The sequence below is a fragment of the Eptesicus fuscus genome, chromosome 7, assembly GCF_027574615.1.
Source record: "Eptesicus fuscus isolate TK198812 chromosome 7, DD_ASM_mEF_20220401, whole genome shotgun sequence".
Taxonomy (NCBI): Eukaryota; Metazoa; Chordata; class Mammalia; order Chiroptera; family Vespertilionidae; genus Eptesicus; species Eptesicus fuscus.
The window spans coordinates 17,661,488-17,731,942 of record NC_072479.1 but is presented as its reverse complement, the minus strand read 5'-3'; the positions used below and the strand labels follow the sequence as shown (position 1 = coordinate 17,731,942).

General features: G+C 53.0%; 1 protein-coding gene across 1 annotated transcript; it reads left to right on the top strand.

The window, feature by feature from the left end:
- The first annotated feature begins 12,652 nt into the window (after window positions 1-12,652).
- Window positions 12,653-66,833, top strand: TSPAN11 (tetraspanin 11). Its single transcript, XM_008143739.3, has 8 exons — window positions 12,653-12,754; window positions 34,411-34,505; window positions 47,326-47,517; window positions 59,238-59,312; window positions 60,138-60,242; window positions 61,134-61,292; window positions 61,662-61,748; window positions 66,522-66,833. Exons 1-8 carry the CDS (start codon window positions 12,748-12,750, stop codon window positions 66,579-66,581), a joined length of 780 nt encoding a protein of 259 aa, XP_008141961.2. The 5' UTR covers window positions 12,653-12,747; the 3' UTR covers window positions 66,582-66,833.
- Window positions 66,834-70,455: the final 3,622 nt, after the last annotated feature.

Here is a 70,455-nt window from a genome sequence, read left to right as displayed (position 1 = left end):
TGTGTATCAGGCCTTTAGTGTGTGTGTGTGTGTGTGTGTGTGTATATATGTATATCTAATAAAAGAGTAATATGCAAATTGACCATCACTCCAACACACAAGATGGCCTCCAAGATGGCCAGCAGAGGAGGGCAGTTGGGGGAGACCAGGTCTGCAAGGGAGGACAGTTGTGGGGGGCCCAGGCCTGCAGGGGAGGACAGTTGGGGGGGACCAGGCCAGCAGGGGAAGGCAGTTAGGAGGACCAGGTCTGCAGTGGAGGACAGTTGCGGGGGGACCAGGCCAACAGGGGAAGGCAGTTGGGAGGGACCAGGCCTGCAGGGGAGGGCATTTGGGCGGGATCAGGCCAGCAGAGGAGGGCAGTTGGGGGGACCAGGCCTCTAGGGGAGGGCAGTTAGGGGAGACTAGGCTGGCAGGGGAGGGCAATTAGGGGCAATCGGGCCAGCAGGGGGGCAGTTAGGTGTCGATCAGGCTGGCAGGAGAGTGGTTAGGGGGTGATCAGGCTGGCAGGCAGAAGTGGTTAGGGGCAATCAGGCAGGCAGGCAGGCGAGCGGTTGGGAGCCAGCAGTCCTGGATTGTGAGAGGGATGTCCAACTGCCTGTTTAGGCTCGATCCCAGTGGGATCAGGCCTAAACGGGCAGTCCGACATCTCTCAAGGGGTCCCAGATTGGAAAGGGTGCAGGCTGGGCTGAGGGACACCCGCCTTCTCTGCACAAATTTCGTGCACCTGGCTTCTAGTGTGTGTGTGTGTGTGTGTGTGTGTGTGTGTGTGTGTGTGTGTGTGTATTTCAGAGAGGAAGTGAGAGGGAGAGAGAGATAGAAACATCAATTATGAGAGAGAATCATTGATCAGCTGCCTCCTTCATGCTCCCCCCGCTGGGGATTGAACCCACAACCCAGGCATATTGCCCTGACTGGGAATCAAATGGTGACTTCCTGGTTCATGGGTTAATGCTCAACCACTGAGCCACAGCAGCCGGGCAGCACTCTTTATTAGCACAAAATCTGACAGTGTCAATGTGATGTCTCCAGACAGAGGCGCAGACCAGCTTCTTGCACTTTCAAGACAAGATCATCCTTTAGGCCATGTTCTATTCCCACCCTTCCTTGGGCTTGGCTCTGTCATCTCTAGGAGTAGGATTAGGGGATGACCAAGGCAATTGGCTCATGGAATGGGGGAGAAGAGAACTGCTATAGACCTGAATAAAAGGAAGGATGGGAAGGCATACATATGGCTTTCAGGAGGAAGGTAGTCTTATCCTGGGTTCTAGTTGCTGTTCTACCAACAATTATGTGATAGCACATTCCTCTCTATGTCTCAGTCTCCTGATTGTGAATAAGAATGAACTGGGTGACCTCTAAGCCTTCTTCCAGCTCTAGGACTAAAATTCTCAGTGAGTGCTCATTTCTGCTTGCTCATCACACATGTGCTATGCAGGAACTGGGGCAGGGAGAGAGACTGCGGGCTTCCTGTTTATAAGAAGGAAGTGTGTTGGCACAGCGGCTCTCAGCCTTCCTTTCTCTTTTTTAATTTATTTTTTTCAATTACAGTTTACTACATTTAATATTATTTTGTATTAGATTTAGGTGTGCAGCATAGTTATTAGATAATCGTACACTTTACAAAGTGGTCCCTCTGATATTTCCAGTGCCCACCTGGCACCATACATAGTTATTACAATATTACTAACTATATTCCCTACGCTGTACTTTACATTCGATGACTATTTTGTGACCACCAAGTTGTAGTGCTTAATCCCTTCACCTTTTCACCCAGTTCCCCAAACCCCTTTCCCTCTGGAAACATCAGCCTGTTCTCTGTATCTATGAATCTGTTTCTGTTTTATTTGTTCTTTAGATTCCACATGTAAGTGAAATCATATGGTATTTGTCTTTCTCTGACTTACTTATTTCACTTAGCATAATACTCTCTAGGTCTATCCATACTCTTGCAAAAGGTAAGACTTCATTCTTTCTTATTGCCACGTAATATTCCATTGTATATATGTACCCCCGCTTTTTTTATCCACTCATCTATTGATGAGCACTTGAATTGCTTCCATATCTTGGTTATTGTAAATAATACTGCAATGAACATAGGGGTGCATATATACTTTTGAATTTGTGTTTTGGGTTTCTTCTTCAAATACATATCCAGAAGTGGAATCACTAGTCATAAGGCAGTTCCATTTTTAAATTTTGAGGACCCTCCATACTGTTTTCCACAGTGGCTGCACCAATCTCCATTCCCACCAACAGTGCATGAGGGTTCCCTTTTCTCTACATTCTCGCCAACTGTTTGTTTGTTGATTTATTGATGGTAGCCATTCTGACAGATGTGAAGTGATATTTCATTGTGGTTTTAATCTGTAATTCTCTGATGAGTAATGATGTTGAGCACTTTTTCATATGTCTATTTGCCATCTGTATGTCCTATTTGGAGAAATATCTATTCAGGTTCTTTGCCCATTTTTAATGGGATTGTTTGATTTTGGGTGTTGAGTTGTAAGAGTTCTTTATAAATTTTGTATTAACCCTTATCAGATGCATCATTGGCAAATATGTTCTTCCATTCAGTAGGTTGTCTTTGCATTTTGTTGATGGTTTCCTTTGCTGTGCAAAAACTTCTCACTTGATGTAATCCCATTGGTTTATGTATTCCTTTGTTTCCCTTGCCAGAGGAGATACATCAGAAAAAAAATATTATTAAGAGAAATGTTCAAGATTTTACTGCCTATGTTTTCTTCCAGGAGTTTTATAGCTTTGAGTGTTACATTTAAGCCTTTAATCCATTTTGAGTTTATTCTTGCATATGGTGTAAGAACGTGGTATAGTTTCATTTTCTTTTGTATCTGTCCAAGTTTCCCAACACCATTTATTTAATAGACTGTCTTCACCCCTCTGTATGTTCTCACCTCCTTTCTTTCAACATTAGTACACTTGATGAATAATGACTAAGGGCTTGAAACACTCCCAGCACAAATGAGAAGGATCCAGGGCTCTGTATGATGCCTAAGCGATGGGGCAGGGCGGGGGGGGGGCGGTGTGGAGGGTACAGGCGATGTAATTTTACCACATCACGCCAGTGTATCCAACACATTTAAAAGGCAGAGCCCCAGCAGACCAGATTTGGGAAATTTATGTTAATAATGTTTTAGACTAGGCCCAAATTGTGTTACATGCTATCAGCAGAGCCTCTTGATTGTTTCATAATTTATTCCACATTTATTAATGTCTGTTATTATCCAGCACAGTGGTAAATGCTAGAGATGTAAAGATGAATAGAATCCTTGCTCTCCAGCAGTTCCCTGGTGATCTCTGTAGCACCCTGGGGTGTCCTGACCCAGGGCACCCATTCATCCAAATGGCACCTTTTGCACAGATCAGGAAAAGGCACCCCTTCTGGGCAGGTGCAGTATAGTGGGTACATCATCTGTTGACAGATTAAGGCTGGCCATTGGTCTCCCTTGACCCCATCAGCTGAGTGCCCTGGTACAGTGAGCAATCTGTGTAACTGATCCTGATGATCATGATGGGCTGTCAGATTTCAATCAGTGTCTAACACATACTTTTGCTCTAATGAAATATGTATGTTAGCAAATCTATCAAATAGGACACAGACCCAAAGTGAGAGATGTAAAATCTATCCAAGTTGGTGTTTATTGGAGCATAAGAAAATGTAACATGTAAGATATACCAGAGCATGTACTCAGAACAGCAAACTAGCATTAAAGGGAGACCAAGTGCTAGTGCAGTAACAGCAATGCTGTTATAGCGGCTGCGAGCCCCAGTTACACTGCAGCAGTAATTGCCTTGTAATTATTCTTGACTTGTTTAATGTGTTTCAGTGTTTTAATACTTTCAAGTGTGCCACACACACAAAAATTAGTGAATACACACTAATTTTTGTTGGAAAAATGTTGGAAACCACTAATCTAGTGGAAAAGAGATACATAAGAATTCCAGCTCCATGATTAAGTCCTCACTGGAGACATGAGGTCAATTGAGCAAGGCACTTCGCTCAGTCTGGAGAGTCCGAGGAGAGGGTCTTAAAGAGAGTTATAACTAAGCAAAGGCTGAAGATCAAGTAGGAGCTCATCACATGCATAGGTTGGGCAGGGTATTTGAAGCAATGGGGACCATTGTGTGGGAGAAAGAATAAGTTTGTGTACTCAACTGCAAGCTGAAATATGGCTGGAGAGAAAAGTGAGAATAAAAGAGTGTCAACAAGTGAAGGTGAGGCCATCTCACAAAAGAATACTAACGGACCGGATTCTGTTCATACTCTTTTCCCCAAATTCAACCCCTCACCCCACCCCCGCAGAAAGGTGAGATTATTCTAAGATACACATAATGGAGTTCTCTTTGGAGTCAGCAAAATGTCACAACCCTTAATCTTTTAATTTGGGTGAAAATGCATAACACTGTCTAAGTATTTTTGCAGAAATATCAATGACCAGGCTCTGCTAAGTAAAGCCTATATTCAGGATCAGTCACCCAGTTGTGTGAATTAAGAACTTTAGGATAACAATAGCAGAGCCTTAACTGAAGTGCAGGCCCCTTTTAAGCATCGGGCCTTGTGTGCAAACCCATAAAGCCGGCCCTGCAGTTGTGGGAGACCAGAAAGGCTTAATAGTACATTTTTATCTTTATTGGAATATGGATTTATTTCATTGGATAAGAGAGGTGAAAGTGGAGAGAGAAAGAGAGAGAGAGAGAGAGAGAGAGAGAGAGAGAGAGAGAGAAAGAGAAAGAGAGAAATTTCAAGGTAGTCAAAATTCTTTTTTTACTTGAACTTCAAATTTTGTCCGCAAAGTATCCCTAGCAATCCTCACAATCATATCATTTGTTTGATGGTTTCTGTGTCATTGAAAAATGCATGCATATTTTGCATTATTCTTAACTAGAGGCCCGGTGCATGAAATTTGTGCATGGGGCAAGGTCCCTCAGCCAGACCTACACCCTCTCCAATTAGGGACCCCTCGGGGGATGTCCAACTGCCTCTTGCAATCCAGGACCACTGGCTCCTATCTGCTCGCCTGCCTGCCTTCCTGATCACCCCTCACCCCTCTGCCTGTCTACCTGATTGCCCCTAACCACCTCTGCCTGCCTGATCACCCCTAAGTGCTCCCCTGCTGGCATGATTGCCCCTAACTGCCTCTGCCGCACCCTGCACCTGGGACCCAGGATTCCCTCTGGCCGGTCGCAGGCACCCAGGACCTGGGCTTCCCTCCCTCTGGCTGGCCGCAGGCACTCAGGACCTGGGCCAGCTTCACCCGAGCCGGCTGCAGCTGCAGGGGACCGTGGGCGGGCAGCTTCACCTGGGCCACAGCCGCAGGTGCCTGGGACCACGGGGAGGACAGCTTGTCCCTCTCCCAGGCCACAAGCGCAGGCACAACCGCTGGCACCCGGGACCGCAGGGCAGGTGGCTTGTCCCTCTCCCAGGCTGCAGCCTGGCTGGTGCCCATTCCTCTCTCATAAGCTCATTTGTGCCTGGCTGGTCCCTATTTCTCTCTCACGAGCTCATTTGTGCCTGGCTGGTCCCCATTCCTCTCTCCCCAGTGTTGAGTGTCTGAACAGTTATGGCACAAGGGCATGAGGGGTGACGACCATTTGCATATTAACTCTTTATTATATAGGACTAGAGGCCCAGTGCACAAAATTTGTGCATTGGGGGGGGTGTCCCTCAGCCCAGCCTGCACCCTCTACAATCTGGGACCCCTCAGGGGATGTCCTCTAACAATCTGGTACTGCTGGCTCCTTACCACTCTGCCTGCCTGCCTGCCTGATTTCCCCTAACCACTTCTGCCTGCCAGCCTGATCACCCCATAACCACGCCCCTGCCAGCCTGATTGATGCCTAACTGCTCCCCTGCCGGCCCGGTCACCCCCAACTGCTCTCCCCTGCTGGCCATCTTCTGGCTGTGACGACATGGGGGTGGCCATCTTGTGAGGACGAGACGCCACCTAGGCTTTTATTAGTATAGATGATATATCAGTGTTTATTTTAATATGAAAAATGCATTTAGTAAGGTGACTGGTTATGAGACAAATATACAGACTGGATATTAGTCTCTGCATCCCCCCTACTCAAAGTCCTATGAAATAACAGAAATAGTCCTGACCAGTTTGGCTCAGTGGATAGAGCGTCGGCCTGCGAACTGAAGGGTCCCAGGTTCAATTCCGGTCAAGGGTATGTACCTTGGTTTGGGCACATCCCCAGTGGGGGTGTGCAGGAGGCAGCTGATCGACGTTTCTCTCTCTCATTGATGTTTCTAACTCTCTATCCCTCTCCCTTCCTCTTTGTAAAAAAAATCAATAAAATATATATTAAAAAAAAGAAATAACCAAAATAATTTGATCTATAATGTTGCTGAAAATCAAGGAAGGGTGCTACCTGTACACTAAAAATATTGAGGGTGATTTTTTTTTTTTTTTTAAGAATTGGATTGATGAAGAATCAAGAATTTTTAAAACTTCAAGCCAAACATGAGTGCGATAAACTACTCAAGATAAGAGTCATTCTCCAAGTGCTGAGTGATAAAATCCATGTGGAGGAGGGAGCCTGGGACCCTCCTCAGTGTTACAGGCTAAATCATTCAGAATACTGGCCAGTCAGGCCTGCCCTTCCCAGGCTTCCACAAAAGGGAATCGTTCGCAGATAGGCATGGCCCCCGGGGTAAAGCTGTCATCATTGCGGGAGGCAACCAATTGATGTGTCTCTCTCACATAAATATTTCTCTCTCTCTTTTTTTTCTCTCTCTCTCTTATCCTCCCTCCTTCCCTTCCACTCTCTCTCAAAAAAAAAAAAAAAAAAAAAAAATCAATGGAAAAAATATTCTTCAGTGAGAACTAACAAAAAAAAGTGGTTGAATAAGTAGGCAAGAATATATGTGAAAAAATGTTTCATGACCACATTGTAAAATATTTTTTAAATTGAAAACATTCTAAATATCCATGAATAGGGGGTTAGTTAAATAAGCTGTAGTATACCCATATATTACATAAAAATAATTAATGTGTTCTTAACTTTATTGAAATAAAAAGATGATTAGAATATATTCTAAAGTGAAATAAATCAGGTTATACACACATACACATTTACACACACATACACACACAGAGAAGAAAATACAATGATTTTCTCTGATAGCTAAGATTTCAGGTAATTTTACTTTCTTCTTTAATATGTTAGTGATAGAATCTTCTACAATGAGATATACAAATATTATACTTTTTTAAATATTAAAAACTTTATTCCTAAAATATAAATCTTAACATAGATGCTTCAGAAAACCCACAGGCTCTCTTCCTGGCGTGTGCCCGGGACCCTGGGAGAGCCTGTGCCCAGTTACAGAGCAGGCTCTGAGAACTCAGAGGAGAAGAGCGAGGTGGGCAGGTCTGCTGCACACACCAAAGCAGTCCAGCTGCAAGTCCTGTGTCACTGTGCAGGCTGCTTATTCGTTTGTCAGCTGTCGGTACTTGGGTTTTCTGTACCCAAATGTGTTTTCTATGTCTTGCTTTGAATAATGTTCTCCTGGGGAAGAACCAAGCTGGAAGTCCTTTCTGTAGCATGCCAGGGGAGCAGGACAAGCAATTGGACATCGGAGCAATGCTTTTAACACTGTTAATGAAGATCAATAATTATTTCAAGCACAAATTAGTGCAACTAATGTTCTTGGAGTCGTTGGACGTATGCCTCACAACTGAAAACTCCCACTTCTGATGTCACGTCTCTTTCATGGGAATTATACCTGGGACCGTGAGGTTCAATTCAGCAACCATTTCTTTGCCACCTCCTACTAAATACCAGGCATTGTTGCCGAAACCGGTTTGGCTCAGTGGATAGAGCATCGGCCTGCGGACTGAAAGGTCCCAGGTTCGATTCCAGTCAAGGGTATGTACCTTGGTTGCGGGCACATCCCCAGTGAGGGGTGTGCAGGAGGCAGCTGATCGATGTTTCTCTCTCATCGATATTTCTAAGTCTCTATCCCTCTCTCTTCCTCTCTGTAAAAAAAATCAATAAAATATATTTTAATAAAATAAAATAAATACCAGGCATTGTTGCAGAAATTAGTAAATTCAGTCATTAAGTTCATAGTTAAATGCAGTTTGTATTCCAGCTAATGTTAACGGGTCAATATTTAACTGGAAGAGGGAAAGATGCTGACCGGAGCCCGTGTAGCTGTTTTTTACAGGGATGGAGAGGGTATGGCCAGTTTCCACTAAGATGGAAGAAAAAAAATCTCATGAGTTTCTCCCCCGTGTAAAGATGGGGAAACAGGCTGAGTCGGACAGCTGTGTGCTGTGTATGCGGAGGGGAGTGCTTTCTACCTGCGTGTTTCTACCTCCCAGAACACACTGCCTTTCCTGGGGAGGCTCAGAGTCTATACACAGAGACCTTATCAGGGCCACATCAGGACGGCAGCTCAACCAAAGGAGAGTGTCAAGGAGGCAGGAGCAGAGGATGCCAGGGGAACCTTCATTTCCGTGCAGCCCTCCTGGGTAGTGACTAGACATTGTTTTGAAAGACAGACTTGTACACGGGGGATGGAGAAATCCAAATTTTACATTTCCTGACCTGTGAGGGTTTAAGGTACAACCTGAATATTAAGCTAATGTGCCATATATCCTGGGGATGCCAGCAATACAGCAATACCAGATCAAACTCATCGGGTGTGTGTGTGTGTGTGTGTGTGTGTGTGTGTGTGTGTGTGTGTGTGTGATCATCCATTTGTGTGACTCCATTTCTAGACATGGCTATAGATACTGTTGCTAGGAATCAAGGTGATCAGGCCTTGTGCTGGCATGGGGTCCCACCAGATCTAACCTGGACCTCCAGGTAATAGATGTAGGACCTTTCAGAGGAAAGGAAGGAATTCTTTCTACATCTCTAAAGGCGTCTCTAGAACCTCCATCACCCCAGCATCCCATGACGGATCTGTCAGATGTAAGGCAGGCAATCGGTGCCTAAGAGTGGCCTGAGAGCAGAGGCTGCCAGCACCCAGCTGGGAGCAGAAGATGTGCCACAGGCCGATGCGGGCATGGTCTCGAAGTCTGGGACGGACACTCCTCCTTCACTGTAGCTTCACAGTTGGGATTTCACCAATTCCCTCCCATTGTTCCTTCAAATAAGGGATTACTTCCCCCATTTTGCAATGCAGGAAATGAGGACCAGACCTAGCAGCCACACCCGAGTGTTTTGGACTCAGTCAGTGCTCAGAGCTCAAGGGGAACTACTAAAATTCACGATGGCGCCAAGGAGAGCTGTGCTGTGCGCCATCCGTGCGGTCTCCGGAGCACCCGGCTGGGAAGGAAACCACAGACTCTTCGTGTGAACACGGAGTAACAATCAGGATGGAGCACTTCCAACTCATATCTCATTTTCCTCACTCCTCGTCTAGTCCAAGCCAAACCCCCATTTCCCTTCCACAGATGTTGGATTTTCAACCTTCTCCCTCATCTTCAGAGCTTTCTGTGAAATAAGATGGAACTGATTAGGATCTTGTTAGTGGAGCAGCACTTGGTGGGTGGTTGGGGGGTCCATTTTTTTCACAGACAGTGAGGACAAAACAAAGACACAAATCCACAAGTCTAGGAATCCATATTCCAGACCTGTGGTCTGATGCGACAGCTGCTAGTCACATGTGGCTATTGAGGATTTGAGATATGTTAAGTGCAACTGAAGGGCTAATTTTTTTTATTTCAATTAGGTTTAATTAATATAAACTTCCTTAACTTTGAGTCAGTACTGGAAAGCATAAGTATGTATGCAGCAACTTAGGTTTGTAAATCTACTTTTCTTTTTCTTTTTTCTTTCCCCCATTGACCCCTCAAGCCAGCGCCCGCCTCTCCCCGCCCCCCCCCCTTGCCCCCAGGCCTTCAGAACCCTGTTGTCTGTGTCCATGGGTTATGCATACAGTGTCTTTGGTTGTAAATCTATTTTTTTAACCATGAATGTTATCAAATCTAAATACAGATCAGGTGTTTCAATGAAAAGTTAGTGTCTGAACTCAGATGTGCTGGGAGCGTAAAATACACACCAGAGTTGGAAAATTTGATAGGAAGAAATATAAAATATCTCATTAATAATTTTTAAATTGATGCATGTTGAAATAATATTTTCGATATATTGTGTTAAATAAAATGTATCATTAAAATTAATTTCACCTGTTACTTTTTTACAATTTTAAACATGGCTACTGGGAAATTTTAATTACAAACCATATTTCTATTGGTTCACTATTCTAGATGTTTAATGTTAGTAGGGATAGTGCTGGAGACAGGACATCCTGGTCCACAGGTTCATTTCTTACTTGCCCTCTCATACTGCATAAGGTCCTTCCAGAACATTTCCAACCCTCTCTTTCCCAATTCCTGCTTTAATATTACTCACTTTAGTGAACACTCACTCCCCCTCAGCCTTCCCCTCCTACAGCATTCTTCTCCCTCCGGAGGCCTGCCCCACCCTTCTCTCTTCTACTGTCTTCTGCAAACCTACGGGTCTTCCTTTCACAGGACTATTGCAATCATATTCTACTATGAATAACTCTCCTCTCGTGCCCCATTTCTGTCTTTCCCTTTAACACTACCTCGCTTTTTCTGACAATCTCTGTCTCTTAAAACTGCTTAATGAGAGGTCCAGGTCTGCATTGGGGGTCTGCTTCATTCAAGGTCTTGTAGGAAGGTCAGAGGGCAAGGCTATGTTCTGTGCTTGCGCAGGCCTCTCTCCCACCATGTTGCTTCGTCTGGTCTCCTCAATGCTCTGTGGCTGTTCATGCCGTCTTATCACCATCTACCTATTCTTTTCTTTTTTCTTTATGTTCTTTTTAAAAATTGTTTTTAATTATAGCCCACATACGATATTACATTAGTTTTAGGTGTACAACATAGGGATTCCATATTTATATACCTTACAAAGCGATCACCACAGTAAGTCTAGTAACCATCCCACCTTTTCTTTCTTTCACTCCCCCTTTCTCAGTGACCATATGTCTCAGGTTGGATTTCTGGAAAACAGACTCTGCATGGAAATGGAGGTGGAGATCAGCATGCAGGAGGTCTATTGGGAGCTGCTTGGGGACACACATGTAAGACAGTGAGGAAATGGGCCTGGGCAGAGAGTGACCCTGAACTGAGATGCAGTTTCCGCAGAAGCCTCAGCTAATTCCTTGGGAAGCTCTGGAACTGGGAAAATAGCCCTTCAGGAGCCTCTGGAGGCAAAGGCAAAGGGATGTGCCTTTGGATCCCTGCATGTCCAGATGTCCCCAAGGAGGAGCAATCGGCTCATACTCCCGCCACCAAAATAATTCTCTCAGAAGTCCCCAAGGACCCTCCTCTTTGGTATCCCTGCAGTGTGGGTCCCTATTGAACACACCCTCTTCTCGGGAGTGCTGGTGCCCTGCATAGCGCTGACCCTCCTGGATGGTCTCAGTTCCTTTCATTGGCTGCTTTGCCTGCTTAGACCACGGCTCTGTCCTCAACCCAGCCCTCTCTCCCTTGTCTCCGCTCTCCCCCATCTCATCTTCTCTCAGCTTCACATCGCTCCAGGTCCTCCTCCGACTCCCACCCCCACACCACCACCACAGTCCTCCTCCTTGAGACCCCCTCTCCACCCTCCCTTCTACCGCCTTCTGCTGCCCCTTCCATAGTCACCCCCTCCCCATTGCAGGTCTTCCTCTCACAGGGACACTTGCAATCATCTCCTTTCAAGACCCCCAGTTTACGTCCCCTCTGCTAATTCTTTCTCATCAGCCTGGGTGTTGAGAAGGCTGGTGCTCCCATGCCTTGCCTGTCAGCTCTCCCTGCCTCCCCTGGCTTCCCTGACCCTGCAACTGGGTAAATGGGTAACCGTGCTCACTGCGGTCAAGTCTCAAAAGAACAAGGTTGGACAAGCACAGGCCTTTGTTGCTCTGGGAAATAACACATGCCTGCCGGCTGTTAGGTCAGAGCCCTTCACAGGCAGCTGTGCCACTGCCCTCCGCCAGGGCAGGTGGGCTCTCTGCCTGGTCTTCCTGGTCCCCCCGGTCTAGGAAGAGATCTGGGTTCTGCCTGCCCAGGGAATGTGAAGCTGATGGTCAGCGGGACTCTCCGAGGGACAGGGCAGTGATGGCAGTCTTCCCTGCGCTGGCTGTGGGGGAAGAAGGGGAGGTGGAAGGCTCTCTGTGATCACACATGCTAGTCCCTAGAGTGGGGAGCCCACGCGGGCCAGCTTCTCCCAGGACCCTGCTCATTTCCTGCTCCACCAGAGCCGACCTAGGGGGCAGCAAGGCCTGAGAGAAGCCTGGGGCGGGGAGGGGGCTAGGGGCAGATGGGCGATCTGGAAGCCGCAGGACCCCAGTCCATCCCAACACCTCCTAACAAGAGTCCCCCAGGCAACCGCACAGCTGCCCCTCACTCCAGCTGAATTCGCTCTGTGTGCTGTGAATTGAAGAAAGGCCAAGTCCCAAACAAAGACGCTGCCGCACAGGGCTTCTGGGGAGCCCAGCCCGCGGCGGCTGGGAGAGAGCGAGCCTGGGAACAGAGGGGGCGCGGAGGGGAGGGTGGGCGCCGGGAAGCGGGGCGGGGCGGGCAGAGGCGCGGGCCGGCCGGAAGGGCCAAGGGCTCCAGCGAGCGCGCACCGCCTTCACCCAGACCCTCTCCGGGTGGGAGGTCAGGAGCGCAGCGGGCGGGCGGGCAGGGGGCGGCCCTCCGAGCCTCCGCTCCACCTCCAGGCTCCACTCCCCTGGCTGCGAACCGAGCCCTGTGCCCCATGGCCGGTAAGTGCAGTGCACCGGGCTCCGGTGGGCCCGCGGGGCTGGGGCGCACGGGGAGGAGGGCGTCCCCGCGAGGCTCGCGGGTCGCGAGGAGGAAGCGCCCCACTTTCCCTGTCTTGTCCCCCCCGCTCTCCCCCCAACCCCCAGAGCTGGACCTTAGAGGGCCTTGGCGGGCAGGGGCAAGCTGACTTCTGGTTAGGAGTGGGGCAGGAATCCTGGGGACATTCAGGATGGATGTGTGTAAGCACTGGTGTCTGTACGGGGTCCCCAGCATCTGTGCCCAGAACTGTGCGCCTGATTCCTTCCCGCGGGTCTTGGGAGAGCTCTGGGCCTGTCAGTGCCCTGTGCTGCCCAGCTTGCTCAGTGCACGGCTGCTCCTCTTCAAATTGCCATTCTCTTTGTCCACCCTGAATTCCAGTCGCTGGCTCTTAAGAGCGAGGGGACAGGTCCAGCGTGATCCTAACTAAAATTTTGCAGTCCTTGGCTCTGTTCCCCGTGCAGAGCAGGGTTTGCTAAATGCCAGCAGCTGGTGCGCCTCCTGTGTGTCCAGGGCCGCCCTCAGCACCTGCCTGCCGGGGCAGGGCTGTGCACAGTCCCATGGGCGCAGGGCTGTACTGGGGAACATGGTGCAGCAGACCCTGCCACTGTGCTTGCCTGCCTGGGTAGTTGATTAGTTCGGTATGGAAAGAAGGAAGGTGTGGAAGGTTCTAGAGTGTATTGTTTTCACCAGTGATGTGTGCAGTGTTCACATGCATAAACAGGCTGGGAAATATAAAAGGGGGGAGGCCTCAGTTGGGTTGGACAGGAGAACATCTCAGCTGGGTCAGAGTGGCCGAGTGTGCAGGAGTAGGTGCCCAGAGGCCTCCGGCAGGTTGGCACGCGTGGTGAGGCAGGCGTGGCTGGAGAGGAGAGGCAGCTTCTGGAAAAACTCCTCTGTATCCTCTAGGGCAGAGGGTAAAGAGAACGAAGGTGGTGTTAGGCCAGAGCGGATGGTCTGTGTTTAGCTTGTGGGCAGCTGGATTCCAGTGGAAAGGATCTGCAGGTGGAGTCCGGAGGCCTGGGTCTGAATCAGAAGTTAGTGGTTGTTACTTGGTCAGTGCGGTGCTCCCTGCTCAGGTCACTCTGGGGCTCAGTTGCTTCCAGTGCAAAACTAGTAACCGCTGCCCTTCCTGCCTCCTGAGGCGCCAATTAGCTGACGCCTGGAAAGTGCTGTCACAGCAGAAGGCTCTCGGGGCAAAGGGCGAGTGCTGGGCCCCCAGGTGCCACCTGGGAGGTGTGGGCAGCACTTGGGGGCCGGGAGCTGTTTGGTTTGTGGGTCAAAGAGGGAGCCATTTGCATGCGGCTCCCTGTGATATCCAGCGTCGTGGGGATGTCCGCCTCGAAGCACTCTGACCGTGACCCTCGTGCGGCCGGCCGGTGGTGCGGTGGTTTGTGTGACTGCCCCTGCGGCACAGGCCCAACCTGGCGTGGGTGGCCTTGGAGTCAGAGCCCTGGAGCAGCATGACTTCCAGGGAGCCATCCTCCAGGTGAGCCGGGAGGCTTTAGACCCTCCGTCTCGCTTGTGCCATCTGCCAACAATGGAGGCAGCAAGGAGCATTTTCCAGTTTGCAGCCGGGCAGACAGGAGAGGAGGACGCTTTCCCAACCAGGCCAGGGGTCAGGGAGGACAGCTGAGGGCGCTGTCTTCTGGGTTTCAGAGCCCCAGCTGTAACCGGCTGAGGAGGGCCGGGAGGGGGTCAAGAGTCATGACAGACAGCCCCAAACACCAGGATGTGGTTGGTGGTTTGTCAGCCCTTGGATGTCACCAGTCACCTCGACTTCTGTGAGTGCAGCAGCTATTTGGTAAACATTGTGAAAGGAAAGAGCCCTGGCAGGAAGCCTGGAGACCCGGGGTCAGGTCCCAGCTCGGCCTCCTCCCTGTGTGTGACCTGGGAAAGTCACTCGCCTCTTCGAGGCCGCTTCCCCGCTGGTCAGAATCAGGCCTCCTTCCAGGTCGTCCTTCTGCTCTCAGCTCATGTCTCAGGTCCCCAGAGAGCCATTCCTGATCCCCTGTCTGAAGCAGCCACCGCCTGGCCCAATCACAGCGCCTGATCTACTTGCTTCGCAGCACTTACCACCATCTGAACTCCTGTCTGCCCACTGCACCGCACTGTGCGCTTCTGCAGAGAGGCCCTCCCTCTCCTGTTACCTGCTGGCTCACCAGCACCCAGCACACAGTAGGTACTCGAGAAAGGTTGGGTTAGCAAGTGAGGGAATAACTTAGTACGGGGGAATGGCTGCAAGGTTTTCAAATTGTGCTCCTAGGAGCTTCTGAGGAAGGAGCAAGCCCTATAGGCCCGGCCCTGGGGCACCAACTGCTCAGGGTTCATCTGAATTGTGGGTTGGCTTCCAGGTAGGATTTCCTTTGATGAAAGCGTCTTCCCACTATAAACTAGAAAACCATTGTATCAGAAGACTCAGAGGGGCCTTTTCAACGCCAAGTTGAAATAATAGTAATGCACTCTGGGCCCTCAAGGAGGACCAAAGGCAGCCATTCAGACTGGACGTGGTTATCCCACAGACCCTTTCTGCTCAGCCACTGAATTCATCGTATGGGTGTGTGTTTTTTAACTGGTGGAATTCCCTGGATTTTTGGTCAAGGTTAATGTGAAAATTATTTTGCACACAGTATAGCCATGTGGGAAACTCTGGAGCCCGGGTGAGACAAGCACCAGACCGAGAGGACACACTGAATATCCACAAAGTGGCTAAGCCACACGCTGATGGACCGGAGCTGCCTATGCAGGGTGATGTCTGTCATCGCCCTCCCTTGGGTGTGTTCCCAGGCAAACTGCCCGGATGTGCCTCCTGCCCAGGAGGTGTCCACTCGGCATCGTTTTTCCTGAGTAGCTGGCAGTGGAGAGGAGCCCTCCACTCTGAGCGACTTCTGAGGGCAGCAGCACAATGGCTCGCCCTGACCCACATTTACAGCAGCCACGTCAGCTCCATGTGAAACATCTGTCCTGTGTCTCTTCCTATAAATACATTTACAGACGGCGGTGCGGCTCCTGTGTCCGGCACTGTACCCGGGTTTGGGGCCCAACATGCATTTACCACCACCTTTACCAAACCCATGGGAGTTAGTATATCCCGTGTGTACTATAATATAGAGTTATATGGCACAGCACACGATTTATTAGTTACATAATGTCTATAGTAGCAGTATGCCCACGGGCGGAGGAGGAGGTCTGGCTGGCTCGCTGGGTTGTTTAGGTGGTTGGTGAGGAGGGGCCTTTGGAGAGAAGTGCAGAGAGGAGACGGGTACAGATCAGAATCTCGTTCATTCCTTTGGACACTAACTCTACTGCTTGTACATGTGCCCGCTGTGGCTGACGCTTATACTTACAAGACAGCACACCACAGAGCAGACCTGGGCAGGGGTGTTACACAGAGTCACCACTTGCCTGCTAAGAGCCTGACTCCTCAGGCCTCAGAAATACATGAGGACCCGGTCCCCGACCTGGAGCACCTGTTGTTGAGAGGTGAAACTCACTCCCAGGAAGAGATGGGAGCACAGCTGGTGCTCAGAGACGGCGAGGAAAACCAGTGCCAGCCCAGGGCACAGCCCAGCCTGGAGCCCGGCTCTGCCCCTTCCCCCCGCGTGACCTCACGAAGCCCAGTTCCTCATCCTGCAAACAGAGGAAATGATCCGTGACTCCCAGCCGGCTGTACAGAAGCCTGAGTCAGGCCTAGAAAGCGCAGCGTAGGAGAGGGCAGGGAGCACCGAAGCGTCTGATGCCGACAGTGGACAGTTGGGAAAAGGGCTCATGGTGGGAAGGGGCCTGGCCCGTGGTAACCGCTGTGCAATTGTGTCTAAACACAGGTCTCCCCTGTCGGTGTCAGGGGTGCATGGTCTCCTGCTGGTTATGCCCCCAAGCCAGCCAGGCACCCCTTTTCTTTTTGGGGTGCCTTTCCAGTGCACAGCTTAGGGGAGGAATGCAGCTGTATCTGAACGGCTTCTCCCTCCTGTTTTCACTGCCCCTGGATATGCGGATAGCCCTTCTCCAAGGCTCAGGGAGCTGTACTGTAAAGGCCGGGAACTCAGGAATGGGGGCAGTTTCAGGGGTTCAGGAAATGGTGAGGGAAATCGCTCTGCTGGCGCCCGGTCTGTTTTGAAGTAGCTCCCTGCTCCTCTTTGATGGTAGAGGGAGTAATCAGCAGTGGCTCTCGGCTTGTCCTGACTTAGGGATTCTTCTTTATTTTTCTAACACTGACCTCATGTTTTGAAAATTTTTGTCAGCCAAACTTTAATGTAAATGAAAAGTTGTTTCTCCAGCTGAAAAAAAAATTGATCAAAGACCATGTCACTGATAGTGAAGTCACTGTTTGCTGTCCGCTTTCTGCTTTCTATCACTTACCGTTTTAAATGGGATTCTGTGCTCCTGGGGCATCCTGAACGCAAATAAACGAGGCAGCCCGGAACAGGGGCACACACACTGTGCCTCTCCCTCTCTCGCACCCGTGCCCACCGGGATGCCCTCCGCAGGGCATTAACCCACCGAGGCCCTTCAGAAGGCAGCTACCACTTTCTGATCACACTGAGCAGATACTAAGGGCTTTAACTCCTCAGTTTCAAGCAAATATTAGGAAACAAGTACAGCAAGTCCTCGGTAGGTTCCGAGACTGTGAGCGAAATGACTCATAGTGAAATCAGTGTGACCACCGGCTAATTGTTACAAACAGGAGTGAAGTTCCTATGGCGTCTCGTCAACTTCATAACGAACATTGAGGGAAACGCTGTTTGAGGACCTGCTGTTCCAGTACCGTGGGCTCGGAAAGGGGGTGGGAGGACGGCCCTCGTCGTTTTTTAATGTATGAAGGAAAACTGTTAGAAGAAGCCACAATTACTTTAATTCCTCTAAAGTAATCTACATCCTACCTTAGTTTTAGTCATTTAAATAATGCTAATTGTGGATAGCTATTTTCATCATTAAATTTGATAATTCATGACTGGCTATTCTCCAGGGGTTCAACAACTGTTTTTCTGTGACTTGCGAGCTAATATTACACATGTAAAAGGTTGAAACAAATAAAGAAAAAAGAATATGCAGCAGAGACCACATGGGCTGCAAGCCTGAAATATTTGCCATCTAGTCCTTTATAGAAAGTGGGCTGAGCCCTAATCCACCAGGGTCAGCCTGTGGTTGTTGATGATGAGAGCTCAGCAACCCCACGGCACTGAACAGGGCACAGTGGCCAGAGGGAAGCTCAGCCTCAAGCCACAGTCTCTCTCTGGTGCCACCCTCTACAGCCCGATTGAATTCGCCTGGGGTGCAGCCTGAGCCCCACCCCCAGTGGACCCAGGGCAGCTAAGGTTGAGAAGCACTGCCCTAAAGCAGTAGTTCTCTGAGTGAGGTCCTGCAGGTTCAACCACCCCCAGCTGGTTAGAAATACAGATCTCAGGCCCATCCCCACCTGCTAATTGATCCACTGCCTCCTGCACACCTCCTACTGGGGATCGAGCCCAAAACCTGGCATGTGCCCTGACCAGGAATCAAACCGGGACCTTCTGGTTTACCTGGTTCATAGGTAGACGCTCAACCACTGAGTCACGCCAGCTGGGCAGCATCTGTATTTTAACAAACATTCCAGGATTCTGCTGCACTTCAAGTGTGAGAACAGTACTCCGAGGCTTGGCCTTTCAAACCTAAACCTGCTCATTGCCAGCAAACTCACAGATGGGCTGGTGGAGAAAGCAGGCGCAAAGGGGAAAGTTGGCGAGGGGACCAGAGGCCTGGCACCTTCACTGTTATTTTACACTCAGCCGAGGCCCTGGGAGCTGAAATGAGCTGCAGGACTCAGGTCTAGAATAGCACCACCACCAACAGTCATGAACTCTTCTCTAATAAGAGTTACCAATAATAAAAATTTTAGCTTTCGACTCTTCATTACTACATATATGTTTATCTTTAGTGTGTTAATTTATAGAAGGTAACTATTGCTAAACACAGGGGTTTAAGTACAACTTCTGAACTAGCCTGACATAATGTAAGTAAACATCATACGTGCCTGGGAAGTAGGAAAGCTGTGCTGCTGACCTTCACCTCATAACTGATGGGTGAATTCTGTTCTCCAACCATCGACCCCCTCACCCCAAGAAGAACAGATTCCCACAGGGTACTTTGCCCCAATTGCCTGCCCTCTAGTAACATAGCATGTGCAGCATTTATAAGAATGTAAGAGGATTTAAGACCTACTGATGGCCTACTATGTGCTGGACATTTTGTGAGGTTTTAACATACATTATCTCCTATAATAATCACAACCCTATGAAATCAGTGCTATTATCCCCATTTTACAGTTGTGGATGTTGAGGCACAGAGAGGTTAAAGACCTTCCCCAGATCCCACAGCTAACAAACAGCAGAGCTGAGATTCAAACCCAAGGAGATTTGGCCTCAAAACTGGTGGGGGTGGAGGTGGGGAAGCTTCCTCATGATCAGTTCAATAAAGCTAAACTGGTTGACCTTGTGAACCTGTAAAGCAATGACCCCCAGCTCTCCCACAGCTTGCCCAGTGTCCTGTGTGTCCTTGGCAGGGTGTGAGCCACACCATCCAAAGGCTGGGTTGCTGTGCACCATCTTAGAACGAATTCAAGGACCAGAGGCACCAGAGGCATGCGGCAGCCAGAGGTAAAGATTCCCTCTGAGTTGCCAAGAACAGTTCCTACCCGAAGAGCTGCCTGGGCCTTTAAATTCATCCCTTCTCATTTTGGAAATTAGCAGCCAAAGTGGTATATAAATATTACACATTATCATCACCATCAGCAATAACAAGGCCTCCTTTTAGAGCTCTTTACATCTCCAAAGCTCCATAAACTCATTAGCTCCCGATGTCCTCATGTTGTTGGCCTTGGTTACAACCAGAGGCAGTGGGAGCTCTGAGATCATGACTGCCAGCAGCACTGTGAGTCTGCAGTCCCCCCAAACCCAGGAGGTGGGAGCTGGGGCCAGAGATAAGTGTTTGAGTCACAGCTCTTCTCAGCCTTGCTCCGTGAGAGCAGAGAAATGACATTCACCCTCTGGGTCTCTCCAGCCAACATATGGGAGTGGACTGATTCCAAATGTTCCGTCTGTTTCTTTAAATCCTGGAACATATAGACGGCTTCCCAAAGAAACAATGGGTAGTGATGTTCATGCTGATGATGTAATTAGTACATGGTTAGGGAGCCACTGTGGGCAGCATCTGCAATGTCCTGATGCCAAGACTGTTTCTGTAATGTCCTCCCTCTATAACTCATGGAACTGAAGTTGTTCCTTGTTTAGAAATAATTAAGGTAATAGTGCGGGGTTATTGGTTAGTTGCCATGTGAGTACGTTATTTCCTTGCCCAGAAGGTCAAGTATCTTTAAAAATACAATTATCTGTGTGTTTGGCTCTGCAGCAGGGAGAAGATGCTAATACTTTCCAAGGGGGTTTCTAAGTCCCCAGAGGATGTGTTTTCACAAACCTGAGAAGAAGAAACACGGTTTATTTATCTTAGCAGCTTCCAAACTCTGTTCAATAAATTGCATCCCCTCCTGGACTTAAGACCTAACAGATTTACATCCAAGTCCCAAAGTGAAAATTGGGATTTAAATTCAGATGCATGAGTGTCCTCTCCCTCACGCTCACACACACATGCACAGGACTGTAGTCCGTGTGCTGAGGTAGGAAGCAAGCTGAACCAGGGGTCGGCACACCCAGACACCTGGCTTCCAGTCCCGCTCTGCCTCTGAGCCTGAGCCCACAACATGGCCCTTCTCTTGGGAATTGATGGTCTGGGCCCGGTCTGTACCAGCCAAAAAGGAGCCTGAACCTTTTCATGGGGCGTTTAAACCCCTGTGGGCATCTGCGAAAACCCATGGAGCCCCAGCACATAAATGGTAACATTTTTCATACTTTTTCAGGGGCCCTAAGCTTTAAGCCTCTCAGAGGGAATGGTCCTTTAGGCTCACTGCTAAGGTGTCCTGCTCCAGACACAAGACAGGGACTATTTTGAAAGCAAATGAGAAATTGTACACATTTTTTCATTTCCTGCTGCCTGGAAGGAGTGGCCGTGCCTTTCTGATTCCCAGCAAGCAGGTTGTGAATGTGCTTAAGCACAAAGTAATGTGCACTCTAATGAAGGCTCCTGCAGGCCGGGGCGGGGGGGGGGGGGGGGGGGGGGGCCTCCCACAGAAGCACAGCTCCTCCCGCCTGGCTGGTGCCTGCCCTCATCCCCCATGGAGCCTGCTGCTGCTGGTGGGCTGGGCACGCAGGCTGCGTGGTCAACCAGCACTACTGGCCTTCGGGGTCACTCTGTGGGAGTCCTTGCCCTCTTGTTAGATGACTCACCCAAAGTCACACAGCTGGTAAGGGTGACAGTTTTTCCCTCATATATGTTCACTCCCAGCTCACTCTGACTCCTCCTCTTCCTCCCCCCGCCCTCCTTGCAGGATGGTGGCAGGAGAAAAGTCCCCCCCTCCCCCTCCCCAGCCTGCACTCAGGATTGTGCATCAGCCATCCTATAAGGACCTCTTCCCCGAAGCTCATGGGTGTCCTCTCTGCTCCAGCAGCACCATTTCCCAGGCAGCTCCCAGAAACTGCTGCATCCAGCAGACAGTTGCTATAGCTGTGGACCTGGGGAGGGGCTGCTCTGAGGAGCTTGTACTCAGCTGGGATCCCGCCCTGGGAGTGGGGGCAGTGTGGTTGGGCTCCTGCATCTGAGCACCTGGGTCCCCTGGGTCAAGTTCATGGTGAGTCCTTATTGAGCCTGAGAGCTGGGATCATTGTTGATCTGGGGCCTGGAGTGCCTCCCACAACCTCTGGACTGCTTTAAGGAGCCTTCCCTTCTCACATGTACACACCAGTGACCACACACCCTGGCCCCTCAGAACAGATGACCCTTGGGCCCCAGCCCCGGCCTGAGTCCTGAATCCAGGCTTGTGGGACAGGGGTGGGCCTGGGCCCAGAGTGTCTCCTGCATCTGCCTGGCTCACTGGGGGACTGTGGTGTTTGGAGCTTTTCCCTCCACTCTCAGGGTCATGGGCACCCAGCCTCTCGGCCTTCTATAATTCCTGCAAGGCACTAGCATGCCGTTGTTGGCTGACCACCCCGGGGGGGGGGCGCGGGGGCGCGCCGTAGCAGAGTGGCAGGGAAGACCTGCTTCCACCCTAACTGCACCGGAGAGGGCTGGAGCAGAACCGCCTGGACAGGGTGCCCCTGACTGGCCTCCTCCGCAGGGCCTGTGTGCAGTCAGCAGCCTTTTGCCTTGGTGTGGTCACGTGGACTCAGACCCTGAGGTCCGGTGCAGCTTCCAAAGACACAGCCCAGTTTCCCTGGCTGAGCACGGGGTCTGGAAAGCTGTTGTCCACAGTGTGGGTCGAACATGCTAGGAGCTGCCTTGGGAGGAAGGTGGAAGCTGGGACCAGACCACATGCCCCCGTGTTCCCTGGCCCTGGCCGAGGGCACAGAGCAGGCTCAGCTGTGCCAGAACTCCCTGGACAGAGGTGGTTCTCATCGTAACTGGGAGCTGGGCACTGACCAGAGAAGCCTGATGCAATGACAGAACCTGGCAGGCAGCCCAGCCTCCTGCACTGGCCTGGCAGCAGCCAAACTGGACATGTTCCTAGGAGGCAGACGGGCACCAGGAACCGGGGCAGGACGGTCTGCCAGGCAATCTGAAGCCGGGGAGGCTCCTCTGGAGCAGCACAGGGAGTGGCTGTGGGTGGACTTGCATTCCAGACAGGCTGCGTGTCCTTGAATAAGTTTCCTTATCTGTGACGGGATCCTAAGAGTACCCACCTCTTACTTATGGTCAGAACTACTATAATAATTCTATCATTATTATTTTAATTATTCTCATCATTGGTGCAAATAACCAGTGAGCTAAAGCCTGGAGAGGACAGAAATAGCAAACCACGTGTCAGCGTGCAGGGGCTGCCATTCCTGGTCAGTGGGAGGGACACGGCTCTGCCCACTTGCCCAGGGCAGATGCCATGTTCAAAAAAATGAGTCGGTCCTTGGCTGGGTAGCTCAGTTGATTAGAGCAGTGGTCGGCAAACTCATTAGTCAACAGAGCCAAATATCAACAGTGCAACGATTGAAATTTCTTTTGGGAGCCAAATTTTTTAAACTTAAACTTCTTCTAACGCCACTTCTTCAAAATAGACTCGCCCAGGCCGTGGTATTTTGTGGAAGAGCCACACTCAAGGAGCCAAAGAGCCGCATGTGGCTCGCGAGCCGCAGTTTGCCGACCACGGGGTTAGAGCATCGTCCCAATATGCCAAGGTTGCAGGTTCAATACCGAGTCAGGGCACATACAAGAAATAACCAATGAATGCATAAATAAGTTGAACAACAAATCTCTCCCCCCCTCTTGTCCCTCTCCCCCATCCCTCTCTCAAGTCAATAAACATATCCTCATGTGAGCATCAAAAAATATATGTGAAAGAATATACTGGTAGAATATCGCTTTCTCATTGTGTCGATAAATAAACGGAGGCTCAGAGAGGGGCAGTGACTTGCCCAAGGTGCTGGCAAGTAGAGAGGGAAATCCTGAATCAGACCCCCTGGCCCCTGGGCCTCCGCCTGTCCCACGGTCTGCCTGCCGATGCACCCCGTCTGTTGGTGGGCTCCCTCAGCATCACTTTGGCAATTCCTCTCCTTGGGAACATGGAAGGGAAGACGGCCCTCAGTGCTCTTCCCTCACCTGGGTCCCAGGGTGAGGACCAAGCAGCTCCCACCTGGACAGGGCCTTGTGCACGTGTCTCCACGTGGGTGATGAAAAGAGCAGGTCTTCCTCGGTGGAAATGATAGATCCATTCATTCAAGAAGATGGGGGAAATTATCATACAGCTCCATCTCTGAGTGTGGGGAAAATTATAGACTGTATTCTTCTCTACAATTATGCTGGTTTTAGCGGGAGCAGTTAAGTATATTAGGCAATGCATTCTTTTTTAAAGATGTTTTTGAGACCCAGTTGGTCAAAATGAAAACCCCATGCTCTTAGCTGCTTGTTAGGCGGCCATGTGCCCAACTACAACTTCCTTATAACGGAGAAAGGGAAGAACAACTTTGGTAAATCACTAGCAGTCTCAGCTATACCTTATGAGTCAAACTTAAGTTTTAATGCACCTCCCATCCTCTAGAAAAATGGGGAGGATATCTACCTACAGATCTCAGTTAAGGCTTATATATTTAAAATAATCCACCGGCTTTTTTATCAAGTGTACAGGCCCCAAATGTCTGCCCACCCTCACTGGGTTTGGGCAGCCCAACCTGTGAACACCCTCCTTACCTGCTCATCACTGCATATTGTGCTGCCAAGTCCCTGCTTGGCAACTTCCAAAAAAAGCCAGAGTTTCACCCAGCCAACCCCATCAGAAGAAAGGCACCCAGGCCCGGTAGGGAGGATAGGTGGTAAGGCTTCTGGTTTACTGGAAATGAGGGAGAGAGAAGGAAAACAGCTAGTTAAGTTAGCAACTGTGCACACCTCTGTAGACTATGCCCTGCACAATTCTGGGCGCAGCTGTGCACAATTCCAAGGGCAGCCAATCCCATCAGAGTGTACAGCGCCCCCTGGAGTTGAGTGATGTGACAACACCATCTTTGGCTCATCCCCACCTGCCACCTCTCTGCTGAACCTGAACACCTGGGCTCTGGGACCTTCCTGCTGCTGCTGCTCCTCGCCTTGCAGATCCTGAGCTCAGCCTGAACGGGCCACCACTGCAGCCTCCATCCTTGTTTGAGAGGTTTCTCAGGAGCAGTCAGCGCTCTAAGAACCTCCCCTGGGCAGCGAAATCAACTCTAGATGGAAATGACTTGTCTCCTCAAATCCTGGTAAAAGACAGACCGGCGAGGCGTTGACTAGGACACTGCGACACCAGGGCTTCATCCCTGGGTCTGCCAGAGGAGCTCAGACTCCTCAAGTATAAAATAGAGGGGAAAGCACCTGCCTCACTGAGTCACTGAGGCACTAAATGAGAGACCTGGCCCGATGAGGCATCACCTCTGCTGACCCTGCACGGTGATGGGGTGTCCACCTGCCAGCCAGAGTCTGAGAGAGGCTCTGGGGCCAGAGATGGATTCTCAGGACCCTAACACACCTTGTCTCCGTGACTAGGAAGTCAAATGTTTCTGGAACAGAGGCAGAATGACCTGCCTCCCTTGGATCCGGCGTTTGTTTATTCAATTAGCTATTTCCAGATCCAGCGCGCACACACACGCCGTCTCTCACAGCTCTGCAGCCCGTCATGCTGAGCATCTGCAGGAGGAGGGGGAGGAGGCCACTGTGTGTCTCAGCGCTGAGATCCGCTGTGGTGGCTCCTGGCTTTCTCGGCCTCTGCTGGGAGCCATCTTTAAGGGCTGGAGCAAAGGTGGGCAAAGAGGATGTGGGGCTTGGAGAAGGGGCAGATGCATGTTCATTGTCAATGCCTGTCGAAGCTGCCCCCCCCCCCGGGTGGTTTCTTCAGAAGTCTGACTCTAGGAAGCACCTGACTGTCCTCTTCCCATTTGTGCCTCATTGTTTATTTCCACAAGGATTTTCTAGTTTGGTGTACCAGGGACAGGGGTCTGTGTTTCTCACCTGAGGCCGGAATTGAAAGACGAAGAAAATGGGTGAGCGAGGCCGAGAAAGCTCTGGGAGAAAACGATAAGCGGATCTTCCTGGGCTGCCTGTACAAGGCTTCCTGGAGGCCCCGCTGGTGGCATTGCTGGTGCCCCTGCCAAACCGCCCACACAGAACCGTCCTCCGCCTTCCCTAAGTTCAGGCTGCAGAAGTGATACGTTCGGCTTGTCTCCTTTTGATCACCTTTAACTTAGGTGTCCCGGGGACAACTCTTAAAGAGGCAGGTGCTTTTCACATGGCTCGTTAGTGCACGTGATCATCAGTTCATTCTTTCACTCAACATCTGACACCCATGCACCCGAAGCTGTGGTGGATGTCCACTTTTCAGAACGGAGCTCATGTTTTAGCAAGTAATATAGTTAAGGCAAATGCTTTAGGCTTAATGAATGGGGGTATTGGTGACCCTCTGTGTAAGAGCAGGAAGTGGGTTGCAGAAACCTACAGCGTATAGAGGGGAGGTGGGGCAGAAAGATTCAGAGGCTGAGGAATACTGAATATCGTGACAAGCAGTATAACATAGTGGTGAAGAGCCAGGATGGGACATCCAAACCAGGATACTTTTTAAGTGAAAAGGGTCACCACAATAATCATGCCAAGACAGTAGGTTTAAGTTGGGACTGTCCTGGAGAAACTGGCAGTTGGGGCCAAACTGGAACACATGGTCCCCCGCAGAGAGTCCACTTTGAAACCAGACTGCCTGACTCTGAATCCTGCCTGGCTTACTGACAGCGTGGCCTCAGCAAACTCTATAAACTGTCTCCCTTTCCTCATCTGTAGCGTGGGGGTGGTGGCCATGCCTGTTCATGGGTTATGGTAAGGATTGAAGGAGTAATAATACTTACAAAGTGCTTAGAACCGTATATATCTGACACAAGGCACATGATCAATAAGTATTAGCCATTGTTATTCCTAGGCACATGATAATGTACACAGAGCCTTAGATGATGCAGAAGTTGTCAGAAATTACCATGCCAGCTCTAAGTCCTAAAAGGGAGCCATGTCTTTACCCAACCCAGCAAGGGAGGTAGAGTTATTCCAGTTTTGTAGATGAGAGAAACTGAGGCCCAGAGTCACAGAGCAAGTTAGAAGCAGAAAAGGGACCAGGACCCAGGTCTCTGGGTGCAAGCCCAGTCCTCCTTAAGTCAAAGTGGGGGGAAGGAGTAGGTAAGGCTGACATTTAACATCGTCTGGCTTAATGACCACCTTAGCCCAACTTTGATGGCAGAGGCCCTCAGATGCAGCCGCAGGGAGTCCCACCTACCCAGCCAAGGGTTCCCAGGCTGCAGCCCTGCCGTTGAGCACCTCCTCCCAGCCCCACCGCTCCTTTTGCAGTGCCTTGCTGTGTTGAGATGAGGTGCTTAATGTTCACTATAACTCTTGCCTTTAACCTCTTTTTAAATCTATTTTTCTTCAGTAGGAATATATGTTTTAGTAGCATGATTAATAAAACTGGAGAATAAACATTCTTTTCAATTTACATGACATAGTCACTAGAAGAAACTATTTTCTGAGGCATAAAGCAAGTCTCAACAAATTTCAAATGACTGAAATCATATAGAGCATATTCTTCAGCAATAGTAGAATCAAGCCAGAAATCAGCAAGAAAAAGACAACTGAAACATTTCCAAAATGTTTGAAAATTAAGCAATTCACACATAATCTTAGATTAAAAAAAATAAATTGGAATAGGAATTAGAAAATACTTTGAAATAAATAGTGAAAATACAACAAAACAAAATGTTTAGAAAGCAGCCAAAGCAGTATTCAGAGGGAAATATATAACCTTAAAATACATATATTAACTTTGAAAGAGATCATCAAGCTGTACACTTAAAATTTCTATACTTTACTGTGTGTTTATTAAATTTTGAAAGGTTAGAAAATCAGGAAATCATCTGATTTAAATCACACTAAAATACAAATGAGCGATAACATTCAGTTATGTCTACCTTTCAAGAAAGATTTATTTAACTAAAGTGATTTTTGTCACATTTTCAAGCAAAATGCCATTAAAAACTGGAAAATTCCAGGTAGTCAATGCATGAGAGTTTAGAAGCCTTTCAAATATACCTTGAGCCAACCTACCAAAAAATTACATTTTGGAGGATACTTTAGGTGAAATAAAGCCTAGAAAGTAAGATGATGATGAATGAAAAAGAGAAAGTAGATTAGGAAAAATAATAGTTCAAATATATTTTCATAGGTTCAGACTTAAACATGGTGAGTAGAAACCCAGGGAGCTCTTTTCTGGTGTCTCCTGCACTGTTTCCAGAATGACCTTAGAAAACATCCCCTTCAACTCTCAGTTGCTTTTCAAATTTATTTCTCTACAATTTTATAGAAAATACTAGAGGCCCGGTGCATGAAATTCATACACTGGGGGGGGGGGGGGTTGTCCCTCAGCCCAACCTGCACTCTCTCCAATCTGGGACCCCTCGGGGGATGTCTGACTGTCAGCAGTTGGACATCCCTCTCACAATCCGGGACTGCTGGCTCCCAACCGCTTGCCTGCCTGCCAGCCTGATCACCCCCTAACCACTCCCCTACCATCCTTATCAATGCCTAACTGCTCCCCTGCTGGCATGGTTGCCCCCAACTGCCCTCCCCTGCCAGCCTGATCACCCCCAACTGCCCTCCCCTGATGGCCCGGTCGCCCCCAACTGTCCTCCCCTGCTGGCCTGGTCACCCCTAACTGCCCTCCCCTGCTGGCCATCTTGTGGCAGCCATCTTTGACCACATGGGGGTGGCCATCTTGTGTGATGGCATGAGGGTCAATTTGCATATCCCCTCTTTATTATCCTATCTAATAATAGAGTAATATGCAAATTAGGCATCACTCCGCGACAAAAATGGCGGCCCCCATACCCACAAGATGGTGGTGCCCAGTCCCCTAAGCCCCGCTGCTGGAGTGTCTGGCCTGTCCCACCAGCAAACAGAGCATTGAGAGCAGGGCATGGTTGCTTCCTTAGTGCTGCGGCAGCGGGAAGCCACCAGGCCCTGCACACACAGAGCCGGCGGAGGAGCAGGGCATGGAGTCTTCCCGATGGTCGCCACAGCGATCGGGAAGACGCCAGGCCCTGCACACACAGAGCTGGCGGAGGAGCAGGGCATGGCATCTTCCCAATGGTCGCTGAGGCGATCGGGAAGACTCCAGTGCCAGCAGAGCAGGGCATGGTGGCTTCCTGATCTTGGCAGCTGGGAAGCCGCCAGGCCCTGCAAAGCCGGGCATGGCAGCTTCCTTAGTGGGGCAGTGGCAGGGAAGTCCCCAGACATGGCAGACAGAGCCCAGACAGCAGGGCTTGGGGGCTTCCTTAGTGGGCAGTGGCGGTGGGAACACCCCCAGGCCCTGCAGACAGAGCCTGGACAGCAGGGCATGGGGGCTTCCTTAGTGTGTCCGTGTCTGGGAAGCCCCCAGGCCTGGCAGAGAGAGCACACTGCAGGGCATTGGGGCTTCCTTCACATGGCACATGGCGGCAGCAGGCAGAGAGCGACAGCAGGGCATGGGGGCTTCATCTCTATGGCTGCAGGGAAACCTCCAGGCCCCACAGAGAGCAGAGAACCATGAGGAGTGGGCCTAAGCCATCAGTAGGACATCCCCTGAGAGCTCCTGGATTGTAGAGGGTGCAGGTTGGGCTGAGGGACCCCCATGCACGAATTTCGTGCACCAGGCCTCTAGTATAGGATAATTCTCTATAGGTTCTCATGATTTTGAAGTTCATCTTAATACTAACCTTAATTGAATAGTATTAATATTTGTATCCTTCTCTTTCAAAACGACTTTCCTGTTTGAACCAACCGACTTTGTTAAAGTAAGGTCTTGATTTTTTGCATCTGGATTCTTCATAGTCACCTGAGGATAGGATCTCCTGTGGTGGCCATCTAAGTGGAGTCTACTAGCAGGAGGTGGGATTAGGTGCAGAGGCCTTGAGATTGTGTCCCCAGCTCTCAGATACATGGCCTCTGACTTGTGTATTCTATAGGGTTACCTACATGTTGCCCTTCATTCTTAAGGAGTTGGTTGTAATAATCTCTTAAGGAGTTGGTTGTAATAATCCCTTCACCCTTGTGTGACACTGAAGCTGTAAAATTGCATTGCACACAGTTCTTACAAATTCTCCATCCCATTTTATCCTCACAGCCACCCTACAAGGGATACAAAGCTGGACCATCATCAGCTCCTTTATACAGAGGAGGAAGCTAGGGCCTGAGAGGTCACGCGACTTGCCCAGGGTCACACTGCTGTAGGTGACAACTGGTATTCACACCCAGATCTTCTAACCTGCTGCCTAGTGATGTTTTGTTTGTTCACTGATTCTTGTCATAACACTGGGGAGTCCTCATTTCATGGTTCAAACTGCAATTTAAAACAAAGGACCCAGGATGAACAGCGAAGGGTGATACCCATCGACAGGCAGAACCCCCTAAGACTTTAAACATGTATAAATGCAGAGAATAAGGAGAAGCCAAACCACTTGTGTAAGGTTATGAGGGAGCCCTGACTGATCCAGATAATGCATGTGGGCACTCCCAAATGAAGTGAAAAATAGAGTCATGTACTTAGGAAAATATATCTCAGAGCATAAAGACTGGAAGTCTTAGTTCTAGAATTTTAATTCAAGTTCTTCCTACAGTCTCAGCCACATGATGCTGTAGTTAGCAATCAAACCCTAAGTTTGGTTTAAAAAAGTTAAGTATTAAATTAATTAATGGATATAGCTCAGTGTCTAGTTACACTTAATAAATCGTTGTTGTTGTTGTTGTTATTATTATTATTAATACATTAGCCAATCAAAATCTTGTTGGTGGTTATAGTGACAGGAGACCAGGCCCCTGCCTTGCCCTAATGGGCAGTGTGACTCCCCCGTGGGCCCCGCCCCTGGACTCAGCTCCCTCAGTTCTCCAAGGGGCCGAGCTAGAGATCCTTTGGCTCCTTCCAACTATCCCAATCGGAGGATCTGAGGAAACTCCACTTTTGTGACTGTTTCCGATGGACTATCCCCCACCAGGAATGGGCCAGAAGAGTGGAAATTAAATAAGAGGAAAATCAGGACAAAGAAGGACGAGGCTGTCTGCATGGGGACGGAACCACACCTTGCAGGACTGCAACCAGGTTCCATTAAAAGCGAAAATTAAGTTACACATTAAACCACTTAGGCTTGTTTCCTTTCCAGCTGTTTTTGACCATCATTCAGCAGGGCCTCTTACTGAATGATGGTTTCCAGAGGTGGAAACTGGCACTTCTTTAACTGAAGCGGTGGGGCTGGGGTGGGGCATGGTTTTGCTTTTGTTTTAGAATCACTAAGCTCCCCAGGAGCCTACCCTGCCCCACCACTGCCTGGTAAGGGGTGGTCTCCGCTTAGGGAATGGAGAGTCAGGGCACCCTCAACCTGAACTACACATGGCCAACAAGATTGCCCTGGATGCCCAACCTGATTTTTCAGTCTTTCTGCAACCCAGGCCTCTGGGCCCAGCGATACTTCCAGACCTTTTCTCACACTGTTCCCTCTGCCTGAGCATCCCTCCCTCCTTTTCTGCCTGTCCTCAAGGATCAGATTAAATGCCCCTCTCTGCCCCTCCACCCCATCCCAACCCGGCAGAATTAATGCCACTTCCGCTGTGTTACCACATTGCTATGAGCTCCTTAAGGATGAACTCCAGTCTTCTAAGCACAGCTCCTGGCACAAGCTGGGGCCTCAAAGCATGCTTGTTGAATGAGTAAAGGATGAGACTGGCCCACATGCCAACAGTGCTTTGTATTCATGTGCAATGTATACAGTCAGTTCCCAAGCACTCCCCGCCTGCCCCACCCACCCCCCAACTTGGGCCACCCATCACCATGAAAGGACTCAGCCTGCTCTGCTCACCAACACATCTGGCCAGCCAGCTGGGCTCTTTCTGCATGTCCCTCCTCCTCTCCGCACTGTGAGACTCATTCAGTTCACTTGGGGTTGGGCAGTAAAAGAGACGCTAATGCCCAAGTCCCATAGCCCATGACTCTACATGTCCGGCCCTGATGAAAGTCCCTCAGATCCATCACTTCACCATGAAGGCATCTGCAGTTGCTTTTCTGAGATGGCCTATGGTGTGGCTCCCGACTGCCGTTCCCAGCCCTCAGCCTGCTGGCTGTCCTGAATCCCAGCTTTGTTCAGCAGTCAGAGCCTTGGCCTGAGGGGCCGGCGCCCTGAGGCTGCCTTACCAGGCTGTGTGGGAAATCTTTGGCATTTCATCGGGAACTGTCCTAAATGTGATGCTCCACCCCTACCCCAGGCAGTTATGTCTGCTAACTGCAGAGGATAATTACATGCGGGGTCCTGGATAGCAGAAGCAGAAGGGGCTTTGAAGAACACTGGTTCAGAGTGTGGTCCCCAGGCCCCCGCATCAGCAGCCTTTGGGAGTAGGCTGACCAACCACCCAGTGTGCCCAAGATTACGCAGGCTTAACGTTGAAGGTCTCTTACTCAGAGAAATCCCTCCATCCTGGGCAAATCAGACCCTGCCTAGGAATGAATTCCCAGGCTCCCACCCCAAGCCTAGAATCTGAAACCCTGAGGCTGGGGCTGAGTGATCTGTGTTTTAACAAGCGCTCCAGATAATTTTTTTTTTCACACCTTAAAAATGTTATTTATATAAAAAATACTCATTTGTTTTTAAAAGCATTAACGAGAGAAAGAGAAACAGAAGAGGCGTGGAGTAGCAGGCGTGCCCCTTAGCAGTGTCCGGGGGAAGGTGTGATTCTTGGTTTTCTGGAATTCAATGGTGTGTTTATAAATGAAAAAAGACCCCCAGAGCCCATGGTTGTTCTGGTACCCACACCCCACCAAGAAAAAGGGCACCAGCAGAAGAGCAGAGAGGACCAGAAAAGCCACGAGTGCGGCCACTGGGGCATTAAGTACCTTGGCCCAGGTCACACCTCGGGGAAAGGACAAGGCCAGCTTTCAGACCCCAGCATCGGGCTCCACGCTGGCACTGACACTTCTGTGGGGCCTCTGCCACCCAGCACAGGGCCCCGCATGCCGTGGGGCGCAGTGGGGAAAGAGCGCTGAACAACAGGGATAGGAAACTGCTACCAACCATTAGCCTGTGACTTCAGGGAGGTCATTTAAAAATGTATGTCTTAACTCAGACGTGTTTACTTCTCATTCCTTCTGCAGAAGGCTGAAGTAAAGTCAGCCCGGCGGTTTCCCCTCACCCTGACACTCTGTGGTTCTGTCTTCTCTACCACTAATGGCTGGGATTGTACCATTAGAAATGTGTTTCTTTGTGTTACATCTTGTCTGAACTCCTTTTTAAAAAATACAATTTTCCTTTAGCGGGTCCTGACCCCTTGGCTTGCAGGTCTAGAGAATGTTCCGTGGCATGAGTCCAGCGGGCCCTGGTTGGGAAGGGAGGGGCAGGCGAATGGAGGGGAGAATGCAAAGGGGAGAGGCTGGGCCCCAAACAGGCACTTTACTAATGGCCCCAGCGGCCCAGAGGGGCTCGGTCAGGCCTCCGCAGAAGGACCTTGTAATAGCTCCCGTTGCAGTCGCCTGGCTGACCCCATCTATCACCATTTTTTAAAACTTTTTTATAGGCTTCTTTTTTCTCCTTTTGTGTTTTTTTCCACCAGCCTGCGTCTCAGACTAAATTAGAGAAAAATGGGTTTTGTCTTTTTTTAACAAGAAGACTAAGAGTCTTAAATTACCTCTTCAAGGTCTGCAAATAGAAAGGCCAAATAAGACAGCCACCTTTACGTTTCTCCCTTCCTCTCTCGCTGTCCCAGGAGCCCTGGAGCTTGAAATAAAAGGCAGAGCACTGGCTCAGGAGGAAGTGATCTGGGCTTAGCCAGCACCAGCCAAGGAGAAGGAGCGGGGTGGTGGCAAGGAGGGCCCGATGGAGGTGGGGAATGAGGGAAAAGAGATGGGAATGGGCCAAACCCATGCCTGTTGGTTCTAGAATAAGAGAGGTTCCCTAAAGGAAGATGGTTTCTTAAGGGGCACTTCTCTGTGAGTGTGAGCGTGGGTGTGCAGGTGCTGGGGACAGGGCCCTGAGGAGAAGAGGAAACCACTCAGGCGGTGGTTCACACTTACTGAGAAGCCAACGGGATTCCCGGGCACAATGAATCTTCTCCACCTTTGTCACCAGTTGACGCCACAGCTTCCAGAGAGTCCATCAGTGGGCATCAGGGCAAGGAGAGGAAGCATTGTTCTGGGGCAAAGACTAGGAATTTTAGTGCTGGAGTCCTGGGTTCTGATCCCTGCTACGTGTAATAATAATAGCTAACAGATATGCTAAACTCCTCTCATAGATTATCCCACTTAATCTTCAAAACAACCCTGCAATGTAGGTATCATTACTATCCCCATTTACAGATGAGGACACCACGGGACAGGACTTATCCAAAGTCTCACACACTTTATGGCACACCCAGGTGTGATCTCAGGGAGCCAGACTCCAGAGCCCTTGTACTCTTCCTGCCAAACCACTAAGCCTGCCCACCTGCTTCCTCATTTAGAAAGTCGAGGTGCAGGGAATGATGGGGTGCACTGGGCAGTTGTCAAAGTCCTTTCCAGCACAGATGCTGTGATTTGGGGCTCATGCTTCACCCATGCATGCAGAGATCCTACTCAAATGATGCAGAGTGCAGGATTCTGATGCAAAGCAGGTATAGGGTGTGTGTGTGTGTGTGTGTGTGTGTGTGTGTGTGTGTGTGTGTGTGTAAGACAAGTAAGCTTGTGTCTTGCAAACCTGATGAGACAGGGGAGAGAATAAGAACACAACAAGGCCAGTACAAAGTCTTTAGGAAGACTCATAGATTAGACCTGTGTCAAAAGGATAAAAGCAAAATCTTGACAATTCTGCCCAACTCATCTCCATGTGTCAGTAGCCTTTGCATTTCCCTGCTTTTGCTCCGGGTTTAACACCCATAGCCTCAGACTCCCCTGACCAGACAGGCTAGTCAGCCCTCTGAGGGGCACCTTGCCAAGGAGCTCTGGCTCTGGGAAGGACAAGATGGTTCCCTGTGAACCCCCAGCCCAGCACGTGTGTCTTCTTTGCAGGCCCAGCTACCATGGCCCATTACAAGGCTGAGCAGGATGACTGGCTGGTCGTCTACCTGAAGTATTTGCTCTTTGTCTTCAACTTCTTCTTCTGGGTAAGTGAATTCTGCACACACATACCCCTGCTGGCACCAAATGACTTAAGCTACCTTTTCTGCGTGTGAGTCACCACTCTGGGGTTGATTTCCTCCAAATCAAAGACCACCCATGGGCACATTCTGCCTGCTTGAAACCAAACTTGTACATTTGCTACTGAGGAGGAAGAAAGAATCCGGTCTGCACGTTGGCATGGAGTCTGTACCACATGCCATCTGAATAAAGGAAGCATAAACATAACAATGAGCTTTGTGTTCCTGCTGGCTGTACAAAGGGTCCAGCTCTTTCTTCCCTGCTAACTTGCACCAGTGCCTTGTGGGAAATGTGACTGCCTGAAATAATTGCCTGTTTTCCATCGAAGCCCATTTGCCTTCCGTGGCTCACAGTCTCGGGCCTGAGCAGAGAAACAGAAGTCCTGGGGGCCGGCGGCTGCCTCTGTGTGAGATGGGAATGGTCTCTATAGCGACTCCCCTCAGGAAACCCACCAGTGAGGTCTTCTAGGAGGGGAGTCTGTCCACTTGAAGCAATTACCAGGATAATCAGAAGCAGAGTACTGTTAGTTCCCAAAAATAGCCAGGCATGGAATAGATACATGTTGTGTTACAATCTCACTACATTTGTAGAGGCAGCGTACTCAGAGTGCAGGCTTTGCCATCAGATGGACCTAGGCTCCACTGTTACTAATGGTGTGGCCTTAGGCACGCCACTTACGTAGGCTGAGTCTCCCCCGCTACAAAACAGGGATCATTTCTAACCTTTTAGAGTTTGTCAAAACCAAGACAACAATTCCAAAATGGAGTCGCTTACGCTAAGCTCCACATCACCAAACTGAGACTTAATTACAGTTTTGGTCCTCCCAGAAATGGAATCTTAAACCAGTCTACCAGAAATCACCTGATCAGCACTAGTTAAATAATCTTCCTGATGGACCCCTGCCATCCCCTCAAAGAAAGTGACCTTGAAACGACTAACCTGCTTTTTTGTCTGGTATAACTTCCTTGTTCTGGCTCCCTTCTGCCTATAGAAGTCTTTCATTTTATGGACTTGGAGCTCCTTTCTATCTGCTGCCTGATTTGAATTGATTTTTGCTCAAATAAACTCAAAAAGTTTAATATGCCTCAGTTTATCTTGTAATAGTTCATTTAGCAGATACCCTGAAATGGTATATATTAAGTGCTTAGCTCAGTCTCTGCACATAGAAGGCATTTGATAAACTCAATGTTTCAGATGTATTAGGTGTAGAAGGCCTGAAAACTCTACCAAATCAACCTGCCGATGGGAGAGAGCTGAGATGCCTGCTCACATGGGAAGGGGTACACCCCCTTGACAAAGTCCTAGAAAATCTCAGAAATGCAAAGGCAGAGATGGGATATGTCTGCATTTTTAGGTTCTTTCATTAAGATTACTAAAATAGTTAAGATTGGGAAGGATCACTGGTTTAGGATTGGTGGATACAGCAAGGGAAGGGTTCTGAAGAGTCTTGGAGAGTAGACAGTCATTTGATGCTCTTAAAAAGTCAAACAACTTGATCTTTGTTTAAATGGTTTATTTTGAAAAGTTCCTGAAATAAACAGTAAACTTATTTTATTTGCAACTTGTATCTTCTTAGGCAAGTGTTTCCTGGAATAGTGAAGTTGTGTTGATGAATACAGTGGAATAATAGAGCCATGTTGATGTGATCAGTAAGCTGTGTGGGTGCAGATAGGTTCAATTCTCAGAGAAAAATCCAACAGGGTATTTAGGATTCTCAATGAATGAGAATTATTTTTAAAGAACAAGTACGTTTTTCCTGATCATAAAAGTCTTATGTATCCTGTACAAATAATCTCTAAAATACTGAAAAGTATAAATAAGAAAATTAAAATTGTCCATATCTTACTATATTAGGTTGCTAGGGCTTTCATAATGAAGCACCATAGGCCAGGTGGCTCTAAACAACAGAAATTTACACTCTCACAGCTCTGAAGGCCAGAAGTCCAAAATCAATATGTCAGCAGGGCTGTGCTCCCTCCGTGACACTGGGTAGAATGTCTCCCTGCCTCTTCCTGGCTTCTGGTGGCGGCTGGCCATCCTTGGTGTTCTTTGGTATTCCTTGACTTGCAGCTACATCACTCTTCTAATCTCTGCTCTGTTCTTACATGTTGTTCCTGTGTCTTTGTCTTCACATGGCATTTTCTTCTTCATTAGGACCACCTAATGACTTCATCATAATTCTGCCAACTTTCTATTTCCAAATAAGATCACATTCATAGACAGTAGGGTTAGGACTTCAATAAATTTGGGGGGGACACAATTCAACCCATAATACTCACCATCACAGGAATGACCATTGTTGACATTCCCTCTAGACTTTGTCCTGATGAGGACAAGAGGTGGTGGGTAACCTGCACGGTGCGAGTCACAGTGGGGATAGAAAGACCTAAAGAGAGTCAAGGGACAATGACAAGATGAGGTCATTAATGGGATGGGGTTAAGAGGAGAGAGGTGTTTAGAAAATGGGTTATATTATAGATGTTTATAGCTCTTGGGTTGATAGTGGAGCTCTTCCTTGCAATGGAGACCAAATGGCAGGTCAGATGTAGGCTTGGTGAGTTTGAGTTTCCACGAGACATCTGAGCAGAGATGCTCATTGGGCAGTTAGCTCATGACTCTGGATCTCAGATGGGAATCATCCCCACCCAGACAGTGGTTGCAGCCATGGAAATAAGTGAGCAGCCCCTGGGAGAGCATGGATTCTGAGAAGACAGCAGAGGTAAGAGTGAGACGTGGAGCATCCCAACTAAGTGGGGTGAGTCTAGGGTTGGCAATGATCCCCATTTGCCCTGAACTGAGGGGCTCCCAGCTGTAGGACTTATGGCGCTAAAACCAGGAGAGCCCATGCAAGCCAGAACTAGAGGAGCTGGAGGAGGAGCAGTCTGGGAGGTGAGAAGAAAACCAGGAGAAAGAGCGTCATAGAAGCTGGAGATCATGGAGGGGTCAAGTGTGTTAAAGGCAAGGGACACATCAAGCGTTTTAAGACCTAGAAAGTAGTTAATGGGTTTGGCCACACAGAGTTCATTGGTGGCTGTGGTGAGAGCATTCTCAGGAGAGTGGTGAGAACACTCTCAGGCGGAGGTCGAAGAGGTGGACACTCGGTGTAGACAACACCACTGGGCACGAGGAGAAGGGAGGACTGTAGCTTAAGGGGCTCAAGGCCTGTGGTGAAGTGCTCAGCCAAAATATCTGTAGAAGGGCCCTGACCTTGCCCGTCCTGCCTGTGCTGGGTCCCTGTAGGCGGGAACAGGCAGTAAGCGCAGTGACCATCCTCAGAGTCCCTTCCAGCCAGAGGGACTCAGAGTCTGCCTGTTGGTGTTTGCACTCCTTTGGGACTGGTGAGAAGGGCGTGTGGGTGGAGCGCAAGCAGATGGGTAGCAGGCATGTTTCCTGGGCAGCTACCAGTGAGGGCAGCTTCCCCCATCAGCTCTCCCTGCTTCGAGTCAAAAATACCCCTGCCTGGGGCCTGGGTGGACGTGGACCAGCTTCCCAGGGACTCATTCAGCCAAGTTTCATCTTCCTTCTGGGGGATGGTCAGTTTCTGAACGTCCAGGCCTCAGTCTCCCGTCCTGGGTTCCTGGCATCTGTGCCCTGGACCTGCTGTGATCTTCTCAGAAGTAGATATGGGCAGACTGCTGGCCCATCTCTCCCACAACAACACCACATTCTGCAGCGCACAAAGCCCCTGGGGCTTTACAAGAATTCCCCAGGATGGGCCTTGTCCATGAGGACCCTGCATCCCTCCCACAGGAGAAGGCTCCCTCCCAGAGTCCAGCTGCTGGTCCTCCCCACTGAGCCCCTCTAAGACACCTAGCAATGCTAGCTTCTACATCAGTGGGTGCTGCCCTAGCCCCGCGCGCTTCCCACCCTTCCGCCTTCTTCATATCATCGTCATGCACCTCAACAGGGAGGTCACAGATAGTGCCCCTCCACTGTTCCAGCGCCCTGCCCATCACCGCCTCCGCACAGATGCATAAGGGAGCCTGACAGCAGAGGCCGTTCTCCTGGCTCCTATGATAGGGGTGAGCCTCCAACTTCCTTTCTCCCCCAGAACAATGTTCATTTGCCGAGTATCACCTTGCCTGTTCTAGGAAAATCCCGCCCTGAGAGGCTAGGAAGCCCTGGGCTTTCTTCGGTGGTTGATGCCCAGCATTTGTGAGGCTCTGCTGGATAAAGACCTCCCGTGGCTGTCTCATGTGATGCTCACATCAACCCTGACAGTCGGGGTCACTGTTGTCCTCATTTCACAGGCAGGGAGCAGGCTCACCCAGTTCGGAACTTGCTCAGGGTACCATAGTGGTGATGAGCAGAGCTAGCGCTGACAGCCAGGTGTTCTGGTCACTAATAATGACAATTTAAAAGTCCACTCTGCCATGTTTACTAAGCGCGTACTAAGTGCCAGCGCTGTTCTAGGCACTGGGAATACATCAGTGGAGAGAGCCCAGCTTTCACGGAGCTCGCTGCTGTAGGCTTCCTCTGTGCTTGTCTTTCCACCTGCATCATCCTATTCAATCCTCCCAGCACCTCCACGCTGTGAACAGCTCTAGTAGAGCCCCATTCTGCAGAGTGGAAAGCACTTTCCCCAAAGTCCCAGAGCTGGACCCCAGCTCTATCTGAACATTGAGTATTAGAAATAAATTCCTTGCTTAAGCCACCCAGTTATGGTGTTTTATTATGGCAACCTGGTAGACTACAAAACATTTGGCAAATCACTTAATCTCAGTGAGCCTCACTTTTTTCATACATTTAATAGGAATGTCAATACCTGTAAGAATCAAAGATTAATATTTAGAAAAGCAATTAGCCCAGTTTCTGGTACATACTTGGTGCTTAACTATTATGTGAAATTGTTATGGTTAGATTAAGGAGCGTGCCTTATCCTACGGCTTTAAGACTTTGGGGAGCATGACCTATGTAAAAGATAATAGAAGCAAAAGAAATGCTTATGTGCTCATGAAACTAACCTTACCCTTACTGTATGCGATGCACTCTGATATTTTCTCTTCTATTTTGTGGTGCTTGTTTTGTTTTAGGGGGTTTGTTTTTTAAGGCAGGTTACAACCCACCACAGTTATTTCATAGCCCTGACCCCCTAGGCCTGTGTGCGTGGCTGCCAGGCTCTGTTGCCTCCAGCTCTAAGTCCTACACTTCCCTGCAGTGTCTTTGGGGGCAAACAGGGATTAGCATTCCAAAGTTTGAGAAACGCAGAGCAGTGGGGTGGTGGGAGCAGTCATCACCTCCACCTGGATGAGGCACAACTCAGGTGCCAAGTCTCCACCAGCTGCCATCGTAGCATAATTTGAAGGTTACAAATAATTTTGCACAACCGAATTGCTCTCACAACCACTCTATAACTACCTTCATTCCCATTTTGTAGATTATAAAACTGCGGCTCGGATGGTTGGCAAAGTTCTATGTCAATTCTGGGTTTTTGACTCAAAGTCTGGTGCTCTTCCCATCTCCATAGACCACCGGCCCATAATCACAGCCTCAGGCCCACTGCTCTGATGCTTGCGTGGAATCCAAAAATGTCCCCAAAGTTCAAGGTTGATGGAGCAATCAAGGACGGTAGGGACATTCAGACATGCAGAGTATAAATAATATAAGCAAGACTTAAGCAGCGTCACAGTGGACACCCATTTCCTGTACCTAAGCTCCACCCCGCCTCTGGAGCCCTACCTCCAACATTCAACCCATGCTTGAGCCCCCACCCTTCACCATCCCCCTATCCCTGACTCCCACCCACTGCCTGGCATTTCGATTAACCCAGTGTTGATCATGGCCATTTCACTGAGCAGTGGGGAGGCTCCTTGGCTGCAGCTCTGCATCAGAAACCGAAAATGCCAACTCTCGTGCCTCATTCATGGCCCTAGACAGAAATGTGACCCAGGCTTGCCTATGTGACTTTTCTTCCCCTCCCATTTCCTACTCAGCTCTGCACAGCTCCCTGCAATGTTGTTCTCTAATTTATTGTTTTAATTAGCTGCTTGGCTGTGTTAACAATCAAAACTTTTCCAACCTCCCAGGAGCTGTGCCAGGCTGTGAGAGAGCCGGGGAAGCGGCGGCTCCCTGGCCTGGAGCGGCTCCTCTGCTCTGAAGTCCTGCCCGGAGCATTGGCAGAGGCCAGGGTGCTTCCTGTGGGGGCTCTGCCTCCAGGAAACCTGTGGGGTCCCTTAAGGGGGACATGGGTCAGGACAGGAAGCAGAGGTGCTGGGGGACTCATTCCTGGCCAGGGGAGTGAGGGGGCTGGAGAGCATCCACACATCCCCCAGGACCCCTAAAGGCCACTGGTAGGAAAGAGCCTCTGCCCACTTCCTACAGAGGCTACGGAGACCTTGTTCCAGCCTCCTCCCATGGAGCAGGGCCCTGCCTGCCTCCCAGCCATGTCATCAGAGAAAGACCAGGTGAGGGCCCGGGCTTGGTGTTTCTGCTGGCTCCTTCCTAAGGTGCTGAAGTCACAAGACCCCCAAGGTGTTCAGGGCATCTCTGCCTCTGGGCTGTCAGGCTGCTGGGGGACAGGCCCATAGTGGAGGAGGACGCACATTTGGTCCGCACAGGCCATTGCAGATGAGACCAGTCCAGGATGAAGCCTGTGGGGACAGCTCTGAGCTGCCCCTGCTGTTCTCAGGGACTCCAGGCCGGGCTTGGCCCAGACACCAGCTGGCTTGCTTCATGCAGAGGAGCTCTGAGTGGGTCAGCAGCCCAGCTGGTAAAGCAGGCGCTGAATCGGACGTTAGGGTTCTGAGTTCCAGTCCCCTCTCTTCCTCTGGCTAGTAATGGCAGCTTGGAGCAGTCGCCCTCTCTCTGGGCCTTGGTTTCTTCATCCAGAATATAAAAGGGGTTAGACGGGATTCTTTTCCTCTGTTCTTCCCTCCTTCCTTCCTCCTCCCATAGGGAGTTACTGGGCATCTCTCTACCACATGTAGCACTGTGCTGGGAGTGCTAAATGAATGAGATTTAACCAAGAGGCTAAAAGGAGAGACAAATACAGCAAATATGCCGTGATGAGTGTAACCATAGAAACCTGCCCCAGGCATGGAGCTGGTAGGGAGGACAGAATGATTCCCTCACTGGGAGCGGGGCCAGCAACGGCACAAGGCAGGTTCAGAACGGGGTTTGAAAGAGGAACAGGCGATCTTGAGCTGTTTCCCAGCTCAGCAAGTCCCAAGAGATCTGCTCTTATTATAAAGGTAGACGATTATGGGGGAGAGGGGAACGTAGTACTGATTTATTTTATCAGGGGCTCTTTAAAGTCAAAGAGCCAAGAAAAGAATGCCTTGCGTGGAAAGCTTATCCTTGAAGATTCAGCGCAAACAGAGCTGGTGCCAAGGCCACGGGAACACGGGGCAGCTGGGAGAAAGGCTCGCCAGGTGCCGGCAGGTGTTGCTCATTAATAAGGTGGAGAGCCGTCCCTAACACGAGCTCACCCACGGTCCCAGGGAAGGGAGTTGGGGGTGGTTGGAGTGTGGTCCCCCACCCTCACCCCCGCCCTGCCAGCGGAGGGCTCAGCATACACCTCAGGGCTGCAGCCCTGGCCTCAGCTGGCTGGACTTGGGAATGAGGAGCGGTTCTTTAGAAGGACTCAGCCAGCCCCAGGGGACTGAACCTTGCTCAGCCCTGGCTCCAGGCCCTTTCCCAGCCCCCACCACTCCCTAACAATGGGACTCACCTTGTGCTTAGTCAGGGTCTTCCCACCCAGTCACCTGCAAGCAGCATGGGGCAGGACAGTGTCAGCGGGCCCCACACCGGCACGGTGCCTGGTCAGAGTAGGTGTGCAGTGGGTGCCTGATGAAAGGGAAAGCAGGGAGCGTTCAGCTGGCATGAAGAACTCGTGGGTGCTGCCAGCCATTCCAAGGGCTTCCTAGTGACCGGAAGAAAAGTCCACTCCTCTCTGAGACTCAGACTCCCCATGAAATTAAAAATTGCCAGAAAGCAAAGAAGAGAATCGATAACGTCGCCCCAGAACTCAGCCTGTAGAGGCAGTGGGGGCTGCACATGGCATTATATCCCTGGCCCTCTGCACAAGTCCCATCCGTGAGTGCACCCCACTGCGGTGGCTCCTGTGTGCCAGGCCCTGTGCGGGGCTGGGGATCCTGAGGGGAGCATGGTGCGGTTCCCTCTCACGCTGAGAGCTACACTGGAGGCTGAGGAACTCCCCAGCCCACGGCCAGAGGCAGGAGAGGAAGGGCAGACGAAAGAGAAAGGTGGGAACTCAAGGAGAGATGAGAGAGCCGAGGCCCAGAGAAGCTGTGTAACTTGTCCAGAGTCACACAGCCCATGGGGAGCTGGGACTCGGGCCCTGGAGGTGGCCTCTTCACCACTCTACTCTGCTATCATGGTTAGTGGGCACCTGCAGTGCTTCCGGGAAAGAAACACTCAGTTCATAGTAACTAAAGCCCAGGTGAGGAGGCAGGGAAGTAGCAGAAGACGGAGCCAAAAATCAGGCTAAGGCCGGATCTAAGGGCCTCGAGGCCATCCCGGGCTTTGGGCTTAGTGCTCCTGGTCTGGGACCTCAGGCGCTTTGTCACCGGGAATGCCTGCTGGTTCAGCACAACAAGCTGGCCCCTGGGTTGAGCAGAGGCCAGGAGGCAGATGTGGGGTGAGGGTAGGGGTGGGTGCATGCAAAACGGGGCAGTGCAGGACATGGCAGGGCTCAGTGGAGGGGTGTGGTCAGCACCTGACCATCCCTGCAGAGGAGGAAGTCCGTAGGGACCCAGGGGCTCTGGTCTGGGTGGGCGGTGGTGCTGTTAATGCGACTGCCCAGGGGAGGAGGAGCGTAGATGACAAGTGTGGTTGTCAATGGTGAACACACATCCTGCCCGAACCCTTGCCAGTCCAGTGTGGTGCTTGCACCAAGAAGGTGCCCAGCAGACACTTCCATGAGTGAGCTGCGGACCCCCTGTGCCTCCCCTCGCATGGAGGCAGACAGCTCTCCTCCCAGGGGCTCCTGACCCCTGCACCGCCCCACCAGTCCTTTCCCCGTCCCAGCACAGAAACCTTTCAGGATCCTGACAAAGAAAAGTCCTGCAGTTACTCTACACTCTCCGCCTGCTTTTTTCCTGTCTGCTGCCTGGTGTCTATCAGGACTCTGGCTCATCCTTCTCCCATACGACATGAGCAACGTTTTGGCAATGTTCCTTTTCTATAAATGGAGGTTCCTAAAATTGCATGGCATGGGTGACCTGCCCTGCCTCCCTGGCCTGCCTGTGTCCTCTTTGGTAAGAAGGCCAGCCTCACCCTCTGCAGGGTATCCTAGCTAATTGGCTATGGGCTCTGGTTTTGAAAATATAGTTAATATTCCACAGAAAATCAACCCAGTTTCTGTAGAGTCTGATACTGTTGAATCAACTCTATGCAAATAGCTGTTGAAATAGCTCTTTGGGGTCAGGTCTCTCCTCACCCACTCTGTCCTCCTCTCATCAGGCTCCCCCCACCCCCCGCCACTGCTTGTTCTGCTGACGGGGCCCTCTCTGCACAGTGGGTGAAAGCCATGAGCCCCTGGTCCAGAAGCATCTTGCTGGGGGTGTATTGGCAGAAGGTTGTTCCCCCGGTAAGTAATAGGGACATTTACCCCCATGGCAGGGACCTCGCAGTCATCTCATCCAGCGCCACCATTTCACAGATTAAGAAACCGAGGATTAGAGAGGAGAAGCGTCTGGCACACAGTCACGTGGTTAGTGAGGGGCACAGCCAGAGCGGCACCCAGGCCTGCTGACTTCTACCCTCCCAAGACCTTCTGGTGACCCATTCTGACAGTTACCAACTTTTACTTTTCCTGTCCAGAGGAAAGGCTTTTTTCTAAAGAGTTGACTGAGTCCCAGGCAGGAAACCCCTGGACTTGAACTCCTCTTGCTCCTGATGGCAAATACCACTTGGTATTCCCTGCAGACACTAACTTCTTCACCAGATGTGACGCCCCAGCGGAGGGGAGGGATCCCCAATGACTCACTCACTTCCTAATTTCTTCTGACCCTTCCGCCACCCTGGCTGACCTGCAGGCTCTGCCCGTTGGCAGACTCCAGCCCTCTCTGTGACTGGCAAGCTGTGGGAGAGAGCAGCCCTCCCGTGGTGCGATCAGTACTGCTCTTCTCCTGGGGCTGCACTTCTCAGAGTCCCCCACTCCTTCCTGGGGATCCACGGATTTCTTTTCCTTTCTTGCATGATTTGATTTTCATCCCTTTGGACTGAAAATTCTGCTCCTCGTTACCTCACCTTCTACACCAAAGCTCCTACCAAAGCAAACGCCCTAACACAGCCAGAACAGGATGGAGTTCAAGTCCTGGACCAATGTCAGAAGCTCTCCCAACACCTGCCCCCAGGCTAAGGGGCCCAGAGCTTCCTGGAAGCCTGTGGTCTGTGAGATTCAGCACAGCACCACCTCCTGGGGGAGAGGGGCAGGACACTGTGACCCTCCATTTAATCTGACCTCTACACAGGGAGTGGTTCTCAACTGGAACCACCTGGACACTGAATAAAATATGCATGTCCCGCTCCCAGAGATCTCACCTGGCTGGGGTGTGGCTGGGCTTTTGCAGAGCTCCCAGGTGACTGTGCGGCCAGGCTGAGAATCACTGCCTCAGAGGTGCAGGAGGCCTCACTGCATGGTACAGACTGGCTCCAGCCCCCAAATCTGAATGCGTTATTTTAAATGGATGACCATTTCTCTGGGCAAAGCATCCTAAGTTTTTTTATCATATTCTCAGTGGGCTCCATGTCCCCCGACCGATTAAGTGTCCCCAGTCCAGCCCAAATGTGCCCAGAAGGAGGTGCCAGCCCCAAAGTTCAGCTGCGGGGCTGACAAGCCTAATGGATAATGGAGTGTGCAGACTTCTATAAAGAGCCTACAGCAATTACAAAGTAGATCAACTCGATGCGGTCACGTGGACTGTTTCACGCTGCTCAGAACCTCTTCCTGGCACTATCATGTGCCTTTGATTAATAAAAAATGAGAAATGAATTATTACTTAATGCGCTGGGTTTGGTAGGCAAAAACCTCCCAAATGTAAGATCCATGGAATAAAGTCATCAAAGGGATCCTTGGTGATTATAGGTTGGGAACTACTGGTCTAATATAATACCCTTATTTGAGAGATGAAGAAACTTAGGCCCAGAGAGGTTATGGGACGATCTTTAGGTCACGCAGCTCGTTATGCAAAGTTAGGGCCCTTTCCCTTGGGATGCTGTGGGAGCAGAAAGAACATGTGCAGGACATTTTGCTGGAAACTCTCACTTAACACAATTCCGTAGACCGGACTGGGGAAATTCCTCACTGGTCATGGGGTTGTGTGGGCCAGAGATAGCGTACACTCACCGAGAATTTACAAACCTATGGTAGTCCGGGATTTCATCAAAGCTGAGATACCATCAACTGTGAGATACATCACTGCTTTCTGTCCCACTAAGAAAAAGTCCTGCCAAGTATAATTGTAAGATGCCATTAGTCCCAAGATGCATGTCCATTTTAGATATGTAAAGGCGTGAGAAAAAACGGAACTGAGGTGTCTCACATGAGCCTCTCCCGCTCCGCTCAGAGCCGCACGGCTGTGGGCTCTCCCACCTGGTTTTCTTACCTGCAGGAGGTGCTAAGGGGGGTGAAATGGCGCTTTGAAGAACACCGATGATTTAAAAAGCAGAAATTAGTAGTGGAGCAGGCGCAGCCCAATCTATGGGACCACGGACAAAGTCCTGGATCCGCCCTCAGAAGACCTGGCTTTGAATCTCAGTTCTGCAGCTTCCCACTGTTGTCGTCTTGAGCATGTTCTTATTCTCTCCAAGCCTCAGTCTCTTCCTCTGCAAAACAAAAATGTGTCCTCCCCGCCCCATCCTCACAGAGCCATTGCAGAGCTCAGTTGATGATGTGATAAGCTGAGTAATGTAGGTGCCTCTGCATACTAATTGCTAAGAACGCCCTTCCGTTTGCTCAGCTGATGCCTGTGACTCCTGAGAACAGAGAGCTGTTACTGTGGATGACAGGCAGGGTGGGTCATGCAGAGAGTCCTGGGGCTGACGGAACACCGTGCAGTCTTCACCCATCCGAGGAGGAGAACTGATTCCTAAAGGAGGCACCCAGCTCTGTTCCAGGGACCCTTGCTAAGGAGGCACCCCTGACCTGCCAGGCAGTAGTGTCCTGTCCCTGCCCCCTTCTCAGGGCTGACAGGGAATCAGAGAATTAGCAAGAAGAAAGATCTCCTGCTCAGTCCTCCAAGTCCCAGAGAGACTCCAGCTGTGGGGTACCTGTCCCTTCAGTCCTGGAGGCTGCATCCTGAGTCTTGTCCCAGCCTCTCTCCAATTGCCCCTCCTCACCAGAGGCAGGCCCTCCCGGCAATTCACTGTCCTCCGGGAGCCTCCTTTCTCCCCAGTAGTGCAGAGGTGGAAAGCCCCCCTTCCCCACCCCACTCCCCCGTGCTCCCTCCAGGGGCAAATTATAGGGATGAATGTGGACTAGAGCGCAGGAGCACTGCGGGGAGGAGGGGCACAGGGGGGCTGGGCCTGGGGAGGCAAGGGGCTCAGACACAGAGGTGGTCTCCCTCCCTCAGGGGACAGAGACTCACGGGCAATGCGGTGAGAAGCTCGGAGTGGGGAGTCACACCTGGATTCAAAATCCGCCCCTGCAACTCAGGTGTGTGGCCAGGTCCCCAGCCTCTCCACGCCTCCGTTTCCTCACCTAGAAACTGGGGCCCAACTGTCCTCCAGGCTCTTTGAAGGACTAAATGAGGTGAAGCGTGGCTCGCGGAAGGGCAGCGGTGGCCCCCAGCGGCCACCCGCTCTGACTGGGGCCTCCCGCAGGTGGGCGGGGCCGCCGTCCTGGCCGTGGGGGTGTGGACGCTGGTGGAGAAGAGCGGCTACCTCAGCGTCCTGGCCTCCAGCACCTTCGCCGCCTCCGCCTACATCCTCATCTTCGCGGGCGCCCTTGTCATGGTGACCGGCTTCCTGGGCTTCGGCGCCATCATCCGGGAGGACAGGAGCTGCCTCTCCACGGTGAGTGCGGCTGCCCGGCCCCCCTCCCGCCCAGTGCTGTGGCTGGGAGGAGGGAAACCTGGCGGGGGGCGGCCTCAGGGAGCCCAGCTGTACCCCAACCAGGCTCCTGCACTGAGAACCCCACCAAGGAGAGTGGCCCAGACTGGAACCTGAGGCCTCGGGAAGCTGGAGGCTGCGCTGCCCTTGGGGTGGCTGTTTGCCTTGTCTCCAGGGCCTTAGGGAGAAGGGCAGTCTCTGTCCCCGCACAGCTCCTGTTCCTCCTCCTCCTCCATCTCATCTCCCCCTTCCTCTTCTCCTCCTCCCCCCTCCTCCTCCTCCCCATCCTTCTCCTCCTCCTCCTCCCCCTCCTTCTCCTCCTCCTCCTCCCCATCCTTCTCCTCCTCCTCCTACTCCTCCTCCTCCCCCTCCTTCTCCTCCTCCTCCTCCCCATTCTTCTCCTCTTCCTCCTCCCCATCCTCCTCCGCCTCCTCCTCCCCAACCTTCTCCTCCTCCTGCTCCCCATCCTCCTCTGCCTCCTCTTCGTCTCTTCCTCTCCTTCCAGATTTGATCATGGTGATTTTCAAAGCTATGCAAAACTGAAAAGAATGTCATAGTGAAACTCCATGTCCCATCACTCAGACTCAGCAACACTCACCTCAGAGCCAGTCCTGTTTCACCCGTACCTGGCGCCTCCCCACCCTGACACCCCAGGCATCTGGTCATCTGTAAATATTTCAGGGTGTACTTAGAAAACTTATGGCCCTTTTTTTTAGAAAACATAATGACAATACTATGATCACACCTAAAAACAATTAACAGCGCCCTGGCCGGTGTGGCTCAGCTGGTTGGGCGTTGTCCATGCAACAATTGGTTGCCGGTTCGATTCCAGGTCAAGGGTGCACGCCTGATCCAGTGCCGCTTCATCCCCGGTAGGTGCATGCAGGAGGCTGCCAATCAGTGTTGCTCTCTCACAGCAATGTTTCTCTCTCTCTCTCCCTCTTCCTTCCTCTCTCTCTAAAAATCAACAATCTATTCTTTAAAAGAACAAAAAAATAATTTAACAGTTGTTCCTTAATATCAGAAATAACCAGTTTCAAATTTCCCCAGTTGACCCATGAACTGTTCTTTAAAAAAAAAAAAAAAGTTTGTTTGAATTAGAATCTAAATTAGTCCATGTATTAAAATTGGTCCACCTGTCTCCTGGGTCTCTGTGAGTCTCTCAGCTCCCCATCAATCAGTCTCTTTCTCCCCGGTGATTTATGTGTTGAAGGAACCAGGTCCTGTGTGCTATGGTTTCTCCCAGTCTGGCTTCTCCTGACCTGTTATTTAATGCCGTCTCCTGGTACTGGAGTCTAGAAGCCTGATCGGACTCAGGTTGGATTGTGTGGGCGAGAGCATTTCCCGGGTGGTGGTGTGGGCACCACAGGTTCCTTGACAGGCGTTCTCCGGCGCAGCTGGCTCTCCTCGCCTGGCTCAGGATGTCCAGAGAGAGGCCGGGGCGGACTGCAGGGAGCAGAAGCCAGGGGCCAGTTCAGGACCCGCCAACCCTCTAACTCCTGTGCACCTGCTGCCAGGACAGCCCCTCCCCCCCCCCCTTAATCTCCTCCTCAGGCCAAGACCAGTGTGGGCAGGGGAGGCTTCTGAACATCAGCCAGGAAGGGCAGGGCCAGCACCAATCCGAGCCTCCACGAGGAGTCAGGCTGAGCCTGGAAGGAGTCGGACAGCGGGAAGAACCCCTGAAGGTTGTGCCCTCTCTACCCTTCCTCCCCGTGCCCACAGTCTCGTGCAAGAGCGCCTCCCCTTGGCAAGCCTGAGGCTCCGTCACTGACGGCGCTCTGCTCTCTGTGCCGTGAGCACGGCCTCCCCTTCTTCACTCCCTTCTTACATGACCTGTTTGCAGGACCTGTCCACCATCTAGGCTGAGCCAGTATGAAAACAGGAGTCTCCAGCCGAGACCGGTTTGGCTCAGTGGATAGAGCGTTGGCCTGCGGACTCAAAGGTCCCGGGTTCGATTCCAGTCAAGGGCATGTACCTTGGTTGCGGGCACATCCCCAGTAGGGGGTGTGCAAGAGGCAGCTGATCGATGTTTCTAACTCTCTATCCCTCTCTCTTCCTCTCTGTAAAAAATCAATAAAATATATTTAAAAAAAAAAAAAACAGGAGTCTCCAGTCGCGGCCTGACAGGCACGCGGTCTGTTGGGGGCCCAAGCCTGTGCCCAGAGCTGCGCAGGGAAGCGTGAGACTTAAGGAGGGCCAGGGCCTCGGGCTTGCCTACAGACTGGTGCGCACCTCTCAGCCTCAGAGAGTCAGCCACTGAGGCCTTGGCAGGCCTGGGGGCCCAGGGGCTGCTGGACGGGGGTACCCTCCTTCTTCTCAGAGCCACTTCACCACTGCCTGCATCCACTTCCATCTCACTCGGAGCTGAAGATTCCCTGGTCCAACATCTCTAGCAAACACCTCAGAGAGGCACCAGCTCCCAAGTGAGGTCAGGAAAAGCGGGTGTAGGCACACATGAGTGCGCACACATGCACACAGCCCCAGGCCAGCAGGGTGGGGACATTGCTCACACACGGGAAACTCCAAGCCCAGAGTCCGCTTCCCTTGCCCCGCTCTGAGAGACCCAAAGACAGAACTGGCCCAAGGACAGGACACGGGTGAAGCAGGGGGTCCTGAGGAATCCATGGCCTGGCCCGCCAGCCCCTGAATCATCGATCACTTTATTGTTTAAAGCAAGAAGGTGGTCTAAGACCTTCCTTGGGCTAACATGAGCGGGACTTCTAAAACCCAGGCTCCCATGTAGAGGCAAGTGGTGTGGTTCGGGCAGCTTACAAGTACTCTGTGCTTCCTGGAGGTTCCTTCCTGGTCTCGTTGCATTTTTCTTCAATGTGTGTCTTAACTTTCTTTTTAAATCTTTAATCAGCTAAAGGCTGGAGGGAACTCCAGAGGAGAAGTGCCGTGAGTCTAGCTCTGTGAGCTCTATCCAAAGTGACCATCATCCCATGCACCGGAAGGTTGCAAGTTTGATTCCTGGTCAGGGTACATGCCTAGGTTTCAGGTTTGATCCCGTTGGAGCACATATGGAAGGCAACCAATCAATGTTCTCTCTCACCTCTCTCTCTGTCTCTCTCTCTCTGTCTCTCTCTCTCTCTCTCTCTCTCTCTGAAATCAATAAGTATATCCTCGGGTGATGATTTTTTAAAAAGTGGTCCCCCAAGAGAAGAGGGAAAGATGACAGATGAGGCATATGTTGAGGTGCGTCCAACTTGGACCAGGCGGAGTGAGAGGCTTAGCATCAAAAGTTCCCAAGGTAGAGCTGGTGACGCTCAGCGCTCGGGGGACAATGGCTGGGGATCCCCTTTGTTTTCTGGGCACAGGGACCGCCCGGGAGCCCATCACACGGGGACCCTTAGTGCCACTGTGTCCTGGATCGGGGGAGGGTCGCAGGAGGGGTGGACGGGATGTTTTTAAAGCGGGGAAAGCCTTTGGGTTCGCTCTTTTACTCTGGGAGTGAAATTGTGTAAGAGAATGACGCACAACTTTTCCACCCTCAAGTATTTCAGCCCTTGCAATAGTTGATGCTGGATTTAGTTTGTAACTTTTACTTCGTGCTTTAAGTTGGAACTGTCCTCTCCTGCGGAACCGGCACTGGGAGCAGAATGGTAGACCCATTAATGACAACGTTTATGCCTTAAAATATTTTAAGTCTGGCTTTTTGATATGTTTCCTTGGTAAATTTAAGAGTTTTTAAAATGTAAACCTGAAGCAATCGGACGTTTCTATTTAAACTTTGTTTGCAACTCCTCGAACGAGAAGATTGAATTTATAATTAAATACCCTATTGAGATTTTTTTTAATGAGGCAAATAAATTCTTTCTACATTGTAAAAAAAAAAAAAAAGTTCCCAAGGATCCCCCAGAGAAGGTGTCCAGTTCACACAGGCGCACCTCTGTCCTGCCAGGCCCGTCCTCCGGGCACATCTGCAGCCCCTCCCCGTCACTTTCCCGAGAAGGACATGCAAACCCTGGCTGGTGCTTAAATGATGATCAGAAACCTGCAAAGGGGAGCAGGAATGGGGTTTAAATTATTCACACCAGCTCTTCTTTTTTAGGGAAGGCTGCATGAGAACGCAGATAGATCAGGCCGGCTACGCCTAAGGCCAATGACCAGGACAGATGCCACCCTGATAAAAAAAAAACAGGGGTGGAGTGGGGATATTTTTAGGGTTCTGAATATGGGCTCTGAAAACTGCTGTATCTGAAGCCAGATGAAGATTATGATAGACGGCCCAGGCTAACCTGGGTCTTTGTCAGGAGCTCTTTTATATTTACGGGACAGATTAGTAAGTAAGAAGTTCTAGAACCAATTTCTGAAAATGAGGGGACCACAAATTGCAATACTTCCATCTAATAAATGCAGACTTAGTTCAGGGCAGTAAGGTCCTGACGAAAGGACTAGGGCTCTGGGACCGCAGGGCAGTCACACGGCCACCCCGGCCCCCTTGCATCCCCATCTTTGTAGGGGTGAGGTGTGAGGATAATGAGGAAGTACTTTAGGTCTTAGGAGACGAATCACCACATTATGTAAAGGTCGTAAAATGTGGCTATAATTACATTTACGTCTCCAGCACAGTGACCAAGCTTCTTTGGGAAGGAACCTAAACAAATAGTTACGGTATTTGTAGGCCCTTCCCCCCGGGTCCTCACCGCTCCTCAGCCGGAGACAGAAGGACACTTGCCTAAGCTCGTGGCCAGGAGCTGGCCGAGCCAGTGGGCACCCAAGGCTTGCTCCAAGGCCTTTCCTGCTGCCCCAGGCTGCCCCCCCACCCCCGGATCACGGGGGACGGGATTCACCTTCCTCATGACCCGGGGCCCATGGTTTGCCTGCCAGCTGAACACTGAAGCACTGAGGTGAGAGTGGGGGGGCGGTGACCTGGCTGCCTGCCACCAGATCCACGCAGAAGAGGCGGTCAAGCCCCGGGTGCTGGCAGAGAGGCAGACGTCAGCTCTGCTATGCGCCGCCGAGTGTTTGCACCCAGTGGGGCAAAGTTCAACTGAGTGTATGTGGGGGTATCACCCACAGGGGCTTGCTGCCTCCCCCCTCCCAACCGGGGCCCTGAGCAAGTCTCAGAGCAGGGCTGAACCAGGAGGGACAGAGAGTGTGTGTCTGTGTCTGTGTTGCAGGAAGGCAGGGGATGGTGGGCTTACGTCTCCAATCCTAGAGTTTGCTTTTCCATCCTTCAGCTTCGTTTCCTTGGCAGATTCTGGGTTCAGCCGTGTAACTGGATGGAGACAAGCTCCAGTCCCTGTCGCCTAACGAGGCACAGTGATCAGTACTGTCACCACGGAGCCTCTTGAGAGAGGGGAGCCCCAGAATAGCCGATCGGAACAGCAGGTGGTCCGTCAGCCAGTTATGGGGAAGCCCACGGGTCTCTGCAAATGTCTTTCCTTCCCAGGGACACTTCACTCCTGTTGATGTTAAAACGAACCTCACTGAACCTTATTGCACACACATTGCCCCCCCTCCCCCGCCAAGGATGGGCTGGCAGGAGGAAATGGGTCTGGGTGGGGAACCTCCCGAGGCCCACGTAGGTGCTCGGAGGTTGCTGAGGACGGGCGGTATTACTGCTCTCTCTCAAGGGCTGATGGGAGAAAAGGGCAGGTGGAGGCAAGTCATTCATCTAAAGACTCACTGCCTGCCCCGCTGTGGTGCTCCCCACCAGGGAGCCGGCGCTGGCTGCACTCCCTGCGAGAGCCGCGGGCCGCGGAGGGGGCAGGACCCACTCGGAGCTGCACATCCCCTCACGTTGGTGGGACCAGGACAGGAGTGGTAGCTGGACAGCTGTCTGGACGGCTCCTCTCGTGCCAGGTCCTGGCACTGGCTCTGGGAAGCTGTGCCTCCATCTGATGCCCAGTGCCCTGCCCCATCAGGCCGTACGTCACGCTCTCTTAGGGGAGCTTAGGATCCACTGGAAAATGAGGCCCAGGAGACACAGAGATGGTGGCCAGAGCTCACCGTTGTTACTAACGCAGCTCTACCTCTGCAGCAGAAGCCTCGGCAGCGCTTCCGCTCTGGGTGATAAAAGGACAGGCCTCTGCACCTCGCCGAGAACTGCCTCCCGCAGCTCATTGCATGGTGGCGAGCAGAGAATATGGCATCCTGAGGACAGGCTGTCCCCGAGGAGGGCAGGAGGCCTCCTGCCAAACAGATAAGAGGAGCAGCGAGCAAGGAAGGGGGAGAAGTAGGAGTCCCTGTTGGGAAGCAGGAGGCCCGGTGAGAGGACCTGACACTGTCCTGACACTGCACAGACACATGGAGCAGCGGCACCAGGACATTCTTCCCGTCTAAGCAACACATTGTATGCAGAAGGCCCAGAGAGGGTAAGTGGTTCACCCAGGGTCACACAGCATCTTCAGAGAGGAAAGCTGGGCCCAGACTCCCAGGCCAGGGCGCCTGGTGTGACATCACTCTTTTCTCTGACCAGCACCATTCTGGGTTCAAGATCCGCCTCTCTCAGGCTGCAGGAAATGTACTTTATCATTGCCCGCCTGAAGCAGCAAGTTTTCCATACACAGCAGTGTTTACAGCTGGTTAATTTCCACCACCTCCTCTTCAACTGTCAGCAACTCATACACCATGTTACACTGATGAGGCTGCCTAGTCCATCGACCTCCACAAGCATTTCCAGAATTTCCCGCTCTGCTGGGCACAAGACAGGACCAGAAGGGACTAAAACCTGTTCTTGGCTTGGAGTGTAGAGAGGAAGGCAAACGCCTGTATTAAAAGACAAAGGGCCGTTTGGGGGTTAAATTCCTGTTTGAACTTGGTCCGAGCGCTTACCTCTCTGAGCCCTGGGACTTTTCCTAACCTCAGGCGAGGTAGTAATTTCCCCTGCCAGCCTTCCCTTTCCTCCTGTAACCAACCTGTCACCATCACCACGCCCATCCTGGGGTCCCTGCCACGTCCTTTGTCCTACCCTGGCCCGTGCTCATCCCTCCTGTTCCAGGCATGTGCACAGGTGCCTGCAGGCCGCACCACGTCTCTCCACAGGCCAGCAGGCCCCTCTAGGCCCTTCCAGGGGGCTCGTAGGAGACAGCAATAGCTCACTCCCCCCGTGCCCATGCCCACTGGGCAGCAGCAGCCTCCGAGCCCCCTGGGCTGTGCACCCCCTGGGGAGTCTGGTGACCATCCCTCAGCCAGCTGGCCAGGCCCTGCTGTCCTCTCTGGAACCTGCTCTCTCAGCCCCGTCAGTCTGGACTCTCAGCAGTGCCGGCGTGATGTCCAGGGGACACCGGTCTCTGGCTTCTGGTTCTGAAACCGTGTTCTCCTCCCGAACCCTCACAGTGTGACCTTTGCACCCCAACCCTTTGGCTGGGACTTTGGACAGCCTCGGATGCATTCTCCTGATGTCTCTTGAATAGCTCCTGCCTCTCTGTGGCCTGGTTTGCTCCTCCCCTGCCCTCTTCCAATGTCCCCACTCAGTCAACCAGCCTTCCTTGCCCAGCCTGGTCCTCTTCTCTGCTCCCAACCTTTTGGGCCAGAACGGGATATTTTAGCATCAGCCATTAGCCAGAGCATTCCCTAAAGTCTTCCCATAGAACAGCCCCAGGAGAGGTGGCTGAACCCCAGCATTCAGCATGGCTGGGGCTGGAGGGCCCGGGCTATGAGCCCTTGGCTGGGGCCAGGGCGGGTGGAGGTCACCTTCATCCTGCCAGCAGTGACATCTTGTTGCAGGAATGGCTTGAGGCTCCCAAATCCACATCCTCTCTTCTCTGCACAAACAGGCCAGGCAGCTGCACCTCTGAGCCCTGGCTGCCTCCAGCCCGTGGTTAATTGCCAGAAAATAATGAGCCCTGAGGTCATTGCCGCTTAAACAGCTGGCTCCATCTCTTCCCGTTTGGCCTGGGTGGTTTTGAGCTCCCTGCCCTCCCTCGCCTGCGCTGTAATCCTCTCACACACAGTCAAGCGGGGAGCCTCCAGCTGTGCTCTCCCCGCCACTGCCTGGCAGCATCTCGATTCTCCTCTCTCCCTGCTGCCTCGCTGCCCTGAGACCACGCTGTGCCTCTCCCCCCACCCGCCTGGACACCCTGCCTCCATTTTCTGACGGTGGCTTGGAGCCCTTCTGTAACGGGGACAGAGGAGGCACGCTTAGCGGAGCTCCCTTCTTTGTGGCAGAATCAGTCCAATGGGGAAAGTCCCAAGTCCAGGTGTATAAAGTTCTTGAAACTTACCTCGAGCGTGGTGCCAGCCGGTGCCGAGCTGCCCTGTGTCATGGCCCCGGTGACAGAACCGCACCTGGGCTTAGCCTGTCCCGTGCAGCGACGGAGGTCCCTAGTCCCTCTGAAGACTCGGTTCTAATTCGTCCCGTAACGTCACCGCGAGAAACATCACCGCAGGCTTCCGGCAGAGCCTCTCCGTCAGGAGCGCCGCTTTGGCTGGGAAAGTGCTGTGCCGCCCCAGCTTCGTTCTGGATCTGGATTTTGTTTCAGGAAATATCCAACTTCCAGTTCAAACGGTTCCATTAACGAATTAAAGGAAAACCCCTTTTGGTGAATGGCACAGGGGAGGTGGCTGCGTCCCACTCTGTGCCCACCAATCTGGCTCCTCCTATGTTTGGGGTCCAGTTGGGCATCGTTTGAAGTGGCACCATTCTCATCGAGGGCTCTGGGGGCAGAAGCTACAAGAGCGTCCCTTGGAATTCTCGCTCTGCTTTCTGTCCGGCCAAGACTCAGGCGGCCCCTTCTGGAAGGCCGGGGGCAGCCCTGAGAGCAGGGCCAGGCCCGGCACAGGGGGCGCTGGGGTGGAGGGGGTAGGCTCACACCCATGCACGGGGCCTGCGGAGACAGAACAAGATGCAGGTCAGAGTGTCCATAGTCCCGGGAGCGGGCCAGCGTGAGGCCCGCCAGTCAGATCGGGTCCAAGGGTGTCAGCAGTGAGGCCACAGCCAGGAACCCCTGGCTCAGGGAGGGCTTTGGGGCCTTGCGGAGCTGAGGTTGGTGGCTAACAGCTGCAGAGCACAGATGCGGCCGGGGCAGCGAACCCAGGTGGGGGGAGTGGGGATGAATTTGGAGCCAGCAGGGAGGTGCAGCCGTGTCTGAGAGGAGCTCCGGGTCAGGCACATCCCCAAGGCCCTGGAGTGCATGCATTAGTGGGGACACCCTCCTGGGTGGGAGTCAGCGCAGCCACACACTGTCCAGTGGGCTGGGCAGCTCCCAGGAGGCCAACCACCTGGCCTGGGCGGCCGTGCCTGCCGCCGGCTGACGAGTGCGGCTCACCTCGTGCTGCCGCCATGAGCTCTGGAGCAGGAAGTAGGTCAGATCACCGTGAAGCAGAACTCCCCTCCCATCGGCTCCTCCTAGGGGTCAGCAGGGCAGGAGGGGCTACCCACGGGCTCAGCCCCACCGGCAGGGCCCTGCGTGTGGCCCTGGAGGTTGCACCTTGTACAAGGAACCAGGGGAGGCTGACATCAGCTCGCCCAGCTCACTGAGCCACGTTTTTCTCATTGGAGCGCATTTTTCTAATTCACACCAAGGTGTCAGAGGTCACCCGTCCAGAGCCAGCAAGTGGCAGAGCCTGGACTCAAAGCCAAGTCAGCTGACATCCCACCACCATCCTCCAGTTTTCAGGCCTGTGTCAGGCGCCCAGGCTGCTCAGGCAGAGAGGACCCAGCCACAGACCTCTTGTCAGCTTCCTGCTCATTCGGACAGCATTCAGTACCCCCCGAGGGCCCAGGCACACACAGCCCCCTTCGTCTGAAGCCCTCCCCATGGCGGGAAGAGTCCATGGGGCCCAGGGAAGATGCCCCCTTGGAACCTGCCTCTGCCCTCCCCACTCGAGACCTCATCTGGGGGCCAGGAGCTTGGGATCCCTGTGCAGTCAGCCTGAGCCTCCATCCAGAGCCTGCACAGGGCACCTAGGCTGGTGCCCCACCCTCCTCCACACCCTCACCCAGCGGGGACCGGGCCTGGGCCTGGGCCTGGGGAGGGACGGGCAGAGCTGAGACAAGCAGGCCCGGGCCCTTCCTGGTGCAGCGTAGAGCCGGGGCAGGAAGGGAGGGCCCAGGACAGTGATGGGCAGGCCTGGCACCAGTACTGAGACCGTAGGTTTCCCTGCTCACTCGGTGCTGGAAGACGATGAGCTCAATCCAATGGCTGAGGGAGAAGCGGCTGATTCACTTCACTTGAAAGCAAGCCTGCTCTTGGGTCAAAGTTCTTTGTCCGTGAAATGTGCTCTCCCCTGTGTTGCTTCAGTCCTGCCCTTGCCAGGCCCCCTGCGGGGCTCTGGGAGTCCGTGGGCAAGGCCTACGGGCCCGGGGGCTGAAACTGCCTCTGACATGGCCAGACAGCCCCTGCCCTTCTGCTATCCCCGCCCTGTCCACTCTTGGGAGCCCATGCCAGCTGTCTCCTTGCCCTCAGACCCTCCTGCCCACTTTCCTGCCATACCTGATGAACCCTGGCATTTCAGAGCTCACCCACAGATGGGCAGTGCCTGGAGGGAGGAAGAGGCATCACCAACTGTGCCCCGGAGTAGGGGCTGTGCTCGCCCAGAAGGGGCAACAGTACCCCCTCTTCTTCCTCCTCTGCCCCCACGTCTTTCCTTCTTCCCTACCTGTACCTGCACCATCCCCCTCACCCTGTCCCCTCACAGTCACGTGGGCCTGACATGCATTTCTGACCTGTTGGCTCCTTTAAGAACATACCGGGATCCAGCAGTGTCCCGAGCCTTCCTGGTGGTAACAGCAGGTGGGGTGGGGGCAGGATGAGGCCCATCACAGCCCAGAGCACGGCCAGGACACCAGCCAGCAGCGTCAGCCGGGCTGTGAAGCGTGCAGAGCAGCTGAGCGGGTGCAGTCGGGCAGTGGTGAGGGAATTTAGAACCTGCAGTGCCCTTCCCGGCTCCCTGCCTGTGCTTTTCCTGAGCCTTGGTTGCTGCAGCCCCTACACTCCAGCCATGTCCCTGAACTCAAACACCCTATGCTTCTGGCCGAAACCGGTTTGGCTCAGTGGATAGAGCGTCAGCCTGCGGACTGAAGGGTCCCAGGTTCGATTCCGGTCAAGGGCATGTACCTTGGTTGCAGGCACATCCCCATTAGGGGGTGTGCAGGAGGCAGCTGATCGATGTTTCTCTCTCATCGGTGTTTCTAGCTCTCTATCCCTCTCCCTTCCTCTCTGTAAAAAATCAATAAAATAAACACCCTATGCTTCTGCTCTCCCCTCTGCCTGGCATGCACTTCCCTCCTTCTTCACCTGGCAAATGCTCACGCATCCTGAGAGATGCCACTCAGGTGTCACCTCCTCCAGGAAGCCTTCTCTGACTGCTCTCCCAGAGTTTCCAGGGCTTGCCCCATAATAGCACTTAAAACACATCATTATGATCACTTACTATCTATCCCCCTACCACCAATAAGTTTGAAGGCAATAACTGTCTTACTGATGATGCCTGGCATATAGTAGGCATTTAATAAGTATTGGATGTGTGGGCGGATTAACAAGCTGCCAGCAGACCAGTGAGTGAAGAGGTGAGTGGAGGGAGAACTCTGTGCCAGCAGCCAGCAGCCAGCAGCCAGCAGAGGAGGGTATGCCCAGAGCTGCTGGGAAGAGAGGAAGATGGTCTGGGGGTGGGGGTCCCTGGCAGGTGCCCCACCTCCCTCACTACTTTAGGAAAGCATTTTCATGGAGGCCCTGAAGCACCATCCGCTCCCCAGGCCCGTTCCCAGGGTGACCGTCTTCTCCCCTCGCCCCTAGTATTTCTGCCTGTTGCTGGTGATCTTCCTCGTGGAGCTGGTGGCGGGGGTCCTGGCCCACGTGTACTACCAGAGGGTGAGTGGAAGGTCTTCCTTCTACGTTGCCCACAGCGCCCCGGGAGGCCACGCGTGGGGGAGGGCGCAGGGTGCTGGGGAAGCTGAGGCACCGGGCGCTCGGGTGGTCCTGTCTCCCAGGCCCCAACACTCTTCGGCACATCTGGGTCCTGCTTCTTGTCCGGGTCCCAGGAACCCTCGCCTCCATCTGTGGATGCGGACGTCTTCAACATGGGAGCCAGGAGGGGACGCTTCCCTGGGGGGGGGGGGGGGGGGGCTGGTTCCTCTCCCCTCCTAAGGAGAAGTCAGACATCCGAGGGGAAAGAAAGGCCTGGCCCAGGGCCACATGCCAGACTATGAAGACAGCCCCGGCCTCGCCTGCCTGCGAGGACAAGGAGGAAGGGGCCAGTCAGGTCCGCCCCCACCGCGTGCCCTCTGAATCAGGCTTCAAGGTCACGACCAGACTGATATTCAGCTGGTAGGGACAGTGACCATTCTGGTTGTTTCAAGCCAGCACCTATAGGAGCACTGGGTGCCCACGGGATCTCATGATCAAAATGAAATTCAGCCGGTATTTAAAAGCAGCCCTGTGCCTCGGAGCTGTCTCCTCCCGCACCTGCCCCTCAGCTCCTCCCACCACACCTCCGCCCTTACGTTAGGGCCCCAGCTTTTGCAACATCGTCTCATAACTCTGTCTGCTGGGGGCCAAGGGTCCCCTTCCGCTGGGCGGGAAAGCCCCACCCTGTACCGCTGGAAGAACAGAGTGGTGTAGAGAAGCTAGTGGTTAGGCGCAGGCCTGGGGACCGGGTGGGGTGCTCTGCTCACCTACCTCCCCTCCACCCTCCAGCTGAGCAATGAACTGAAGCAGCACGTGACCCGGACGCTGTCGGAGAACTACGGGCAGCCTGGAGCCACGGAGATCACCACCTCGGTCGACCGTCTGCAGCAGGACGTAAGCCCCCAACAGGGTTGGGTCCTCTCTGTCCCTTCCGTCCGTGTGCCCGGGCCAGTTCCTTACCTCTGCCACCTCCTCTGGACAACAAGCAATGATAAGCTTTGACAAACTCGAGTGTGAGCCCAGTGCCGAGCGTCACTCCCGGCACAGAGCAGGTGTCTAACAAACACCTGTTAACTAGACTGAATGCACCTCCCGCCCCACCCGCACCTCTCACACCAGAGACCACCTCAAATAGCCATGTTCTGTGGCCCATGTAGGGACTCTAAGGTCAGTCCCCAAACCAGAAGGGCGAGAAATAACCAGTCTCCTGTTTTTTAATCACCTTGATCCGGGCGGGCACATCCCTGCCCCGGGAGGTGCAGAAGAGGCAGGGCCCAGGTCGCACTCACACCAGCCCCTCTGGTCACTGCTGAGCTGCCTGCCCCGTGGCCTCTGGGAGACCTTCTGTGTCCCTGCAGGACTCAGGGCTCTGAGGCCTCAAAGCCTGAATGGGGGCCTGGAACCTGTAACAAGGCTGGGTCCCTGGCCCTGGGTTCTGCCTCCCTGCGTGACCAGAAAACTACCTCTGGTGGGTGTGGCCCCACACTCTCAGGACCCACCTGCCTCTACCTCCCTGCCCATCTTCTCACATACCCTCCCGGCCCCCCGGCACCAGCATAATCTTCTTGAAGGTCTTGGGTGATGTTTAAGGCAGCACACACAGGTAGACTGCAGGCAGATTTTGCCTGAAATGAGACCAGCCCCCACTCCAAACAGGGGAAGGGGAGAATCCCAGGGAGAAGAAAGGGGCTGGTTACTACTCGAATAATGCTCCTGCTCCCTGGAGCCGAGCTGCTGGAGGGGCCTGTGCGTCTCCTCACCTCCAGGCTCTGCCTCTCTCTGCAGTTCAAGTGCTGCGGAAGCAACAGCTCTGCCGACTGGCAGCACAGCGCCTACATCCTGTCCCGGGAGGCCGAGGGCCGCCGGGTGCCCGACAGCTGCTGCAAGACGGTGGTGGCGCGCTGCGGCCAGAGGGCCCACCCCTCCAACATCTACAAGGTGGAGGTGAGCACCTATCTCCAGCTGGGGCCTGCAGAGGGCCCAGCTGGCCATCCAGGGGCCCCCAAAGGGCAGGCTCAGGGCAAACAGGTGGGGGGAGCAGGGCCCACTTAATTATTGGCCAGCAATCAGCAGTGCTGGGCCTTCAAAGGACCACACAAAGCAGGGGACGCACACCTGCTACTGAGAGATTCCGGGACATCATGGCCTACCCTGGGTCACCCAAAAGCCTGTGGGCAATTGGAAGGCTGGACCAGGCCCTTTAAGTCTCGGGCCTTTCCTCAGCCAGGTGGGTACAGCACCCGGCCTGCCCTTCCCTCCCCATCCTCACCCACTTCTGGGTCAAGGTGAGTGTGACCTGTTGTTACCTTATAGGGAGGCTGCATCACCAAACTGGAACAGTTCCTGGCCAACCACCTGCTGCTCATGGGAGCGGTGGGCATCGGGGTGGCCTGCCTGCAGGTGAGTGAGGAGGGGGGCCGTAGAAGAGCTCTGAACGCCCTCCCGCGGGCTGTGATCCCAGACCACTGACCCTTTGCACACGCACACTCTGCCCTGCCTTCCTCTCCCCTTCCCTTTGCAGCCAAAGTTGAGTCACATGGTCACTCTCTTCCCCAGAGACAGAAAGGAAAATGCCTGGGGCCGGGGGGCCAACTTGAACTTGTAAGGAACAGAGACCTGAGAGGAGTGTGAGTGTGGGCTCAGGTATGTGCATGCACCCCTGTATGTGTGTGCACGTGCAGGTGTGTGTGCAGCCTGCTGTGTCTGTGTGGGCCCTAGGTGTGTCCGCATGCATCATGGTGGGGGTTGGAAGCATGTATATGTGTTTAGGTGTGCTAGTGCACGTGTATGCGTGTGTGCGTGTGTGTGTGTGTGTGTGTGTGCATGACATGCTCTCATTCCTCTGGGTATGTGCGTGTGCACACCTGTGGATATGTGCTCCCTGTGTACACCCAGCTCTCTGCTCTGAGCATGAGCCATGCTCTTTGCTCTGGGTCACCACTCCACCCTCCCCCAGCTGCCATCCCGGGAGTTAGTGTTACTCTCATGGGTCATTCTAGTCACAAGTCAAGATCAGAGGAGTCAGGAGTGGCACCCCCAGAGGCAAGGGCAGGCTCAGCGAGCAAGGGCCCTGCGTGCCCACCTCACCTGACACTCCTGCTTCAGCCCAGCCGGTTCTGGAGGGAGCTAAGTCCTGTCCCACCTTCCTGGGCCCGGTCTATAAGCACCGTCTAGGGGAGAGCAGTGGCTGCCTGTCAGAGGACCTGGGTCCAATCCTGCCTCTGCTTCTGTGCGACCTTGAGCAGTAACTTCCTGGCACCCCAATGTCATCCTCAAACTATGGATCGTTTCCCCAACTGCGTGAGGGCCAGATAAGAACAAGGTGACAGGTGTGACGGCAGCAGCACCTGGCACAGGTGAGGGCCTCCATAAGTGGAAACTCGGTGGACTTCAGAGTGGCTCAGATCCTTTCTCTTGTCTGATCCCCACAACCTGAAACCCAGGCCAGGCGAGTAGCAGTGTCCTCCCCATTTTACAGACCAGGAAGTTGAGACCCAGGGAGGGGACTTACCGAGGGTCTCCTCCTGAACTGCCACCCAGGTCTCCGTGGGCCTTCGCTTTCCCAAACTCCCTCCCAACACAGTTCCATGGAAAGAGAAGCAGGATGGGCGTGAGGCTAGGGAGCCTCAGTGTGGGTTCCTCCCAGGTCACGGCTGCTGGCCCGCGTCAGCCTGAGAGCCAGAGGGTCCAGCTGCAGCCTCACCTGCTGGGCCTGGCCCTCTGGAGGGAGACCGGACAACCTAGAGCTGATTATTCATCTCTGAACCCTGGTTCCTCATCTGTGATGTGGGGCTAATTATAGCTGTTTCGTGACCAGTGAGGATCAGCAGTATATATGTAACCACATGGCTCACTGCCGGGCAGGTAGCAGGTGCTCAGGACACGGTCCCCATCCTTGTTTTTATCACTTCCATGCAGCACATTTTTATTTCTCCCAGAAGCCCTGATTGTTTCCTGGCCAGAGCAGCTTGCCTCTTCACCTCCACTCAGGAGCAGGCCCAGGGAGCCCCAGGGGGCAGTCACATGGCCCCTCGTGTACTTCCCAGGGCAGGCCTTCTGCCCCACATCCTGGACCCCAGGGGAGTTGCCATGGGGTCTGGGGAAGAGGCTGCTCTGCACTCAGCTCCTGAATCAGCTGTGGTTTCTGGAAACCTGCTATTTGCCTCAGGTATCGAGGGGACCTGCTCTGCATGGACGCTGACCAGGCCGGGGCCACACTCTGTCCATTTCTTTCTGACCTGTCTGACCTAAGAGCCTGGAGAAGCTGAAGATGGGGCAGTGAAGCCATGGGCAGTGAGGGGCTACCAGTGCCCAGAGCCTAAGGTGGCCAAGTGCGCCTGTAGGAGTGATGCCCAGGAGGCCAGGTGGGCAGGGTGCCTGCAGGCCCACAGGTGCCTCCTCCCCCCTCACCCCCACCATGAAAAGTCTCGGTCCAGCTCACTGTGGAACTACTCCTAGAGTCCTCCAGAGAGAGCTTCTCCGGGCCACCACCAGGGACGCCAAGCCCTTGTGTAGTCTCTCCCCTCCATTCCTCTGAGGCTGGCCCTGCAGCAGCCAAGCCTCAGGTTACAGCTCCCTCTGCTGGCCAGTGCTGGAACTAAGCTCCCCAAGTCCAGGTCAGCTGCCAGCCTTGAAGAAGGGCTCGCACCAGGCCTGTTCCCAGGTTTGCAGTCATCCTCCCGCTGGAGCAGGCACCAGGCACCTTCCCACACATGCCCAGCGTGGCACTAGGAAGACCCTCAAGACTCAGGATCAACAAGGCCAAGATGATGTCATAATGCTTCCCTGGTCGAGACTGGAGGAAATTTAGCTTGAAGTCAGAGGTTTTCCTATTGATCGAGGAGGATTTGAGGCTCAGAGAGGGCTGTAACTGTACCCAAGGCCACACGGTTCCAAATGGAAGTTAGCCCACTCCTACTCCCACCCCAACATTCCCACACGGCAAGATAGGAACATGTTGCAGGGCCCAGAAAACTCACAAGACAGAGATTGGAATCTGCTGGGCATTAAGGGGAGCCGAGGCTTCCTGGGACCTCCTGGCCCTTCCTTGATGCTCTTGATGACCGCCAGGTGCCGGCTCAGAAACCTCGAAAGAAGCTGAAAGCATCCGGGCTTCTCTGTTAAAAGCCCCATGTGTGCCACGTGCTGCATCCAGGCCGCTGTCAGAAGGGGGTGCCATATCCCACACAGGCTGGGCCCAGGCAGGCTGTCATCTGCCTCCTCCCGCTCCCGCGGTCGACGTGTGTGTTTTCTCTGCTCGCCCGGGTCTGCCGCTGAGTGTCTGTGCGGATGTCTGCATGTCCCCGGCCAGGAAGGAGACACTGAGCTCACTCAGGGATCTGAAAGCTCAGCCCATTACTCTTCTGCACGAATCAGGGTGGGGTGTGTGTGTGTGTGTGTGTGTGTGTGTGTGTGTGTGTGTTGTGTGTGCGCGCGCATGCATTGGTGAGATTGTGGCCCGCACACCTCCATCCTCACTGTGCCTTCCCTGGGAGGCACCCTGGGAGCACACATCTCATCAAGAGTGAGCATGCTGGGAGCTCAGCCCTCCCGTCTCCCCCGGCATGAGGTGTAGGAGAGGCAGCCGTGAGTCTCTGCTGGTCTACCTACTCCCTCCGGCTTCCCCCTTAGCAGGGATGAGAAAGATTCAGATAACCACAGGGCAGTCATGCTGCCTGACACCTGGGTGGAATGGCTGTGACATCCATCTGCTAAAAGCCAGTGGGAGACAAAGCAACCTCTTACGCTGCCTTTCAGCTTGTGGCTCCGAGTACTTGGTGGATTAGCTCTGCTCTTGCACAGAGTCTGGACCAGGGGTCCTCAAACTTTTTAAACAGGGGGCCAGTTCGCTGTCCCTCAGACCGTTGGAAGGCCGGACTATAGTTTAAAAAAAACTATGAACAAATTCCTGTGCACACTGCACATATCTTATTTTGAAGTGAAAAAAACAAAACGGCAAAAACACCCTCATGTGGCCCGCGGGCCGTAGTTTGAGGACGCCTGGTCTGGAGGCTGAGGGCTGTGTTCACAGGGCCCCACCAGCCTCCCACATCGGGATGGAGAGGAGGGAGGAGGGGGAAGAAGAGGGGGCATCCTTCACTACCTCCTTACGCCAGCCTTGCAAAGAGAGACCGAGTGCCTACCAGCCCGTAGGAGTCCGCACCTGCCTGTCCTCCCGTTGGCCAGCAGCTATTGGAAAGTTTAGGGAAGGTGGGGCCTTGTTCCTATATTTGGGGAAGTGCACCTTGGGCAGTACCCACAGGGTGGTCATGGGGCTGGTCATAGCTCATCTAGAAACTCCCAGAAAGTCCCCACCCCTGTGTCCACCCCTAGCAGTGCCCCTCCCCCACCGGTGGAGTCAGGATCCAACGGCATCATTGTCAGGAGCATGATCACAGTCGTGGCCTCCCTGGTCCAAATATCCTCGTCTTGTCCCTGAGTATCCTTGGGTGGGAGGAGGAGAGGAAGGGGAGAGAGGAAGAAGGAGGCAAAGGAAAGCAGGGGAATAAGGGTCCTCAATAGGGTGGAGACAGGAAAGTGAGACCAGGAAAAGGTGACTTCCCAGCACCTTCCCAGGTGCTCTGGGCCGATGCTCTAGCCCCTTCTTGCTCAGCTAGTGGGTGTGATGGGGGCCTGTCAGGCAGGCTCCTCGGGCCTCATTTGGTGCCACGTTCCACGCTGACTTACAGATGAGCTGGTGACAGCTCTGGGTGCCCCTCCCAGAGCCTCGGTTTCCCCAGTGGCTTCTGTCCATCAGACAAAACCCACTGTGGTGGCTGGTTTTGCTCTGGTCAGAGCAGCAATGCAGACAGAGAAAGGCTGCTCGGGTAGCAGTCAGCTGCTCCTGGCGAAGCTGGGCTGCAGACCAGGCGAGGACTGAGCTCATTCGCTAGTAGTGCAGAACCTCGCCCCCTCGCCCCCACATCGAGGTCCCTGGGTGATTCATTCCCATTAACGCGTGAGAAGTACTGCTCTCGCAGAGTAGTTCTCCGAGCGTGTTCCCTGGGAGCTTGTCAGAATCGCAGAATCTCAGTACCCCCCTCCCCCACCTCCCGCGTGGGAACCTGCCCTTCATGGAGGCCCCAGCTGCGCACTCGGTGCGGGAAGCCGCGCTCTGGGCACTGCCGGCCGTACCGCGGTGGGGTCCTGACCTCTGCTCTCTCCACCTGGCAGACCTGCGGAATGGTTCTCACCTGCTGCTTGCACCGGAGGCTCCAGCTGCATGTTCACTAACGGCCCATCGTGTCCCCCTCCAACCGCCCCCCACAAGGACAGGGGTCCAAATCCCATCTGCCAGACCTGCGGAGCCAGCATAGCTCATCTAGAAACTCCCAGAAAGTCCCCACCCCCGGTGTCCACCCCTTCAGACCCACCAAGCGCCCAAGACCACGGTTCCTGCGGTTCCCACCTGACCGGGACCCTCCACTTCTGAGTGCTCACTGCCAGCCCAGGCGGGGACGGGCCCTGCCAGGGACAGACAGAAGGCTCCCAAGGACCACAGGAAGGTGAGAGAGTTGGACTCTCTGCTCCCTCCCAGCTCCTGAAACTACATTGAAGGACTATAAACCTTGACCCCTCTGGACCGGGCATTCAGCGTGACCCCCACCGGTGCTGAGCAGCCCTCCTCTCGCCTCTGCCTAGGTTTGGGGGCTTTGCTCTGGCCTCCCGGAAATGCATCATGGCGGGCAGTTAGGGTTATCTCTGCCCCCAGAAGGCCCAGGCCTCTGATCTGCCCACCCCAAGGCCTTCTCATGTGAGAGGAGTGTGTCCCCATGGCCTCGCTCCTTCCTGCAGGGCCTGGGAGTGGAGAGCATGAGGTGAGGCAGCCGGGAGTGGGTGTGGGCAGTGATAAATGGTGGGGCTTCGGGCAGGGAGCGAGGGGGCTGTGGGTGTGGAGGAGGCGGGGAGTTGGCCATGCCAGCACATGGCGCAGCAGGAGCCTGCGCCGCCTGGAGGCCTTCCCCAGGAGAGGAGCCCTGGGAGAGAGGCCCCGAGCCCCAGCCTCTGGGAATCTGCCCCCCAGGAATCTCCTGTGTAGGGCCTGATTCTCAGAACTGCCAGGGTTTTAAACCTTGGGCAGTTAATGTGGGCGAGTGTAAAACTCCTCCTGATTGGACCCAATCACAGAGCCTGAACCGTTGGAGCCACTGAAAAGGTAAAGCTCCAAGTCGAGGGGTGCTCTGCCCTGAACCTCACTTGTCCCGTGTCACGCTCCCTGACCACGAGGCCTCACTCTGCTCCCGGAGTGAGCAGTCCCTTCCTCGGGTTCTGCCTCGCTGTCTGAATTGGGCAGAGGATCTTCAGAAAGAACTTCCCGATGCTGAGGGAGAACTGAAAGCAAAGCCTAGAAAATGCAGTGCAGATGCTGGCAGTTTCCCTACGACAGCCACAGGGACCCCCCTCCCCGCCCCCAGTGGCTGTGACGCGGTGCTCTAACAGGAAAAGACCCCACACCCGCTTCCACACCTCCCGGGCCCTGCTCTTCCCGGGTCCTGGGGACCCTCTTCCCATCCCACCCATGAGAGGTGGGCCCTTGTTATGCTGAAACCAAGGCCAAGAAAGGTCACCTCCTGCCTCCCCACTGGGTCCAGTCCCCAGTGTGACTAGCTCAGCTCTGGCTGAGCCGGGTCAGTCCTGGGTGAAGGGTGTTCTCTCTCCCATACACGGGTCACTGCTGTCCCCAACACAGCCCTCAACTGTGCAGAAACTGCACACCCTCAGAGCACATTGCCTCCCTGCCTCCCTGCCTCCCGGCCTCCCGGCCTCCCTGCCTCCCGGCCTCCCTGCCTCCCTGCCTCCCGGCCTCCCTGCCTCCCTGCCTCACGCCTCCCGGCCTCCGGGGCTGGTGGGGACCCTGGCTGGCTTAGCTCCTCCACCCAGAGGGCCTTGAGGTGACTGAGGAAAATTCATTAGGAGGGAGACCAGCTTTGCTAGCAACCCCAGACCACATCGAGGACAAAAGAAACGGTGGTGTGGTCATCTTTGCTGCCCTCCAGCTTCCCGGGACTCACGCAGATAAATAAAAGGTGACGGTGAGTCCAAGCTCTTTGCAGGGACAGAAGTCAGACCGACAGGCTCACCAAGTGAGGCCGAGAGAGCGCGTGCTGGTCCTGCCCAGGGCCGAGGGAGGCGCGGTGGGAGGGGTGCTGCGGCCTCAGCGGTGCGGGCCCCCAGTATTCCCAAATTAATACTTTCCTAAGTCTCTTTCATTTGTGTGCGGCCTTCTCCAGAACCCGAACCCTGAACCTGAACCCTGAACCACGCGGGACGTGAAAGGGGTTCCCACATCTGCCCTCCTGGGCACCCACATCTGTACCTCCCTTCACTTTCCTGAGGTGCCCCAGCCTGTGGAGATGGGGACGGGGTGCCAGGCCTTGTCACTGGGGAGACCCGGAGAGCTGACTGCCTGGCCCACCTCCTGTGCTGACGAGGCAGAGGCGGGGGAGCTGCGGCCCCTGCGCTGGGCCTCATCTTGTGAGCCTCATCTTGTGCCCGGCTGGGCCAAGCCTCAGAGGGGCAGAGCGGCCCAGAACTTTTGGGAACTGGGACCTCCTCGTTCATGCCAACGGCCTGGGAGATGAGGCACGGTGCAGGAAACTGAGGCCCAGGGTATGGCAGGATCCCCGAGGGGCACGCCGAAGGCTGGAGTCAGAGCTGGGGTGCCGGTCCCGCCTGTGAGCATGCAGATCTGCGCCAGGATGGCTCCCCCAGGTCCCTGCTCTGAGACCGGCAGGGCCCTGAGTTCCCGGAGAGAGAAGGGGTGCCTGTTGAGAGCCATGGCAGTCCTGTGGGGGCAACAGGTGCCGGCACACAGGTCCAGAAAAGAAGCCAGCACACCCACACCCTGACCTCCCCAAGCAGCCCTTCCCTCCCTCAGCTCACGGGCAGCCCCTCCCAGAGGGAGTAGTGCACCCCAACTCCCTGGATGACCTCTGTTTGGGGAGACAGGAGTGTAACGTCCTTTAGTTTCTCCCTCCCCCTCCCAGCTCCAGGAGCTCCTCAGGCATAGCCATGCGGGGAGGGGGGGGGGGAGGGGGGGAGGGTGTCCAGGGCCTTTATTTACTGAAGGCCTACTGTGTGCTTAGAATGTGTTAGTCACGTAGACACACCATCTCTTAGGGACCAAGGTAAGAGGGTATATTCCCCCCACTCTACAGAGTCAGCAGCAGTGGCTGTTGTCACGCCACCCCTCTTCCCAGAGCCCCCAGTTCTCCATCCTAATATATAAAAACCCAGGGTCCGTAACATCCAAAACGACCTAAGGCTCCACCGAACGCCAGGCTAGGGAGCTGAGGGAGCGGGAGCTGATCAATCAGTGGCAGCGGTGACTGGCGAGCGGCTGAAAGGCAGACCTCTTGGTCCCTCCTCCCAGCCCTCAGACTCCAATCAATCGGTGGCGGAGGAGGGGCCGAACTGGGGACTGGCTCCCTTAGCAGTCCTCCAGGTTCAGTCTCAAGAGGACAGGCCAGGCACCCACGGACCAGCGCTGCCGGCATGATCCCGACAGCGCTGCTGGCCTCCTGGAACTTGGCCTCGGGCACTGCGGCCGCTTCCCCTCCCTAGACGCTCCACAAGGTCACTCAAGCCCGCCCAGCTCCGGACTAAGTGTGAGCACTGCACACGGAAGAAATATAGTAAAAAAAATAAAAACCGATGACCAAGGGCTCGCCTCCACGAGCTCACGGGAGCCTCCGAGCACTGGGCACCCCGACTATTTTAGGGGCTTCAGGTGAGCGGGGGACGCAGAGGGGTCAGGAAACCTCCCTGGAGGTCAGGCCATAGGTCTGATCGCGGATCCATCCGTCCTGCCGTCTGCCAACAGCCGCCTCCGCGGAGAATGGGGGAACAAAGGGAGGGGGCGGTTCTGCAAACCCCAGAGGGAATCCAGGGTCCCAGGTACCCTGCCCCGCCCGCGGACGCTGCGGCTATGAGGGCACTGCGGCAGCCAACCAGCCTGATCCGCCCCGGCCCCCTCAAACACAGGGAGCACCCCTGCTGAGGGGAGACGCCCACCAGGCACACAGAAGGTCTACAGAAGGCGCTCAGCGAGGAGCCCCCACGGGTTGTGTTTGCACCTTCATGCTGCCCCCCCCCGCCCCCCACCGCA

Bases quoted from the DNA above. Each gene is read 5' to 3' on its own strand.
- TSPAN11 (XM_008143739.3), top strand. The intron at 59,313-60,137 runs GTGAGTGGAAGG...TCCACCCTCCAG, and splicing joins CCCACGTGTACTACCAGAGG to CTGAGCAATGAACTGAAGCA. The intron at 61,749-66,521 runs GTGAGTGAGGAG...TCCACCTGGCAG, and splicing joins TCGGGGTGGCCTGCCTGCAG to ACCTGCGGAATGGTTCTCAC.